At 45.0% G+C, this 72,089-nt stretch overlaps 1 protein-coding gene across 1 annotated transcript; it reads left to right on the top strand.

Annotated features, from left to right (window-relative positions):
- The first annotated feature begins 36,536 nt into the window (after positions 1 to 36,536).
- On the top strand, positions 36,537 to 67,066 carry LOC134356052 (natural cytotoxicity triggering receptor 3 ligand 1-like). Its single transcript, XM_063066573.1, has 4 exons — positions 36,537 to 36,677; positions 36,909 to 37,208; positions 38,096 to 38,401; positions 61,951 to 67,066. The coding sequence occupies exons 1-4, from the start codon at positions 36,623 to 36,625 to the stop codon at positions 62,052 to 62,054; spliced, it is 765 nt and encodes a 254-aa protein (XP_062922643.1). The 5' UTR covers positions 36,537 to 36,622; the 3' UTR covers positions 62,055 to 67,066.
- Positions 67,067 to 72,089: the final 5,023 nt, after the last annotated feature.

Below are 72,089 nucleotides of genomic sequence, written 5' to 3'. Positions count from 1 at the left end.
AGAGATTGGAAGGTCGGAGGGAATAGTGAAGACCCGGCACGGATGAGAGTTTGGGAGCTGGATCAGAGGGGGCGGGATGTTGGTAGTGTCAGTGGAGAGGGGAGGGTTGCGGTGAGAGGAAGGTGAAGCCTTTGAGGGCCCAGGGAGCTGACGATGGGATCTGAGCGAGACGGGATTGCAGAGCGGTGGGGGGGGGGGGGGGAGGGGAGACGTGAGTCACAATAGCAGCACGTGACGACGCGGCCTGGAGTTCGAGGCTGGAGTTGCAGCTGGAGGCTGCGCAATGGCTTTGAAGATGTCCATAGTCGTTGGAACACGCATGGCTGGTGGTGGAGTGCGGGCCTGCACATGCTCTGGGTCGGTAGAGCCGCCGAGATCGACGGCAGGGGCCGCGGTCCGAAGTTCACGCCTGCTAGCGTTGGAGACGGCGGGCTCTGTGATCTGCAGACGGACGATTTTACGATCATTGCAGGACGTGACAAAGTCGAAGAAATTGCCAATGCAAGCATGGATCCGACAGCGAATAAAATAACGTACAGGTCCAATACAAACGACGAAGTGGGAGTTCCGGTGATGTGAAAGGGACTGGGATAGGGACGCCAGGCACCTCCTCATGGCGGAGAGTATGAACCCCAGAGTTCAACGTGAGAAGAACCGGAAGGCAGAGTCAATTAAATGTGAGTACCTGGGGTCCTCAGAAGGTCCAAGTTGAGAGGCTCGAAAACGAATCCTGAATCCAACTGGAGTCGGTTGACGGCGGTGACACGTTCCTAGGAAAGATATATGGCTATAATAGAGGCTGTGGGTGAGCGTATGGTCGTAAAGTTGAAGGGCCGAAGAAATTATAGATGAGGAACAGTGAGAGAGGGTTTCACTAAACTCCCGTCGAAGAGAAGATTTAAACTTCTTCAGTGTAGGTATCGCTGGAAGAGTCTTCGCAGCGGTGAATTTAAAAACGTAGACACGAGAAAATCTATAGACGCTGGAATTTCAAGCGACACACACACACACAAAATGCTGGTGGAACGCAGCAGACCAGGCAGCATCAATCGGAAGAAGTACAGTCGACATTTGGGGTCGAGACCCTTAGTCAGGACTAACGGAAAAAATAGATAGTAAGAGTTTTGAAAGTGGGAGGGGGAGGTGGAGATCCGAAATGATAGGAGAAGACAGGAGGGGGACAGATGAGGCTAAGAGCTGGAAAGTTGATTGGTAAATGGGATACAAGTGTGGAGAATGGGGAGTATCACAGGATGGAAGGTCTTGGAAGAAAGTAAGGGGGAGGGGAGCATCAAAGGAAGATGGAGAAGAGGCAAGGAGTTATTGTGAGAAGGAAAGAGAGAAGAACGAATGAATGAATGAATGAATGAATGAATGAATGAATGAATGAATAAATAAATAAATAAATAAATAAATAAAAAGAAGGTCTGGGATAAGACGGGGAGGAGGGGCATTAACGGAAGTTAGAGAAATTAATGTTCATGCCATCAGGTTGGAGGCTACCCAGACGGAATATAAGGTGCTGTTCCTTCAACCTGAGTATGGCTTCATGTCGACAGTAGAGGAGGACATGGATTGACATATCGGAATGGGAATGGGACGTGGAATTGAAATGAGTGGGCACTGATAGATCCTGCTTTCTCCGGCGAACACAGCGTAGGTATTCAGCGGAACGGTCTCCCAGTCTGCATCGGGTCTCACCAATATACAGAAGGCCACACCGGGAGCACCGGACAAAATATATCACACCAGCCGACTCACAGGTGAAGTGTCGCCTCACCTGGAAGGACTGTTTGGGGCCCTGAATGGTGGTAAGGGAGGAAGTGTAAGGGCAGGTGTAGCACTTGTTCCGCTTACAAGGATAAGTGCCAGGAGAGAGTTCGGTGGGAAAGTATGGAGGGGGGGACAAATGGAGAAGGGAGTCATTAGGGAGCGATCCCTGCGGAAAGCAGAGAGAGGGGGAGGGAAAGATGTTCTTGGTGGTGGGATCGCGTTGGAGGTGGCGGAAGTTACGGAGAATTATTGTTGGACACGGAGGCTGATCGGGTGGTAGGAGAGGACAAAAGGAACGCTATCCCTAGTGGGGTGGCTGGAGGATGGGGTGAGAGAAGATGTGCGTGAAATGGGAGAAATGCGTTTGAGGACAGAGTTGATGGTGGAGGAAGGGAAGCCCCTTTCTTTATAAAAGAAAGACATCTCCTTCGACCTGGAATGAAAAGCCTCATCCTGAGAGCAGATGAGGTGGAGACGGAGAAATTGAGAGAAGGAAATGGCGTTTCTACGGGTAACACGGTGGGAAGAGGAATAGTCCACGTAGCTGTGAAAGTCCGTGGGATTTTAGTAGACATCAGCAGGCAAGTTGTCTCCAGAGACAGAGGCAGAGATATCAAGGAAGGGGAGGGAGGTGTCGGAAATGGACCTGATAAATTTGAGGGTAGGGTGGAATTTGGAGGCAAAGTTAATGAAGTCAACGAGCTCAGCATGCGTACAGGAAGCAGCGTCATTGCAGTCGTCAATGTAGCGAAGGAAATGTGGGGGACAGATCCCAATATAGGCTTGAAACATCGATTGTTCCACAAAGCCAACAAAAAGGCAGGCATACGGGTGTCCATGGCTACACCTTTACTTTGGAGGAAGTGGGAGGAGCCAAAGGAGAAAATATTAAGGGGAAGGACCAATTCCGCTAGACGGAGGAGAGTGGTGGTACAGGGGAACTGGTTGCGTCTGGAATCCAAAAAGAAACGGAGAGTTTTGAGACCTTCCTAGTGGGGGATGGAGGTATATAGGGACTGGACATCCGTGGTGAATATAAGACGATGCTGGCCAGGGAACATGAAATCATTGAAAATTTCCAGAGCATGAGAAGTGTCACGAACATAGGTGGGGATGGATTGAAAAAGGGGGGGGGGGGGGGTAAAGCAGTGTCGAGGTATGCAGAAATGAGTTCGGTGGGGCAGGAGCAAGCTGAGACAATGGGTCTACCTGGACAGACAGGTTTGTGGACCTTGCGTAGGAAGTAGAAATGGAAAGTGCGGGATGTGGGAATTATGAGGTTGGTGGCAGTGGATGGGAGATCCACAGAGCTGATAAGGTTGGTGATGCTGTGGGAGACAATGCCCTGTTGCTTCTTAGTGGGGTCGGGTTCGAGGGGTAAATAAGAGGAGGCATCACTGAGTTGTCGCTGTGCCTCGGCAAGGTAGAAGTCGGTACGCCAGACTATAACAGCACACCCCTTATCAGCGTGTTTTATAGTAAGATTAGGATCGGTCCGGAGGGAGTGGAGAGCAGAGAGTTCGGAAGGAGTAAGGTTGGAATTGGAACAAGGTGTGATGATGTCGAGACCGTCGATGTCCCGTCGGCAGTTAGCAATAAAAAGCTCCAGAGCAGGCTACAGAGGAGGGTTGAGGAAGGGAGAAGAGGTCATCCTTGCCGAAGAAGTAAGCTCGGAGACGGAGCCGGCAGAAGAAGAGTTTAGCGTCATGGCTCACTCCGTACTCGCTGAGGTGTGGGCGCCGGGGGACAAAACTGAGGCTCTTACTGAGGACGGAGCGTTCTGACTCAGAGGCTGGGTGGTCGGAGGGGATGGTGAAGACCTGGCACGGATGAGAGCTGGGATCAGAGTGGGGAGGGAGGTTGGTAGTGTCAGTGGAGAGGGGAGGGTTGCGGTGAGAGGAAAGTGAAGCCTCGGAGGGCCCAGGAGCTGACGATGGGATCTGAGCGAGATGGGATTGAAGAGCCGTGGTGGGAGGAGGGGACACGGGAGTTGCAATAGCAGCACATGACGACCCGGCCTGGTGTTCAAGGCTGGTGTCGTAGTTGGAGGCTGCGCATTCGCTTTGAAGGTGTCCATAGTCGCTGGAACCCGCATGGATGGTGTTGGAGTGCGGGTCCTGAATATGCTCTGAGTCGGTAGAACAGCAGAGATCGTCGTCGGGGACCGCGGTCCGCAGTTCACGCCTGCTAGCGTTGGAGACGGCAAGCTCTGTGCTCTGCAGACGGACTATCTTACGAGCCTTGCAGGACGTGACAAAGTCGAAGAAATGGCGATTACATGCAGGCATCCGACGGAGGATAAAATAACAGACAGGTCCATTACAAACGGCGAAGAGGGAGTCCTGGACATGTGGAACTGACTGGGATAGTGACGCCAGGTACCTCCTCATAGCGGAGAGTGTGGCCCACAGAGCTGTACCAGATGTGGTCTTGCGGGAAGCTCCCAATGTGCATTTCTTATTATTATACTCCGTTATTTTCGCATTAAGGGCCAACGTTCTCCTGCATTCCCATTGTAAATGCGTTTGTTTCACGATTTTAAATAGCAGTATTGTGCTATTTAAACACCAATCTGATATGTATCACTGAGGTGGGTAAACTCATTTAACTCCATATTGTGCTGCACGTGTCCATTGCGTTTAGAATGTCTGGACAAACCTGGAGCACATTGCATTCCAACAAAAGCGCTAACATGCACAGACAATTGGCTGGCTGGCGGAAGGTGATGAGCTAAAATAAAGAGGCCATTTTCTGGTTGGCTGCCAGTGACTGGCGGTGTTCTGCAGTAGTTGACGTTCGTTCTGATATTTTCGCATGTTATGTAATGGTCTACATGGCGAAGCTGAATACAGTCTGTCCATATTTGCGGACGGTACAAAGATATGTAGAGGGTCCAGTCATTTTAAAGGAAGATTGTATCTGCAGAGTGCCTGGATAGTTTGGAGGAATGGGGAAAGAAATGCCAAACGGAACAGGTGATAGGAACGTGTGTGGTCATGGTGGAAGAAATAACGGTGTATGCTCTTTACTAGTGCAAAAATAATTCAGAAATTAGAGGTGTAAAGAGACTTCGGCGTCCTAATGAAATAATCCCGACATGATATTTTGCAGGTTGAGTCGATATCCAAGAAGGCGAATACAATGTTGGGGTTTATTTCGAGACGATTAGATTTCACAAGCAAGGATGTAATGCAAAGGCTTCATGACGCGTTAGTAAGATCATATTTGGAACTTTCTGAGCAATTTTCGACTTGATACCAAAGGAAGGATGTGTTGCTCTTGGAGAATGACCAGAGGAAGTTTACAACAATGATTCCGGGAACGAATGGGTTAACGTACAAGTGCTTGATGGCTCTGTGGCTCTACACGCTGGAATTCATAAGGGTGGGAAAGAGGATAGCACAGAAACATAGAACCATAGAAAACATACAGCACAATACAGGCCCTTCGGCCCAAAATACTCTGGCGGACATCCCCTTAATTAGGCTTTACCCAGAGTCCTTTATTTTCCTAAGCTCCATGTAGCCATCCAGGAGTCTCCTAAAAGATCCTATCGTTTCGGCTGCCGGCAGCACATTCCACGCAATCACCATTCTCTGCGAGAAAAACTTACCCCTGACGGCTCCTCTGTACCTACTTCCTACCTTAACACTATACCCTCTCGTGCTAGCCATTTCAGCCCTGGGGAAAAGCCTCTGACTATCCACACGCTCAATGCCTCTCATCATCTTATACACTTCGATCATGTCACCTCTCATCCTCCGTCGCTCCAAGGAGAAAAGGCTGAGTTCACTCAACCTATTCTCATAAGACATGCTGCCCAATGCAGGCAACATCCACCTAATGCTCCTTTTCACCCTTTCTATGGCTTCCACGTCTTTCCTGTAGTGAGGCGACCAGAATTGAGCACAGTACTCCAAGTGGTCTCTGACTTGGGTCCTATATAGCTGCAAAATTACTTCTCGGCTCTTAAACTCAATCACAAGATTGATGGAGGCCAATGCACCGTATGCCTTCTTAACCACAGAGTCAACCTGCGCAGCGGTTTTGAGTGTCCTATGGTCTCGGACCCCAAGATCCCTCTGATCCTGCACACTGCCAAGAGTCTTTACATTAATGCTGTATTCTGCCATCGTATTTGACCTACTAAAATGAACCACTGGGTTCATCTGGGTTGAACTCCATCTGCCACTTCTCAGCCCAGTTTTGCATCCTATCAATGTCCCGCTGTAACCTCTGACAGCCCTCCACACTATCCACAACAGCCCCAACCTTTGTGTCATCAGCAAACTTACTAACACATCCCTCCAATTCCTCATCCAGGTCATCTATAAAAATTACGAAGAGTAGGGTTCCCAGATAGATCCCTCAGGCACTCCACTGGTGACTGACCTCCATGCAGAATATGATTCGTCTACAACCACTCTTTACCTTCTGTGGATAAGCCGGTTCTGGGTCCACAAAGCAATGTCCCCTTGGATCCTATGCCTCCTTACTTTCTCAATAAGCCTTGCACGGGTTAGCTTATCAAATGCCTTGCTGAAATCCATATATACTACATCTACGGCTCAATTTTCATTAATGTGCACAGTCACATCCTCAAAAAATTCAATCAGGCTCGTAAGGCACAACCTGCCTTTGACAAAGCCATGTTGACTATTCCGAATCATAGTATGCCTCTCCAAATCTTCATAAATCTGGCCTCTCAGGAACTTCTCCATCAACTTAAGAACCACTGAAATAAGACTCACTGGCCTATAATTCCCTGGGCTATACCTACTGCCGTTCATGCATAAGGGAACAGCCTCCGCAATACTACAATCCACCGGAACCTCTCACGTCCTCATTGTTGAAGCAAAGATCATTGCCAGATGCTCAGCAATCTCCTCCCTTGCTTATCACAGTAGCCTGGGGTACATCCCTTCTAGTCCCGGTGACTAATGCAACTTGATGCTTTCCAAAATCTCCAGCACGTCCTCTTTCTTAATATCTACATTCTCAAGCTTTCCAGTCCAACGCAAGTCATCCCTACAATCGCTAACAACCTTTTCTGTTGTGGATACTGAAGCAAAGTATTCACTTAGTATATACGCTAACTCCTCCAGCTCCATACAGACTTTCCCACTGTCACATTTTATTGGTCCTATTCTCCCACGTCTTATCCTCTTGCTCTTCATATACTTGTAGAATGCCTTGGGGGTTTCCTTAATCCTGTCCACCACGGCTTTCTCATGGCCCCTTCTGGCTCTCCTAATTTTATTCTTAAGATCCTTCCTGCTAGCCTTATAATCTTCAAGATTCATATCATTACCTATCTTTTTGTACCTTTCGTAACCTCATCTTTTCTTTTTGACTAGATATACAACAGCCTTTGTACACCACGGATCTTGTATCCTACCATCCTTTCCATATCTCATTGGAACGTACCTGCTCAGAACCCAACGCAGATATCTCCTGAACATTTGCCACATTTCTTCCGTACGTTTCCCTTAGAACATCTTTTTCCAGTTTATGCTTCCAAGTTCCTTACTGATAGCTTCATATTTCACCTTACTCGTATTAAACGTTTCCCTAACTTCTCTCTCTGTAATGCTATGGTAAAGGAGATAGAATTTTGATCACTATCTCCAAAATGCCCTCCCACTGGGAGATCTGGCACCTGACCAGGTTCATTTCCCAATACTAAATCAAGTACAGCATCTCCCCTTGTAGGCTTATCTACATATTGCGTCAAGAAACCTTCCTAAACACACATAACAAACTCCACTCCAGATAAAACCCTCATTCTAGGGAGATGTTAATCAATATTTCGAAAATTGAAATCTCCCAACACAACGAACATGTTATTATTACTGCTTTCCAGAATCTGTCTCTCTATCTGCTCCTCGATGTCCCTATTACTATTGGACGGTCTATAAAAAACACCCAGTAGAATTCTTGACCCCTTTCTTTTCCTAACTTCCACCTACAGAGACTCCGTAGCCAGCCCCACCATGACTTCCTCCTTTTCTGTAGCAGTGACACTATCTCTGATCAACAGTGCCACGCCCCCCCAACTCTTTTGCCCCCCTGCTAATCCTTTCTGAAATATCGAAAGCCTGGCACTTGAAGTAGCCATTCCTGCCCCTGCACCATTCAAGTCTCTGTTATGGCCACAATATCATAGCTCCAAGTGCTGATCTACGCTCTAAGCTTATTCACTTTATTCACGATAATCTTCGCATTAAAATAGACGCATCTCAAACCATCGGTCTGAGTGCGTCCCTTCTCTATTACCTGCCTATCCTCCCTTTCGCATTGCCTCCAAGCTTTATCTATTTGTGAACCAACCTGCCTTTCCTCCTTTTTTTCAGTTCGGTTCCCACCCCCCAGCCATTCTATTTTAAACTCTCCCCAATAGCCTTAACAAATCTTGCTGCCAGGGTATTGTTTCACCTTGGATTCAAGTGCGAACTGTCCTTTTTGCACAGGTCACACCTGCCCCGGAAGATGTCCCAATAATCCAGTAATCTGAATCACTGCTCCCTGCTCCAAACCCTCAGCCACGCATTTATCCTCCATCTCATTCTATTCCTATACTCACTGTCACGTGACACCGGCAGTCATCCAGAGATTACTACCTTCGAGGTCCTCCTTCTCAACTTCCTTCCTAACTCCCTGTGGACTGTTTTCAGGACCTCATCCCTTTTGCTACCTATGTCGTTGGTACTAATATGTACCACGGAACTCTGGCTGTTCTCCTTCCCACTTCAAGATATCGTGGACGCAATCAGAAACATCCCGGACCCTGGCACCTGGGAGGCAATCTACCAGCCACGTTTCTTTTCTGCGACCAGAGAAATGCCAATCGGACCCCCTAAGTAGAGAGTCAACTATTACTGCTGCCATCCTCTTCCTTTCCTTACTGTTCTGAGCCATAGAGCCAGACTCTGTGCCAGAGGCGCGACCACTGTTGCTTCCCCAGGTAGGCCGTTCCCCGCCCCCCCCCCCCGCAAGAGTACTCAAATATAAATACTTATTATTAAGGGGGACAGCCACTGGGGTACTCTCTGCTTCTTGCCCTTCCCTCTCCTGACTGTTACCCACTTCTCTGTCTCCTGTGGCCCCGGGGTGACCACCTGCCTATGGCGCCTCTCTATCACCTCCTGACTCTCCCTGACCAGGCGAAGGTCATCGAGTTGCATCTCCAGTTCCCTAACTCAGTCTCTATGGAGCTGCAGCTCGACGCACCTGGTGCAGATGTGGTCGTCCGGGAAGCCGGGAACCTCCAGGACCTCCGTCACCTGACACCGAGTACAGAAAACCGGCCTAACACACATACTTTCTGACTTTATTTTAAACAGATAACCTAAAAGGCCTGGACCCCTTATCGCCTCAGCCTCGTTGAGCCAAAGCCTTCCTACTCTGTCTCCTACTGCTCCGTCGCCCGCTCCTCCAACGGCCGCTCTGTAAATCTACATAGAAGCATAGAAAACATACAGCACAATACAGGACCTTCGGCCCACAAAGCTGTGCCGAACACGTCCCTACATTAGAACAACCTAGGCTTTACCCAAAGCCCTTTATTTTTTAAGCTCCATGTAGCCATCCAGGAGTCTCTTAAAAGACCCTATCGTTTCCGTCTCCACCACTGTCACCAGCAGCCCATTCCACGCACTCACCACTCTCTGCATAAACAACTTACCCCTGACAACTTCTCTAATTTAAAGCACGTTAAAACTATGCCCTCTAGTGCTAGCCATGCGAAAAAGCCTCTGACTATCCACACGATCAATGACTCTCATTGTCTTGTGCATCTCTATCAAGTCACCTCTCATCCTGAGCTCCAAGGAGAAAAGATAGAGTTCACTCAACCTATTTTCGAAAAGAATGCTCCCGAATCCAGGCAACATCCTTGAAAATCTCATCTGCACTCTTTCTATGGTTTCCACATCATTCCTGTAGTGAGGCGACCTGAATTGAGCATAGTACTCCAAGCGGGGTCTGACCAAGGTCCCATACAGCTGCAACTTTCCCTCTCGGCTCTTAAACTTAATCCCACGATTGATGAAGGCCAATGCACCGCATGCCTTTTTAACCACACAATCAACCTGCATAGCAGTTTTGAGTGTCCTATGGACGTGGACCCCAAGATCTCTCTGATCCTCCACACTACCAAGAATCTTACCATTAGTATTATATTCTGTCTTCAAATTTGACCTACCAAAATGAACCACTTCACACTTACCTGGGCTGAACTCGATCTGCCACTTCTTAGCCCATTTCTGCATCCTATCAATGTCCTGCTGTAACCTCTGACAACCCTCCTAACTATCCACAACACCCCCAAATTGTGTGTCATCTGCAAACTTCCTAACCTACTCTTCTACTTCCTCGTCCAGGTCATTTATAACAATCACAAAGAGGAGGGGTCCCAGAACAGATCCTTGTGGAACACCACTGGCCACCAACCTCCATGTAGAATATGACCCATCTACAACCTCCCTTTGCCTTCTGTGGGCAAGCCAATTCTGGATTGACAAAACAAGGTCTCCTTCGATCCCATGACTCCTTACTTTCTGAATGAGCCTTGCATGTGGAATGTTATCAAATGCCTTACTAAAATTCAATAGACAATAGACAATAGGTGCAGGAGTAGGCTATTCGGCCCTTCGAGCCAGCACACCATTCACTGTGATCATGGCTGATCATCCACAATCAGTATCCAGTTCCTGCCTTAACCCCATAACCTTTGATTCCGCAAGCTTTAAGACTCTATCCGTCTCTTTCTTGAAAGCATCCAGAGACTTGGCCTCCACAGCCTTCTGGGGCAGAGCATTCCATATATCCACACTCTCTGGGTGAAAAAGTTTTTCCTCAACTCCATTCTAAATGGCCTACCCCTTATTCTTAAACTGTGGCCTCTGGTTCTGGACTCACCCATCAGCGGGAACATGCTTCCTGCCTCCAGCGTGTCCAATCCCTTAATAAACTTATATGTTTCAATAAGATCCCCTCTCAGCCTTCTAAATTCCAGAGTATACAAGCCCAGTCACTCCAATCTTTCGACATATGACAGTCCCGCCATCCCAGGAATTGACCTTGTGAACCTACTCTGCACTCCCTCAATAGCAAGAATGTCCTTCCTCAAATTTGGAGACCAAAACTGCACACAGTACTCCAGGTGTGGTCTCCCCAGGGCATTGTACAGCTGCAGAAGGACCTCTTTGCTCTTATACTCAATTCCCCTTGTTATGAAGGCCAGCATGCCATTAGCTTTCTTCACTGCTTGCTGTACTTGCATGCTTGCTTTCAGTGACTGATGTACAAGAACACCTAGATCTAGTTGTGCTTCCCCTTTTCCTAACTTGACTCCATTTAGGTAATAATCTGCTTTCCCGTTCTTACCACCAAAGTGGATAACCTCACACTTATCCACATTAAACTGCATCTGCCATGCATCTGCCCACTCACCCAGCCTGTCCCAAGCCACCCTGCATTCTCATAATATCCTCCTCACATTTCACACTGCCACCCAGCTTTGTGTCATCGGCAAATTTGCTAATGTTACTTTTAATTCCCTCATCTAAATCATTAATATACATTGTAAACAGCTGCGGTCCCAACACTGAACCCTGCGTTACCCAACTGGTCATCGCCTGCCATTCCAAAAGGGACCCGTTAATCGCTACTCTTTGTTTTCTGTCAGCCAGCCAATTTTCAATCTATGTCAGTACTCTGCCCCCAATACCATGTGCCCTAATTTTGCCCACTAATCTCCTATGTGGGACTTTATCAAAGGCTTTCTGAAAGTCCAGGTACATTACATCCACTGGCTCTCCCTTGTCCATTTTCATAGTTACATCCTCAAAAAATTCCAGAAGATTAGTCAAGCACGATTTCCCCTTCGTAAATCCATCTGACTCGGACCAATCCTGTTACTGCTATCCAGATGTGTCGTAATTTCATCTTTTGTAGTTGACTCCAGCATCTTTCCCACCACTGACGTTAGGCTAACCGGTCTATAATTCCCTGTTTTCTCTCTTCCTCTCTTTTTGAAGAGAAGGACAACATTAGCCATCCTCCAATCCACAGGAGCTGATCCTGAATCTATAGAACATTGGAAAATGATTACCAATGCGTCCATGATTTCTAATGCCACCTCCTTAAGTACCCTGGTATGCAGACCATCAGGTCCCAGGGACTTAACAGCCTTCAGAACCAACAGCCTATCCAACACCATTTCCTGCCTAATATAAATTTCCTTCAGTTCATCCATTACCTTAGGTCCTTTGGCCACTATTACATCTGGGAGATTGTTAGTGTCTTCCCTAGTGAAGACAGATCCAAAGTACCTGTTCAACTCGTCTGCTATTTCCTTATTCCCCATAATAAATTCACCTGCTTCTGTCTTCAAGTGCCCAATTTTGGTCTTAACTATTTTTTCCCTTTTCACATGCCTAAAGAGGCTTTTACTATCCTCCTTTATATTCTTGACTAGTTTACCTTTGTACCTCATTTTTTTTCTCCACGTATTGCCTTTTTAGTTAACTTCTGTTGCTCTTTAAAAGTTTCCCAATACTCCTGCTTCCCAATCGTCGTTGCTATGTTATACTTCTTCTCTTTTATTGTTATACTGTCCGTTACTTACCTTGCCAGCCACGGCTTCCCCTTACTCCCCTTAGGATCTTTCTTCCTCTTTGGAATGAACTGATCCTGCACCTTCCGCATTATTCCCAGAAACACTTGCCATTGCTGTTCCACCGTCATCCCTGCTAGGGTATTGTTCCATTGAACTTTGGCCAGCTCCTCCCTCATAGCAACATAGTTCCCTTTGTTCAACTGTAATACTGACACTTCTGAGTTTCCCTTCTCCATCTCAAATTGCAGATTAAAACTTATCATATTATGGTCACTATCTCCTAATGTCTCCTTTACCTCGAGGTCCCTGATCAAATCCGGTTCATTGCACAACACTAAATCTAGAATTGCGTTCTCTCTGGTAGGCACCAGTACAAGCTGTTCTAAGAATCCATCTCGGAGGGACTCCACAAACTCCCTTTCTTGGGGTCCAGTACCAACCTGATTCCTCCAGTCTACCTGCATGGTGAAATCCCCCATAACAACTGCAACATTACCTTTGCGACATGCCAATTTTAACTCTTGATTCAACTTACACCCTACATCCAGACTACTGTTTGAGGTCTGTAGTTAACTCCCATTAGGGTCTTACTACCCTTAGAATTTCTCATTTCTTCCATACTGACTCTATGTTTCCTGATTCCAAGTCCCCCCTCACAAGGGACTGAATATCATTCCTCACCAACAGAGCCACCCCACCCCCTCTGCCCATCAATCTGTCTTTTTGATAGGACGTATACCCTTGAATATTCATTTCCCAGGCCCTGTCCACTTGAAGCCATGTCTCTGTTATTCCCACATCATACTTACCAACTGTGCTTCAAGCTCATCCACTTTATTTCTTATACTCCGTGCATTCATGTACACTACTTTTAATTCATTACTCCCCTCACCTCCCATATCAATTCCTATTTCACTTTGCCATACTGTACAATCCCTACTTGAGCTTTCTGCTCTGTTGATTCTGCTGTCATTCTTAACTTTTCTTATTCTCACTTTCCCTTTATCTCCATCCTTATGTTTCCAGATCGTCCCCTCCCTCCCACTGCTTAGTTTAAAAACACCCGTGTTGCAGAGGCAAACCTGCCTGCCAGAAAGCTGGTGCCCCACTTATTAAGGAGCAACCCGTCCCTTTTGTACAATTTATCCTTACCCTGAAACGTACCCCAATGGTCCAAGAATGTAAATCCTTGCTTCCTGCACCAGTTCTGCAGCCACACATTCAGATCCATTATCTCCCTGTTCATGACCACTCCAGCACAAGGAACTGGAAGCAAACCGGAGATAACCACCCCGGAAGTCCTGCTTTTCAGCCTTCTTCCGAGTTCTCTGAAGTCACTCTGCAGAATGTCGTTCCCCTTCTTCCCCACGTCATTTGTGCCGACATGCACCACCACTTCCGGATGTTCACCTTCACTCTTGACGATTCCCTGCAATCGGTCCGTGACATCCTGGATCCCGGCACCAGAGAGGCAACACACCATCCTTAAATCTCGCCTGTTGCCACAGAAATGCACATTCACTACATCCACATCCACATCCACTACTCTGCCTTCATCAATCTTAAAGAATTCAATCAGGTCCGTAAAGCACAACCTGCCCTTGACAAAGCCATGCTGAATATCCCTAATCAGATCATATCTCTCCAAATGCTAATAAGTCTTGCCTCTTGGGACCTTCTCCAAGAACTTGCCAACCACTCAATTAAGACTCACTGGTCTATAATTTCCTGGGTTATGTCTACCCCCTTTCTTGAACAAGCGAACAACATTTGCAATCCTCTAATACTCTGATATTTCTCCCATCCCTATTGATGATGCAAAGCCCATCGCCAGAGACTCAGGAATCTCCTCCCTCAATTCCTGCAGTAGCCTGGGGTACATCTCATCCAGATCCACGAATTATCTCACTTAATACTTTTCAAAAGCTCCAGCGCATCCTCTTTCTTAATGTCTATTTGCTCAAGCATTTCAGTCCGCTGTAAGTCATCCCCGCAATTGCCAAGGTCCTTTTTCTTGGTGAATACTGAAGCAAAGTATTAATTAAGTCCCTCAGCTACTTCTTCTGACTCCATGCAAACGTTTCCACTCTCGCACGATTGGTCTTATTCTGTCACATCTTATCCTCTTGCTCTTCACATATTTTAGAATGCCTTGGGGTTTTCCTTAATCCTGCTCACCAGAACTTTCTGTTGGCCCCTTCTGGCTGTCCTCATTTCATTCTCGAGCTCTTTTCTGGCAACCTTGTAATTTTCTAGAACTCTAACAGTACCTTGTTTCTTAAACCTTTCATGACCTTTTCTATTCTTCCTAACTTGATTTTCTATATCTTTTGTGCACCATGGATCTTGTACCCCACCATCCTTTCCCTACCTTAATGAAACATACCTATACAGAATGTCATTCAAATGTTCCCTGAACATTTGCCACATTTCTGCTGTGCATTTCCCTGAGAACATCCGCTCCCAAGTTTCTGCTGAATAGCATCATATTCCACCCTACCCCAATGAAACGTTTTCCCAAATTGTCTGCTCCTATCCCTCTCCAGCTCAACAGTAAAGGAGATAGAGTTGTGATCACTACCTCCAAAATGCTCTCCCACTGAGAGATCTGACACCTGACCAGGTTCATTTCCCAATATTAGATCAAGTACAGCCTCTCCTCTAGTTGGCTTATCTATATATTATGTCAGGAAACCTTCCTGAACACACCTAACAAACTCCACCCCATCCAAACCCCTTGCTCTAAGGAGATGCCAGTCAATATTAGGAAAGTTAAAATCACCCATCACAACAACCCTATTATTATTGCACCGTTCCAGAATCTGCCTCACTGTTTGCTCCTCGATGTCTCTGCACTATTTAGGGGGGAGTTCTATAACAACACCCAGTAGAGTTATTGCCCCTTTCCTGTTTCTGACTTCCACCCACACTGACTCAGTACACAATCTCTCCATAACTTCCTCCTTTTCTGCAGCCGTGATACAATCAGTGATTAGCAGTGCCACTCCCCCACCTCTCTTGCCTCCCTCCCTGTCCTTTTTGAAACATCTAAAGTCTGGCACTCTCAGCAGCCATTCCTGTCCCTGAGACATCCGTCTCTATAATGGCTGCAATATTATAGTTCCACATATTGATCCATGCTCTAAGTTCATCCGGCTTGTTTATGACACTCCTCGCATTAAATAGACACATCTCAAGCCATCAGGCTGAATGCATCTGTGCCCTAACATCTGCCTATCCTTCCTCACAAACTCCCGTCTCTACTTGTACGCCAACTGCCCCATCCTTTGCCTCTTCACTTCTGTTCCCACTCTAGTTCAAAATCTTGTTTAAACGCTCCTGAATAGAATTAGCAAATACCCCCCACCACCCCCGGAATATTGCTTCCCCTCCAGTTCAGGTGCAATCCATCTCACTTGTACCGGTCACCCTTCCCCAGAAAAGCCTCCAATGATCCAAGAACCCGAAACCCTTCCCCCTGCACCATCTCCTCAGCCACTCATTTGTCTGCGCTGTCCTCCTGTTCTGACCTACCCTAACTCTAGCTCGTGGCACTGGGAGTAATCTGGAAATTACCACCTTGGAGGTCCTGATCTTCACCCTCCTTCATAACTCCCTAATGTTACTGCACAGGACCTCTACCCCTCTCCTGCCTATGTCATTGGTACCAACAGGTACCACGACCTCCAGCTGTTTCACCTCCCCTTCAAGAATATTCTGCAACTGCTCAGAGACACCCTGGACCCTAGCACCCGGAAAGCAACACACTGTCCTGGCATCTCTTTTGCTGCGGCAGAATGTCCTATCTGTCCCCCTACTATCGAGTCTCCAATTGCTGTACTTGACTTCACCCCACCCTTCTGAGGCTCACTGCCGACCACAGTACTATTGGTCTGGCCACTGCTGCCTTGTCCAGATACGTCATCCCCCACAGCAATACCCAAAGGGGTAGACCTGTTTCTGAGGGGGATGGCCACAGGGGGATCCTGCACTGATTTTTTCTCCCGTTACCCCTCTCAGTGTTCATCCATCTACTCCCTGAATTCTGCAGTCTGGGTGTCAAAAGTCTTATCATTTAATTGCTCTGCCTCCCAGATAATTCCAAGTTCATCCAAATCCAGCTTTATCTCCTTTAACGCAGTCTTTCAGGAGCGGAGTTGGCTGCACTTCCAGCAGGTGTAGTCATCAGGGAGACCATCAGGTTCCATGAATTCCCACATCCTACAGGAGGAGCGTTCCACTGCCATATCTGCCATCCTGCCTGCACTGTACAATGGGCAACCAGGACCAAATCAGCAATAATGAAAGGAAAAAACACCCTCTCATCCCTGTTTCTTAGGCCTCAGCCTCTTTTCATCGAAGCTTTGAGTCAAAACCTCTCATCTTTCACTCTTACTCTAGCCCCCAGTCCAATGATGGCTGCTCTGATGATGGCCGCTTCACTGGTCTCTATCTCTCTTTTATAGTTTAAAAAGTAAGCCCCCATGCAAGGAGAAGAAACTCACCGCATTCAGTGGTGCTCCACCTGCCTTCCGCAGTCGCTGTTGCCTCTGATGCTCCCCGCGTCTGCGTGCTGGCTATTGATTTGGAAGTTACCTTGTATCCATCTCCTGACTTGTGCTTTTTAATGATCTTTTCGTGGTCTTGCTTGGAGTGTTCTTTTGTCTTCATGGCTTGTTTTTATCAGGATATTGACTCACCAGCAGTTGGACTTTCCAGATACGTGTGTATTTTGACGACAATCAGTTGAAACACCTTGATTGCTGTGTATCTGGTGCAGTCCCTTTGCACCAGATACACCTACAAAGCAACTTGGTCTCTGGACTAGTCACGATCGGGGTGAGGCCCGCATTACAGATGAAAGGCGTGGAAGTCTTGATCGGTAATGACCTCGCCGGGAGAACTGTGTTCTCGACAGTGAGCTTGACAGGTCAGCCTGCCAGCATTGAGGCCCCACCAATGGACTCACAGGTTCATCCCGGGACTGCCAAAGTAAATTTAGCTGAGACGTTTATGCCAGCCTTGTGCGAGGAGGGGGTAGAAAGTGAAAAGAAGGAACATAATGAAACAGGAGGAAGTGGGGAAATTAAGGTAGATTTATCAGTAGAAAAGAAGGACTTTATACAGGTACAGGAGCGAGACGAGGAAACAGCTCTCTCTGAAGCAGGATTAAAAAGAGAGCCAGTAGGCTATTGTGTGGAGGAGGGTGTGCTAAGGAAGGAAGGGAGACCAAGTACCGCAGATGAGGAATGGGGGATGGTGCCAAAAATCTCTGGGGATGATATTTTTAACCTGGCCCACAAGGTACCCCTCAGTGGACATTTTGAGGTGCTGAAGGAAACAGTCGGCGGAATCATGAAAGAGGTTTACTGGCTGCACAGGAGGAAGGATGTTATTGACTATGGCAGATGCGAACTGAGACGGTCACAGGCTTTTGATATGCTAATGAACCTAGTCGGTGTTAGCGCGGAAATCAATGAAGCTAGGGTCCCCCGATAAGAAAAAAAAACATTTTGAAAAGATGAGTATGGTATCGACCAGATGGGAGAAGGCTATTGTTTTGGCCAGCTCTGTTGATAAGGTCTCTCCCTTAATCCCCGAACAAAGTGACTCTTTAGGAGAATTAATTAAACGGCTCACACACGTGTGTTTGATTGTCCCGAGGCAATGCAAAGAACTGGGAAGTTGGGTGGTGTTTGTCACACTATGGTAGCCTAGTGAGCAACAGCGCTATAGAATGAGTAATTCAGTGACGAAAGGGCTAACGAATACAGAAGTGTATATTGGCAATATAATACGGCTGTCTGAAGCCAGCTTGATAGTGAACCTTGAAAAAAAATGAGTTCGGCCACACGAAGGTCACTTATCTGGGAATTGTGGTAACACAGGGGCAGCTGGCAGTGATGCAAGCTAAGGTGCGGGCTATCTCTGACATCCCAACCCCAACAGACAAGAGGGCCCTCAGAAGGCTCTTGGAGATGGTGGGGTACTGTAGAAAGTTTTGAAATAACTCTGCGGTTACTACCCCTCCCCCTCCTACTAAGCCCTTGCGAGAGAAAACTAAGTCGGGATGGGACAACCCTTGTTATCGTGGTCCAGGACGAAACCCAATGAGAGGTTACACTGATCGCAATTCATCAGTGTTTTCGGCCACTATGAAGTTTGCTAAATTGGAGCCTGGATTAGGGGATTATTAATAACACATATAAAAGGAACAGAAAATGTGTTTGCTGACTGTCGGTCAGGTGTTGACAATGTATATTTGTTTGTATCTAATAATGTATTCATGTTTGTAATTTTTACCCCGGTAAAAATCCTTAAGGTGAGGGGTGTGATGAAAGAGGGTTACAAAGAGTACACATAGATTAAGATGTTAACTGTCCTGTGCTGGCACCAGTGGGATCAACAGTTGATCTGCCACCTGTCTTCAGGAGAAAGAGAGATAAGGAAGACAATGGAGCAGCATTTCGAAATGTTAATGAAGAGACGGGAGAGTTTAACGGAAGGAGACACGGTCTGAGAGCTGTCAAGATCGGCTCCTTTTTGAACCCTGAACTGTTTGAAGTGTGATGGACAGGCGATACCCCAGCAGGGGGATAAAAAGGGACAGGTTCGCTAAGGCGACACACACGACACCACGAGGTAACGAGACCCTGGAAGCGGTGCGCCTCCCACAAGTCGGTGGGAGTTTTGGATGGGCTGGTCGCGGGACCAAGCCATAGATACACAGGGTGGAAAGGTACGATCGGCGGGAACCTGGTGTCTGTCCGCCCTTGCCTGGGTGCCAGGTTCACCGCAGAGAAACGATCGTATCTGGAAACGGAGGGGTCACAGTCGGTGACCTCAGAAGACATTTGAAAGGGCTCGCCCGACAGCTGACTGCGAGGAATATCGAAGGTCTGTGTGGAAGCCGTTTTGAATATTCATTTTCGCTCTCTCTCTGCTTCCCTCCCACCCACCCCCCCCCCCCCCGTCCACCGGCACGGCAGGGACTACTGTGAACTGAACTGAACTCAATTGAACTGAACTTTGCGTCACTTTGAAACTGGTCATTTACCCCTAGACGACAATAGAGCTTCATTGATCCTATTATCCTAGTTCTGTGGACATGTGTGTTTATCATTCCTGAACTGTTGCATTTATTATTCTTTCGATCAGAGTACTGTGTTGCTTATTTCTTTAATAAAACTTTCTTAGTTCCAGTAATCCAGACTCCAACTGAGTGATCCATTTCTGCTGGTTTGGCAACCCAAATACGGGGTACGTAACACTGCAAACACATGATCTCCATTTAACTAATTTTGTGACTTGTAAAACCAATTGGCGGCACCAGTGATAATTTGGTGTGTCTTATTAAAGTGGGGTGAATACTTACGTAATCAATTATTTTGTGTTTTATATCTGCAATTAATTTAGATCACTTTGTAGAGATTGGTTTGCACTTTGACGCAAAGGGGTCTTTTTCTGTTGATCAGTGTTAAAAAACCAAATTAAATCCACTGTGATTCAATGTTGTAAAACAATAAAATATGAAAAGAACATAAGAACATAACTTCCAAGGGGGTGAATGCTTTTTATAGGCACTGTTCTTTATTAGGTAGATCTGTATTCCTGCTTGTTAATGGAAATATCTAATCAGCCAATCATGTGGCAACACTTCGATGCCTAGAAGCATGCAGACAAGGTTCAGTTGTTCTTCAGACCAAACATCAGAATGGTAAAGAAATGTGATCTAAGTGACTCTGGCATTGGAATGATTGCTGGTGCCAGATGGGATGGTTTAAATATTCCACAAACTGCTGATCTCCTGGGATTTTCACGGACAACCATCTCTCGAGTTTACAGAGGATGGTGTGAAAGCATCTAGTGAGTGGAAGTTCTGTGGGAGAAAGTGTCTTATTAATGACAAAGGTCAGAGGAGAATGGCCAGACAGGTTCAATCTGACCGGAAGGTGACAGTAACTCAAATAACTACGTTTTGCAACAGCGGTCTGCAGAAGAACATCTTTGAATGTGCAACATGTCGAACCTTGAAGTGAATGGGATGCAGCCCCAGGAGAGCATGACCATATGCTCACTGGTACTTTATTACGTAGGTAGAGGAAGTACCTAATAGAGTGGCCATGGAATGTAAACAAAGTCAATGCAAGCAGGCTTTTTCACTGAAGTCGGGTGAGACTAGAATTCACAGGTTAAGGGTGAAAGGTGAAGTATGTAATGGGAACATGAGGGGGAACTTCTTCACATGGAGGGCAGTGAGAGCTTGGAACGAGCTGCGTCCAAGGCAGGTCATCTGATATGGTAATGCCCATGAATTTACAGTTGCTGACCCTCTCCACTGCACTCCTCTATTGTAGACCGGTGTATGCTCACCATCCTTCCCCTTCCTCAAGTCAGCAATCAGCTATCTGGTTTTGCTGACACTGGGTGGGAGGCTGTTGTTGAAGCACTATTCAAGCAGGTCCCGTCTTTCTCCAGTAAGCTGACTCCCGAGAGAACAATCTACAAAGTTCAAAGGAAAATTTATTATCTGAGTACATACACGTCACCGCGTAAAACACTGAGATTCTTTTTCTATGGGCATACTTAGCAAATCCATAGAACAGTAACTGTAAACATCAGGAACTGTAAACTTTAAATAAACTGTGCAAATACAGATGTAAATAAATAGCAAATAATAATGAGCATGAAAGAACAATATAACAGTCCTTAAATGAGCCTAGCTATCGCCTTTTTATTCAAGAGCCTGATGGCTGAGGGGTAGTAAATATTTTTAAACCTGCTGTGAATCCTGCTGCACTTGTACCTTCTAGCTAATGGCAGCAGTGAGAAAAGAGCACCGCCTGGGTGGTGAGGTCTTTGATGATGGATGCTGCTTTTCTACGCAACATTTCATGTAGATGTGCTCAATAGTTGGAAGGGTTTTACCCGTGACGTACTGGGCCGAATTCACGACCTTTCGGAGGATTTTCTACTCAAAGGCATTGGTGTTCCATACCAAGCCATAATGTCTGCACACTTTCCACCACACATCAAGGTTTTCAATGACACGCTGAACCTCCGCAGACTCCTGAGGACCTAAAGGTGTTGTTATGCTTTCTTCACAATAATATTTACAGTATATGACGGGCCCAGATTGGGTTCTCTGCGATGGTGGCACCCAGGAACTGAAAGTTACTGACCCTCTTCACCTCTGCTCCTCTGATGATCACTGGCTCATGGACCTCCTGGTTTCCTTCTCCTAAAGTCTACAATCGTTTCCTTGGTCTTGCTGACATTGAGTGAGAGGTTGTTATTATGACACCACTCAGCCTAATTTTCAATCTCCCGTCAGCAAACTTGGATATGGTGTTGGAGCTGAACTTAGCTACACAGTCGTAGGTGTAAACTGAGTAGAGCAGGGGGCTACGTACCCATCCCTGTGGTGCTCCTGTGCTGATGGAGATTGTGGAGGAGATGTTTTTGCCAATCCAAACTGAATGGGGTCAGCAAGTGAGGAAATCCAGGATCCAATTGTGCAAGGGGGTTTTGACACACAGTTCTTGGAGGTACTGATCAGTTTTGAGGGGAAGATGGTATTAAATGCTGAGCTGTAATTGATAGAGAGCATCCTGATGTATGCATCTTTGCTGTCCAGATGATCCAAGGTTATGTGAAGAGACAATGAACTAGCATCTGCTGTAGACCTGTTACTTCGGTAGGCAAATTGGACTGGATCCAAGTCACCATTCAGACAGGAGCTGATATGCTTCAACACCAGCCTCTCAAAACACTTCACTGTGGATGTAAGTGCCACTTGGCAAGAGGTTATCACACTCTTCGTGGGCATCGGTATGATTGAAGCAGGTGGGTACCACACACTGCTGATGAAAAGGTTAAAGATATCTGTGAATACACCAGCCAGTTCGTCAGCACAGGTCTTCAGTACTCAGCCAGGGACTTTCAAAGTGAGCATAGAAGGCATTCAGCTCATCTGGAAGTGAAGCTCTGCTGTCCCCTATGTTGTAACGTTTAGCTTTGCAAGAGGTTATTGGCATTCCAACATTGCCACAGCTGTTGAACATCCCTCATTGATTCCTGTCTAGTCCACAATCTCCACTTTGCCTTTGAGATGGCTGTCTGGAGATCATACCTGTACAACTTGTAGCATTCTTGATCTCCTGACTTGAATGCCTGTGATCTCGCTCCCAATAGATTCCAGATTCATTGTTCATCCAAGGCTTCAGATTGAGGAAAACCCTGAATGATTTCATGGGGACACTCTCATCCACAGCTGTTTTAATAAAGTCTGTTAGAACCCTGGTGCAGTCCTTCAAATACTCAGATGAGTTCTCGAACACAACCCAATCCACCAATTCGAGGGAATCCTGTACCTGGTCCTCAGCCTCCTGCGACCATCTCTTGGTTGACTTGCTCTCTGAAGGCTTTCTCTTTAGGGTCTGTCTGTATGCAGGGAGCAGGAGTACAGCCAAATGATCTGACTTGCCAAAATATGGTCACAGGAAGGTACAACAGCCATTCCTTATCATAGTGTAGCAGTGGTCTAGTCTGTTGGGACCTCTGATGCAACAGGTTATGTGCTAGTGATAATTGAACAGGGTTTTTTTCAAACAAGCCTGGCTAAATTTTCTGACTATAATTTAAAATGCATCGGGATGGGCCGTTTCTTGTTTAAGAAAGCATTGTGTAGTTTCGCAAGTGCTTGCTTATAATCAGCCGCTGGTGGTATGTTACCTGCGGTCAGGGTCACAAATCAGAACCGCTGAGGCAGGTAGAATGGTCTACATTTAATTGTGAATCGTTCTAAGTCAGGAGAACAAGAACTCAACATAACCCCACATCTGTGCAACAAAAGGAATTGACGAAAAAGCATACGAACCGGAATTTGAGGTTCGATCCATTCTGGAAGTCATAAAACCTTCTGGTCGGACAGCTATGTACGACATGTTCACTGTTAACCAAGTCTCAATGCAACAGACAATTGATATCTGCCTCATCTGTCTCTGATACAGCAGCCTTGCCCTGAGATCGTCGATCATGTTTTTGAGTGACTGTACATTCACTGACAGGATGGTGGGTAGAGGAGGCCTCACTTCCCCCGCACTTCAGCCCGGTTGAATTCCACTTCTCCTGGCACGTTTTCGGTCACGGCCGTGGTGTTGACATTTAAAGGTGCCGTGCTTAGCTGCTCTGCACTTAACAGCCGAGCGTGAGATCTGAAGATCACTGATATAATTTCGTAGTCCATAGTGAAGAGTAGATTTACATGCTGCAGATTGCAGCAAAAATAGTTCAAAAAGAGTAATCTAAGAGGAAAACTGGAACAAATTCCTGCAGCCCTCTTTCATTTTTCCATCTGTAGAAGTTTTTACGGAGGATTTTTGATCAGTGAATCACTGTGGATATTCAGATGTGTCCCACGTTCCGTATCAAACACAGGATAGACTCTTTCATATCCCTTACCATGGTCTGCAAACGTTGATAGCCTGTCCAATCTGTCATGTACCTAACTCATCCTTTGTTGAGCCAGTATGATCTACAGCGAGCTGGGACCTTGCCATTTTGGGAGAACCCACTTGTTCAGCGTATGCTTCTCCTGAAAATCTGTGTTCTACAACAGCCTCCACATTATGAGCTGTTTCATGCCTATAAGGACCTGACTTCTTTATTGCTCTTTTTTCTCCTTTGATTCTCCTTAACAATTGGAATGGTGAGGAAGATTTTGCTTCTGGAAGCCTGCTGCAACAAAGCCAGAAAGTTACATGTGCAATTAGAGTCCAGAGAGAAAAAAAAAACAAATGGTAGTCACAGTCACTTATCATCCTCCTCCAACAAATATAATGAGATCCCTTGTGGGGAGAAAGACTGATGTGGTTCACCTTATCTTCCTCTCTCTTTTGCTCTGTACTAAAATTCATCCAACCTCCCCACCCCCCCCCACCCCACCCCCACCCCACCCCCAGCCACTAAATTTCAGTTCAACTGAAATTGTTCACCTCAGTAAGGGAAAGGTTTGCCTTAAAATCAAAAAAACTGCAGATGCTGGAAATGGAAATTTAAAATAGCAACAGAATGCTGGAAACACTCAATATATGAGACAGCCTCTATGGGAAGAGAAACAGAGTTAGCCTAGAAACATACTTTCTGCTTGATAGGCACTCCATTCACTCACTCCACCACTGTCCATCTACAGATACACTGCAGCAACTCCCCCAGACTCCTTAGACAGCACCTTCCAAACCCACCACCTCTACCAGCTGGAAGGACAAGGGCAGCAAAGCACAGGGAACACCTCCGGCTGGAAGTTGTTCTCCAAGTCACACACCATCCTGACATGGAAATATATCACCGTTCTTTCATAGAATCGTAGAAACATAGAAAACCTACAACCCAACACAGGCCCTTTGGCCTCCAATGCAGTGCCAAACATATACTTACTTTAGAAATTACCTTGGGTTACCCAGAGCCCTCTAATTTTCTAAGATCCATGTACCTATCCAGGAGTCTCTTAAAAGATCCTTTTGTATCCACCTCCACAACAATCGCCAGTAGCCCATTCAATGCACTCACCACTCTCTGCGTTAAAAAAAAACTTACCTCTAACAGGCAATATGTTAGGCTTATCTACAAATTGTGTCAGGAAACCTTCCTGAACACACCAAACAAACTTCACCCCATCTAAACCCCTCACTCTAGGGAGATGCCAATCAATATTGGGGAAATTAAAATTCCCCATTACGACAACCCTGTTATTACTGCACCATTCCAGATACTGCTTCCCTATCTGCTCCTTGATGACCCTGATGCTATTGGATGGTCTATAAAAAACACCCAGTAGAGTTATTGACCCCTTCCTGTTTCTAACTTCCACCCACAGAGACTCAGTAAACAATCTCTCCGTGACTTACTCCTTTTATTGCAGCCGTGACACTATCTCTGATCAACAGTGCCATGCCCCACCTCTTTTGCTTTCCCCGTGTCCTTTCTGAAACATCTAAAGCCTGGCACTCTAAGGAAACATTCCTGCCCTTGAACCATCCAAGTCCCTGGAATGGCCACAACATCATAACTCTAAGTACTGATCCACGCTCAAAGCTCATCCGCTTTGTTCATGAATCTCCTTGCGTTAAAATAGACACATCTTAAACCATCAGTCTGACAGCATCCCTTCTCTATCACCTGCCTATCCTCCCTCCCGCACTGTCTACAAGCTTTCTCTATTTGTGAGCCAACAGCCCCTTCCTCCGTCTCTTCAGTTGGGTTCCCACCCCCTAGCAATTCTAGTTTAAACTCTCTCCAGTAGCCTTAGCAAATCTCCACATCAGGATATTGATCTCCATCGGATTCAAGTGCAATCCCTCCTTTTTGTACAGGTCACGCCTACCCCAAAAGCGGTCCCTATGATCCAGAAATCTGAATCCCTGCCCCCTGCTGTAATCTCTCAGCCACGCATTTATCCTCCATTTCACTCTATTCCGATACTCACTGTCACGTGGCACGGGCAGTAATCCCGAGATTGCTACCTTTAAGGTTCTGCTTTGCAACTTCCTTCCTAACTCCCTGTATTCTGTTTTGAGGACCTCCTCCCTTTTCCTACCTATGTCGCTGGTGCCAATATGTTCCACGACCCCTGGCTGTTCCCCTTCCCAGTGCAGGATATCGTGGACGTGATCAGAAACATCCCAGACCCTGGCACCTGGAGGCAAACTACCATCCGAGTTTCTTTCCTGCGTCCACAGAATTGCTTGTCTGATCCCCTAACTATATAGTCCCCTCTCACTGCTGCCTTCTTCCTTTCCCTACCCTTCTGAGCACCAGGACCAGACTCTGTGCCAGAGGCATAGCTACTGTTGCTTCCCCCAGGTAGATTGTTTCCCCCAACAGTACTCAAACAGCAGTACTTATTGTTAAGGGGGACAGCCACAAGAGTACTCTCTAGTATCTGACTCTTGCCCTTCCAGAACACACCAAACAAACTTCACCCCATCTAAACCCCTCACTCTAGAGAGATGCCAATCAATATTGGGGAAATTAAAATCCCCCATCACGACAACCCTGTTATTACTGCACCATTCCAGATACTGCTTCCCTATCTGCTCCTTGATGACCCTGTTGCTATTGGGTGGTCTATAAAAAACACCCAGTAGAGTCTCCCGAGACCCTGGTGTTCATCTCTCACCTCTGCTGGGTCAAAACCCTGGACCTCTCTCACTAACAGCACTGTGGGTCTACCAACACCTCTAGGGCTGCAGTGGTTCAAGAAGGTGGCTCACCACTGCCTTCTCAAGGGCAGCTTGGGCTGGGCAATTGAATACTGCCTCAGTTTGAAGATAAAGATTAGATTAGCTATATTTGTCAATGTACATCAAAGTACTGAAACATGCAATGAAAAGTATTATTTGCGTCAAAGATCAACGCGGTCCAAGATGTTCTGTGGACGTCCCATGAGTCTCCATGCTTCCGGTGCCAACAATGTACTAACCTTCATTCATATGTCTTTGGAATGAGGGAGCACCCAGAGGAAATGGGGAGCCTGTCGAAAACTCTATACAGACAGCAGTGCGATCCTACAACTGCTGCTAACTATTACACCAACCTCTATGATGCCACGGCCCAAATCCCTTGATGGAATATGAAAAAAAGTCAAAGGGGCTTAGTGAGAACTGTGTGTCTTACGTGAGTTCAGTTACTAAAATTCTACCTCACAGACATACTAAGTGGCACTTAAAGTTTTATGGCGGGGAGAGTTTCTCCCTTCTGCCGCCTGCGTGAGATAATGAGTCTATCGGGACTTTGAGACTTTTTTCACTGTACCCGTGATCTGCTCTTTATCAAATTACAGTATTGCTTTGTACTGTTGTAACTATGTGTTATAATTATGTGGTTTTGTCAGATTTAGTCAGAGTTTGTCCTGTGTTTTCTTGTGATATCATTCTGGAGGAACGTTGTATCATTTTTAATGCATGCATTTCTAAATGACAATAAACGAGGACTGAGTGTCCTCATAATCTAATAATCTAATCTAATGTATCAGTATCACAATAGAATACAGGGAATTACAGGAGCATGAGAGAGGGGCATGCCCAGGTCGACTGGAGGAAGACACTGTCAGGGATGCCGGCAGAGCAGGGATGGCTGAAGTTTCTGGGAGTAACTCACAAGGTGCAGGATAAGTATTTCTCCCAGTCGAAGAAGTCCTCAAATGGCAGAGATAGGAAACTGTACCTGACAAGAGAAAGTAAGAACTGCATAAATGCCAAGAAAAGTACTTATTATGTAGCAAGAGTGAGTGAGAATTTGGATAATTGATAAGCTTTTGAAGTCCTACAAAAGACAGCTAAAACAGGCTATCGGAGGGGAAAGGATGAAATGGGAGGGGAGACTGGACAATAATATAAAGCAGGATACCAACGGATTTTGGTTATATAAAGTGTAAAAGGGAAGTGATAGTTGATGTTGGACCACTGGAAAATGATGCTGGTGAGGTGGTAATAGGGGAAAAAGGAATGGCAGATGAACTTCAGAATCAGAATTAGACTCAGGTTTGTAATTACCGGCAAGTGTCGTGAAATGTGTAAACTCAGTAGCAGCAGTTCAATGCAATACATATTATAGAAGAAATAAATAAATTACAGTATATATATTGGAGATTAAAAATAGTGCAAAAACATAAATAATATATTTTGAAAAAGTGAGGTAGTGTTCATTTGTTCAATATCCATTTAGGAATTAGATGACAGAGGGGAAGAAGCTGTTCCTGAATCGCTGAGTGTATGCCTTCAGCCTCTGTACCTCCTACCTGATGGTAACAATGAGAAAAGACGTACCTCGGGTGCTGGGGGTCCTTAATAATGGACGCTGCCTTTCTGAGGCACCGCTCTTTAAAGATGTATTGGGTACTTTGTAGGCTAGGACCCAAGTTGGATACGACTACTTTTACGACCATCTGCAGTTTCTTTCTGTCCTGTGCAGTAGCTCTATCGCCCATCGCCCCATACCAGATAGTGATGCAGACTGTCAGAATACTCTCCACGGTACATCTATAATTTTTTGGAATGTTTTTATTGACATTCCAAATCTCTTCAATCTTCTAATAAAATATAGTCACTGTCTTGCCTTCTTTATAGTTGCATCGATATGTTGGGATCAGGTTAGGTCCTCGGAGATCTTGACACCCAGGAACTTGACTCTACACGTTCTCTCTACTTCCGATCCCTCTATGAGGATTGATGTTTGTTCCTTCGTTTTACCCTTCCTGACGTCCGCAATCAGGTATTTCGCCTTAGTGACTCTGAGTGCAAGGTTGTTACTGCGACACCACTCCTCTAGTTGGTATATCTCGCTCCTGCACACCCTCTTATTTCCATCCAAGACTGTACCAATAATGTTGTATCATCAGCAAATTCATAGATGGTATTTGAGCTATGCCTAGCGACACAGTCATGGAAATAGAGAGAGTAGAGCAGTAAGCTAAGCCCACACCCCGAAGTGTCCCACTGTTGTTCGTAACTTATTAATAAGGATTTTGGTAACGATAGTGTTAAATGCAGAGCTATAGTTGATCAATAGCATCCTGACATAGGTATTTGGGTTGTCCAGGTGGTCTAAGGCCGTGTGAAGAGTCATTAAGATTCTGTCTGCGTTGACCTATTATGGTGATAGGCAAATTGCAGTGTTCCAGGTCTTTGCTGAAACAGGAGTTCAGTCTAGTCATGACCAACCTCTCAAAGCATTTCATAACTGTTAATATGAGTACTACTGATGATAGTCATTATGGCAACTCATATTATTCTTTGTATCTGTCTTCACTGTTGAAGACACTAGCAGTGCGCCAGAGGTCCATGCGTGCCAGGGAACAGGAGTGTGTTCCTTTGCTATGACAAAGGAAAAGGTGCTAGGCAAATTCAAAGGTCTTAAGGTGGATAAGTCACCTGGACCAGATGGACTATATCTCAGAGACCTAACAGAGGTTACTGAAGAGATATTAGATGTATTGGACATGATCTTTCACGAAGCACTTGATTCTGGCATGGTCTCGGAGGACTGGAAGTGTCATAAGGTGGCGATGGAAGCGGACTCAGATGCAAGGCACAGTACACTGAAATACTATGAGCTGGACTATTTTTATTAAAAAATGCAAGGGAAACCAAGGAAAAAGGACAAAAATGATAACACGAAGGTAGACGAAGAGTGACAAACGGAAAAACCTGGCCTTTGACTTGGGACTTCAACTTGACAGGGAACTCAGGTCATGACTCGGGACTCGGGTCTTGGCAGGGACTCGGTACCTGGGTCTCGATTTGCCTCTTGACTTGAACTAGGACTTGGTTTAGAATGAACTTGGACTGGACTCGGAGTTGGCTTGGACTTGACTGGGACTTGGCTTGGACATAACTCGGACTGGGACTTAGAACTTGACTCTCGACTTGGACTTGCTACTTGACTCTTCACTTGGACTTCGAACTTGTCTCTTGGCTTGGACTAGGCTCAGACTTGACTTAGACACAGGACATGGAATATTGAGCCGGGGCTCCTCCTTAGGCACAGGACATAGAGCCGGGACTCTTCTTAGACACAGGACACGGAACACTGAGCCGGGGCTCCTCCTTGGACACAGACATACAGCCGGGACTCTTCTTAGACACAGGGCACAAAATACGGAGACCGTTCCCCCCTCAGGGTAGCGGCAATCGGTCGGACCTACCCAGCAGAGGAGAGAATACGGAGAGACAAAATGACACAACCATAGACTGTTCTTTATCTTCACACGAAATGTCTCGAAGTAGCTGCAAGCTCTCGACGCGGCCCAGGAGCTACAGACAGCGGCTCTAGTCTCAGACCAGTGGGTTAACTTGATGGGGATTCTGACGACGTTACTGACTAGGACGGTCGAGCAAGGTATTACTGGACACCGGAGCTATTTATGTTGCCAGAGCGAAACGAGAATCAGGTGCTTCAATTAAGGCGCCCAACGGTAGAAGGGGAAAAGGGTATAGCAGGAATATGGAATCTACGGACAGGACCGTGAACCAGAATGCGGACTTCACATACCGGACCGTGACAATATCCCCCACCTCCCACCCCATGGGAGCCTCCTGATGATCTAACAGGCTTTCCCGGATTATCGACGACCCGGTCGGGTGTCGGGTTTTTAATAAGAGGGAACCCTGGATGGCGAGATTTTAACGACAGTGTCTGTGTCACTGGGTCCATGTTTGACTGGGCTGTTCTGTCATAAGGGAGCAATGGAAGCGGACCCAAATTCGAGACACGGACTCTGAAGTACTAGGAACTGGACTACGTTTATTAAAAATGCTGGGGAAGCCATGGAGCGAGGAAAAACTGAGAACATGAAGGTAGACGAAGAGTGACAAATCGGAAAACCTGGACTTGGACTTGCTACTTGAACTTGACAGCGAACTCAGGTCATGACTTGGGACTCGGGACTTGGCAGGGATTAGTTACTTGACTTGATCTAGGACTTGGCTTGGCTTGGACTGGATTCGAAATTGGCTTGGACTTGACCCGGCCTTGGCTTGGACTTGGTTCGGAATTGGCTTGGACTTGATCCGGATTTGGCTTGGACTTAACTCGGACTTGGACTTGGAACTTGGCTCTCGACTTGGACTTGGGACTTGACTCTTGACTTGAATTTGGAACTTAACTCTTGACTTAGACTAGGCTCAGACTTGACTTAGACAGAGGACACAGAATACTGAGCCAAGGCAAAAAAAAATTGGCAGATTGAATACAATGTTGGGAAATGTGTAATGATGCATTTTATTAAAAGAAATATTGCGGACTATTATCACAATGCGGAGAAGGTTCAAACATCAAAAGCGTAGAGGGATCTAGTAGGCCTCGTCCAAAACTCCCAGAAGATTAATTTACAGGTTAGGTCTGTGGCAAAGGAGGCAAATGCACAGTTAGCATTTACTTCGGAGACAATGGAATATAAAAGAAAAGAGATAGTGCTAAGATTTTGTAAGACTTTAGTCAGGCCACACTTGGACTATTGTCAACAGCTTTGGCCCCATATCTCTGAAATGATGTGTTGTCATTGTGGAGAGTCCAGAAGAGGTTCACAAAGATGATACCGGAACATAGCAGTTAACATATAAGGATATTTTTGCAGCTTTGGGCCTGTACTCACAGGAATTTAGAAGAATGCGAGGGATGAGGCGTGATCTCATTAAAACCTACCGGATGTTGGAAGGATCAGATAAAGTGGATGTCAAGAGGATGTTTCCTATGGTGGAAGGATCCAGAACTACAGGACACTGCCTCAAAATTGAGATCTGATCTTTTAGAACAGAGATAAAAGGGGATTGCTTTAGCCAGAGTGTAATGAATCTCTGGAATACTCTACTATAGACTGTGGTGGAGGCTAAGTCTGTGGATATATTTAAGGTGGAAGTTGATCATTTACTGATCAGTCAGGGCATCAAAGGAAATGACAAGAAGGCAGGTGTATGGAGCTAAGTGGGATCCGGGATCAAGCATGACAAATCGGATCAGACTCGATGGGCTGCATAGCCTAATTCTGTTCCTATGTCATACGGTCTGAAGGTCAAATTCAGAAAGTGTTGGATAGATACATCAGAAGAAACAAACTGTCTTCCAAGAGGAGGATGAGGCAACCATGGCAGATAAGAGAAGTCAAGACAGTATAAAAGTTAAAAGGATGGCATGTAATATAGGAAAAACTAGTAGGAATTAGAGAATAGGGAAACTTTTAAAAACCAAGAGAGGGTAAGTAAAGATCAATAATGAAAGAAAAATGAAATATGAAGGAAAGCAAATCAATTACACAAAAGAGAATATCAAAAGACTTTGTTCAGCTACATAAAGAGTAAAAGAGAGGCGAGAGTGGATGTCGGATTGCTAGAAAATAACACTCGAGATATAACAGGAGAAGAGTTTAAAAGGAGACAGCTTTATAGAGCCGGCGTCTCAGGAGAGGGTGTGGGAGTAGAGGGAGAGAGAGTGGGAAGGCTTTGGCGAAACGGGGCTTTGGCAATAACAGGTCAATGCGAGGTAGGTTATAAGTGAAGAATACAGACAGGAAGTAGGTGTGTGAGGCCGGTGTTATGTGATCGGTGTCAGATGTGGGAGACCGGGATACTCCCAGCCTTTCTGACGGCTACATGTACGCCAGGTGCGTCGAGCTCAGGGAAAGTGAGGAGGTGATGGAGAGGAGCTATAGGCCGGAAGACAGATAAGTAGGTAACAGTCAGGAGAGGGATGAGCAAGGGTCAGATGCTAGAGAGTATCCCTGTGGCTGTACCCCTTAACAATAAGTACTCCTGTTTGAGTACTGTTGGGGGGACGGTCTACCTGGAGGAAGCAACACTGGCCGCGCCTCTGGCACAGAGACCGGCCCTGTGGTTCAAAAGGGCAGGGGAAGGAAAAGGATAACAGCAGTGATAGGGGCCTCTATAGTTAAGGGGTCAGACAAGCGATTCTGTGGACGCAGAAAAGAAACACAGATGGTAGTTTTTTTCTCCCAGGTGCCAGGGTCTGGGCTGTTTCCGATCGCATCCACGATATCCTCAAGTGGGAAGGAGAACAGCCAGAGCTCGTGGTAAACATTGGTACCAACAACATAGATAGGAAAAGGGAAGAGGTCCTGAAAACAGACTACAAGGAGTTAGGAAGGAAGTTGAGAAACAGAACCTCAAAGGTAGTAATCTCGGGATTACTGACGGTGTTGCAACAAATGAGACGACCCCAAGCGCAGGACATAGGCACGGAGGATGCGTTAGGATGCAAACGCGGGCGTGAGCGTTGAACGGCAAACAGGAGAGAGTGCAGGAAGGCAGGAGATAGGCGGAACCTATCTTGACACGGAGCGACTGAGATTCACAGGTACTGAAGCAAAACTTAGGCGAAACACTGTGAGCACACTTGGGCTCTTTGTGGAAGAACCTTGGCTTCTGCATCCTCGCTGGTATTGGAAAGAGTCATAGGAGGTTCATGAAGATGTTGCCGGATTGAAAGGGTTAACGCACGAAGTGTACTTGATGGTTGTAGGCCTTACTTACTGGAATTTACAATATTGGTGGGGAGGGGGTGGGGGAGGAACCGCATGGAAACCTGTTGAATATCGAAAGGCCCAGGTGGAGTGGACGTGGAGAGTGTACTTGCAATAGTCAGGGAGTCAGGGACCAGATGGCACAGTCTCAGAATACAAGGATGTTCCTTTAGAACAGAGATGAGGAGGAATGTATTACGCTAGAAGGTGGGGAATCTGTCGAATCCGTTTCCATAGTCGGCTTATTTGGTATATTTAAAGTAGATGTTGATAGGTTCTTGATTATTGAAGGCATCAAAGGTTACGGCGAGAACGTGATTGGCGAAGAGAGGGGAATAAATCAGCCATGGTGGAAAGGCAGAGCAGACACGATGAGTGTACTGATGGTGATGCTGAATTGAACGGAATCTCTTTTGTCTGCAAGTGATCTATATTCATCCATTCCTTCATTATTCTTGTTTCTTTCTAACAAACTCTTAATTATCACGGTAAATGATTCCATCACTGCAACAGGGAGCCCGTTCTAAGCATCTCCCGTGTAAAAGAAAATTTGCCCTGCACATATCCTTCCCCGAATTTAACTATTTTTACATTAAACATGTGTCCTCTTGTATTAGGGATTCTGTATTTTGGATGGGGGTGGGGTGATTCTTACTGCCTACTCTATCTATCCTCTAGAGAAAGCAATGAATGCCTGTTCATGATTTTCTTGGACTTCGTACCTTCTAATCCAGGCACTATTTTGCTCATACTCATCTTACCCTCTCCAATGCCCTCATATTCTTTTGCAAAGTGGCCACCAAAATTAACGGTACCTTAACGTAATTAATTAGTTAATTCCCGTCCAGTAAAGGTAAACTTGACTAATACTTTCTTTACCGACCTGTCTACCTAATTTCAGTGAACTATGGACTTGGATCCCAAAACTGTTAACTGTCCTGTCAATAGTTGTATACTTTTCCTTAACATTTAACCTCGTAAAGCGTAACGCCTTACATCTGTTCAGATTAATGTTCATCTGTCATTTCTCTGATCGTACTTGTAAATTAGTTATATTCTACTATGTCGTGTAATGGCCCTACAAATTCTATCAACTTTTGGTTTGTCTGCAAATGTACTAACCTATGCACCTACCTTTTCATCCAAACCATGTACGTATCTCAAAAATAGTAGTGACTCCACAACTGTGCAACACCAGTAGTCAAGGACATCCAGGCGGAATAACTCGCTGCCAACTATAACCCTCTGCTCGCAGTAGGCGAGTTAAACCTGAATCTAAAAATTAGCCTGCCCCAATTTCACACTTTAAACCCAAGTCCAGTCATATTCTTATTCATAGCTGTAGGTAAACCTTCAGAGTTATGATCACTGTTCCAAAAATGTTCTCAAATTGAATCTCCAAGAACAAGACCCATTTAATATCTAGTTTGGCCCCTTCCATTGAGTCATCTGCATGATGCGTCAAGAAACGTGGCTGAATACACCTCATAAATTCTGCTTTCTGCATTCAGAAACGCCCATGTCAAGACACCTTCCTGAGATCTCCTTGCAGCCAAAGAAATAGTCATTTATGTCCCCAACGAAAGAATCTCATAGGAATTGGACACCTAGACCTCAATCTGCCCTGCTGTAGAACTCGCTTGCTCGTGGTATCACTGGTCTGGCTGCAGTGATCTTTTCGCCTGAGAAGCTCTAGCTGCAAATGTATCCAAAACAGTATACCTATTTGAGGTGGACCAGCTACAGAAGATTCAGACACTAACAGCCTGCCCTTCCGGGCGGGCATTTATTTGTCTGACTTGACCTTTGGTGTAAGCACGTCGTTGAAACTGCTATCTATAATACTATCTGTTTTCTGTCTGGTCCTTAGTGACGCCATCTACAATGGATCTAAAGGGTCTGAGGGCAGCAGTAACATGACTCACTTCCGACACATATAGTTATCATGGACAGCTGGACACTTCCTCATCTCCCACATCTCGCAGGAGCAGTAAACCACTCTACTGACAACCATTATTAACCCTTTTAACTACAAGTGGCATTACAATCAGGTTTATTATAACTGACTTCTATGATGTGAAATTGGTTATTTTGTGCCAGCAGTACGTGCAAAGACAGAAAGTTACTATAGTAAATAAATGGCCCAAATTGAACAATAGATTAGTATTTATGGGTTCGTAATCCATTCAAAATCTGACTAGGTGGGAAAAAGCTGTTCCTATTTCGTTGAATCTGGCTCTTCATTTCCTGAGGAGGCATTATGTCCTGGATGGTGGGGGTCTTAAGTAATAACTGTCACTCTCTTGAGGCACTACCTCTTAAAGATAGTACCCTCAGAGTTGCGGCAGGTTGTGTCTGTGATGGTGGTGGATACGCCTACAGTCCTCTGCAGTCTCCTGTAATCTAGTGCTTTGGAATATCGATGCCGGTGTGTAATGCACCCTGTCAGAATGTTTTCCACAGCGCATTTGTACAAATCTGCAAAGTCTCTATTGATATACCAAATCTGCTCCAACTTCAATCAAAGCAGAGCCGCTGACATCCCATATTGGTGATTGTGCCAATTTGCTGGGCCTAGGATGCTTCTCCCGAAATGTTGACTCCCAAGAACTTGACACGAGAGAAAGAAAAGGGAAAACGTATCCTTCCCCTGCCTTATTTGATTTTGCTAGGCATCCTCATCAAAGCCGTCCTTCACCAAATGCCGCACTTTAACTTCGATCTCAAAGCTGTCTTCTCAATCTGCCCATTTAAAAAAAAATGACGCGTCGTTTCGAGGCAATGGGTCGTAGCCAACAAATATATAAGAAGTGGAGAACAGCAAACAAACGAGATTTCCAGGAAAATGAAAATAAGTGTAGAGGCCAATGATCTTGTGAAATCTCAAGGTGCCTGTTAACCGAAACCTTCACCACTTGTTCTGTTCTTACTTGTTATTTCCTGTCTTGCTGACAAAAATTGAGAAGCTGTGGATTTTTGACCTTATTATTTCTTGACATAATACAGCCCTTTATTTCCTGTCCTTGCTTTCGACCACAGCTAATCAGTCAAACCCTATATTAAAGGGCATGCATTTCTCAGCAATGTCCTGCGGGCAATTGACCTGATTAAGTATTAGTGTAATAAGATATCGAAATGTATTGACGCCTACCCACCAGATACTCACTTTCTTCTGCTCTGTTGTGGACGCTGATATGTTTCTGAAGCGGTCATTTTGGACCATCTATTTACTTGCCATTGTGAATGCGGGTATACAGTAATTTCTATTATTCCTTAGTTAATGTTCTTTACCAAACCCCACATGCGATATAGTGTTGATGAGATAGTTATTTTTATTCTGTGATTTACCAGACCTCAGTGAGGATGGTGAAACGGCCACAGAATAATATTTGTGCTATTCGAATTTTGAGTATCGCGGTCAGTTGTTAAAAAAAAAATCCTACCAATGACTAAATCCGAGTGTGCATCGTTTATTGACAGATGCTGGCAAGAGAGCTCCGGATACTTTTCCGAATATAATCCTCAGCGGTACAAACTTTACTTGCCGATGCTCCTTCCGCTTCGATCTTAATCAGTCAAATCTCAGAGTTTACTGGTGGAGAGGTGAAAATAAGACTTTTATAAAGGAAGATAGCAGAAAATTGATCAGCATAAAGCCAGGAGGCGCCTACCTTCACCTCCTGAATGTCACGGTCTCGGACGCCGGAACGTATTATTGCGCCGTGAAACACGCGGAACAAACCATCGAAAGGGGACGAGGACAGCAGGTTGTCGTACATGGTGAGCGGAGTTACAATTATAACCGAGGTCTTAAGTTATGATCCAGACTCGAATTTTGCTTCACAAAGAATGCAGAGTAGAGTTGTGTAAAACATTGCAATTTGATTTGAGAAGAATTTGCTCGTAAATGCAGGAGACTAACAAATGCTGACAGAAGGTAATATCATCTACGATATTTGATGTGAGCTATGTTACGGATAGTGAACGTACGGCTGCCAATTAAATCGCGCCTTCAATTTGAAAACTGAACAACGAGGCTAGGACACGGGTCGCTAATCCCTGTAATTTAAATAGTTAAACCTAATCCACATCAGATTAATTCTCTAACCGAATTAAAACTCTATAATTTGCGGAAAAGACAAAACCACCACCGTTGTTAGACACAAACAAGAGAGAATCTGCAGATGCTAGAAACGAAAGCAGCACAAAAAATGGTGAAGGAACTCAATAGGCCAGGCAGCATCTATGGAAAAGAGATGAACGGTCTCGGCATGAAACTTCGACTGTACTCTCTTCCATGGTCTGCTGAGTTCCTCCAGCAATGTGTCTGTGTTGTGCCTTGTCAAGTCAATGTCTGGAAATCGATGATGTTGGGACGAGAGTTGTTCTTGACGTAACAACAGTTCTCTGCTCAAAAATTGCTGGAAACTGTATCATTCGGACGCTTTAGCACCAGCAGAAACAATCCGCAAACGGAATCCAGGTTATTAAATATATATAGGGAAATATGAGGGAAGGTTACATAATTATAGTGCAAAACAGCTTTAAATTGGTTCACAATTTACAGTTTATTATAGACCTGTTATGCATCCAACCATGTGCTAATTGATTAGAAAATTTCAAAACGAAAAGGGTTTTGTTTTATTTTAATTTTCCCCTTCTTTCAGCTGTTCCCTCTCCTCTGAAGATTGTATCTATGCGATCGGCAAAATCTTCATCTGCTTTCCTGATACTCCAATGCAGAACAGCTGCTTTTTATCCAAAAGAATTTAACCTCACCTGGCATAAAAATGGTACAGAGGTCCAGCATGGAATCAAACATGAACAATATCCAACTGCAGGGGGTTTATATGAAGTTATCAGCTCTTTGGAAGAGTCACAGCCAGTCAAGAAAGGCACGGTTTATGCATGTCAAGTTCACCATATTTCGACATCAGTTCCAGCAACTGCCAACTTCACGGTTTCTAAAGAAGGTAATGCCTTACAGTGGACATTTTAATTGATGGAAATACGTTAAAATGTTTCAGGCATATGTAAGCCATTTTTCAAGCAGCCGGTTGCTTAGGTTAGTCCCGCTCCCAGTGGCCAGGAGGCATCTTTCCATCAGTCATGCGCACAAACTGCTGAAGGAACTCAGCGTCGAAGATCGTGTGCAGTATTTCCCAGAGCAAAAAAAAAAGTATACCTCTTTGGATACTGCTGAGTTGGGGAGAGGGGGTGACCCATGAGATCACGGCAGCAGCTGCCAGGCTGGTGGCACTGTGGGCGGATCTGAAGCTCGACAGGGAAGGGCAAAGTAAAACAGTGTGGTAGTTATAGGGGATTCGATAGTTATGGGAACAGAAAGGAGATTCTTTGGCAGTAAAAAGAGCAGGATGCTGTGCTGTCTCCTGGGTGCTATGCTCCATGATGTATTGGAGTGGGTGCAAGAACAGCTAGATGGCATTACACATATTGGTACCAATGGCATAGGCAGAAAAGAGAAAGAGGTCCTAGGCAGTAAGTATATAGAGTTAGGAAGTAGGCTGAAGAGAAAGACATTTGAAGTTGCAATCTATGGATTGGAACCTTATCTGGGGAAGGGGTGACGTGCAAAATGGACGGGTTTCCCCTGAACTGGAAGGGAACCAACATCCTAGCCAGGTGGTTCACTCTTGCTACTCAGATGAGTTTAGCTAGTTTTGTAGAGGGCAGTGAACCAGAGCTCCTGGTCAGTAAGGGAAGGATCAGACCAGAAGAAAGTTGTCAGGGAAAGTACTGAGAGGGGAAAAATGGAAATAACAGGTATGAATGATAGGAAGTATTTTAACGCTATGACTATTATGGGTAAGAGTGATGAGTGTGGATCATTGAAACTTAGTTGAGAGAGGGGCAGGGATGGATGACTAATGTATCAAGTTTTCGAAGTATTAGAAAAGACATCAGAGGAGGTAAAAGAGGGAGGGCTGAGTTGCACTACTGATCAGGGACAATATCACAACTGCAATCACGTGAAGACGTAATGGATGACTGAGACACTGAGTCCATTTGCGTGGAACTCACAAACTGGAAGGGTGCAATTACACAGGCCGGGTTGTATTACAGACCCCATAATTGCCACCGGGAAAATTATGTAATCAGATAAGGAAATGTGCAAAAATAATAGGATTCTTGTCATGGTGGATTTCAACTTCCCTAATATAAGCTGGAAACTTCTGAGTGCAAGGGGTTTAGATAAGGATGAATTTGTTAAGTGTATCCGAGAAGATTTATTGAATCAGTATGTGGATGGTCCAACGAGAGAAGGGGAATGACTGGACCTGGTGTTGGCTAATGAGTCTGGTCAGGTGACTGACCTTTCAGTGGGTGAACAGTCAGGAAACAGTGACGTCAACTCCTTAACTTTCAGGATAGCTACAGATAAGGATAGGTATGGTCCTTGTGGGAGAATTATAAATTGGAGTAGGGAAGATTATGAGGGCATTAGGCAGGATCTAAAAAGCATTAATTGGGACCACCTTTTCTTTGATGTGCATGTCACATCAGACACAGATGGAGTTTAAAGATCAATTGCATAGAGTACAAGAAAGGGATGTTTCTGTTCGAAGGAATGACGGGGATGGAAAGATAAGAGAACCTTGGATGTTCAAAGAGGTGGTGATTTTAGTCATGAGGAAAATGGAAAAATATGTAAATCTTCGGAAGTTAGAATTAAACAAAGAACATGAATTGTCTAAAGAAACTAAAAAAGAACTGAAGAACGGAATTAAGAAAGCCAGAATAAGCCATGAAAAGGTTGTGGGAAGTAGGATTAAGATAAATCCCAAGTCATTCTGTGCATACATCAAGACAAAGAGAATAATTGTAGAGAGGGTTGGACCACTCTACGATAAAACGGGGAACACTTGTTTGGATGCAGGGAGTGCGAGTGAGGTACTTAATGAGTACTTTGTTTCAGAATTTACCAAGGAAAAGGATATAGAGGACCAGGAGATCAGTTAGCTGACTGATAAGTTAGGGGTTTTGGTGGTTGAGGAAGAGGGAGTGTTGGGCCTCCTTATGAGCATTAAAGTTTCCCGAGCATACTGGGATTTGTCCCAAGGTTATTGAAGGGGGCAAGAGAGAAGATTACTGAGCCCTTGCCCAGTATCGTTGTGTCCTCTCTAGCCACAAGAGGGGCTCCAGATGACTGGCGAATGGCTAATGTTGTACCTCAATTGAAGAAGGAAACAGGGAAAAATCCTGCAAGCTATAGACTGGTGAGTCTCACATCAGATGTAGGGAAATTGCTGGAGAAAATTCTTACAGTTAGGATATGAGCATTTGGAACCCCGTGGCCTAATTAGGGAGAGGCAGCATTGCTATTTGCATGTCAAGTCATGATTACCAACTTGACTGAGTTTCGTGCCAAGGTGACGAGAGAGATTAGTGAGGATAGGACAGTTGATGTTGTCTACATGGATTTTGGTGAGATATTTGACAGTCCCAGATGGAAGGCTAATCCCGAAGTTTATGAAGCAACATAGGGTCCATGGCGACATGGTTGTTTGGATTCCGAACTGGCTTGTGCATAGAAGGGACATATTCGATCTGAAGGTCTGCAATTAGAGAAATTCTGCAGGAAACTGTACTGGGACATCTGCTGTTTATGATGTATATAAATAACCTAGATATGGATAAAAGTGTACATGGGTGGGTTAATAAATTTGCTGATGATACCAAGGTTGCTGGAGTTGTAGATAGTGTAGAAAACCGGCAATGAATTCAGCCCGATTTTTATCAGTGGCAGATATGGGCGGATAAATGGCAGATGGAGTTTAACCCAGATTATTGTGAGGTGCTGCACTTCAGAGGAGCAAATGCAAGGAAACAGCACACTGTTAAGGGCAAGATCCTTAAAAGTGCTGCTGAACTGAGAGATCTTAGGATCCAAGTTCATAGCTCCTTTAAATAAGCTACGCAGGTCGATACGGTAGTTAGGAAGGCTAATGGGATGCTTGCCCTTATTAGTTGAAACACTGAGTTCAAAAATCAGGAGGTTATGTTGCAACTTTATAAAACTATGGTTAGGCCTGCATTTCGTACAGTCCCACTATCGGAAGGATGTCGAGACTTTGGAGACGGGGTATTAAAGCTTTAGCAGAATTCAGCCTCGTTTAGAGGGCAAGTGCTATCACGGGAGGCTGGTAAACTTGTTTTTTCTTCTCTAGAGCGTCAGAGGCTGAGGGGAAATCTGCCAGAGATTTACAAGGTTATGAGAAGCATAGATAGAGTGGACAGAGTATATCTGCTTTCAAGTAATCAAATGTCTAATACCAGTGGGCATGCATTGAACGTGAGAGCGGGTAGATTCAAGGGATCTGAGGGTAATTTATTTTTACTCTGAGAGTGGTAGGATTCCTGGAATGCACTGCTTGGTGTGCTGGTAGAGGCAAATACTTTAGAGGCGTTTAAGAAGTGTTTGGATAGGCACGTGGTTATAGGGAAGATGAAGGGATAAGGTCATAATGTGGGTAGGAGGGATAAGTGATAGGTTGTTTTGGATTAGCTCTTTTATCTGGTTCGGTAAAACACTGCGGGCCGAATGGCCTGTCCTGTGCTGTGCTGTTCTATGTTCTATGCGGAGGGTTATAAACAGACGACATTTCGAATAAATAGAGACCTTTCATTGGGAGTCGACAAGAAGAGGGCATAAGCCAGCATAGGAAAATTGATGGGCCGGTGGTGGGGGCCTGTTGTAAGCTGGCAGATGATGGTTGAGACTAGGTGAGAGCGAAGGTGGGTGGGTAAGAACCTGAGATGTGAAAGGTGGAAGAAGCAAACGGTTGAAGAAGATGGAATCTAACAGGAGTGGATAGTGAACCTTGGAAGAAGGGAAGGGGTGCTATAGGGAGACAGTGGGCAGGTAAGGTGAAGGGATGAGAGGGAAAACAGAATGGGGAATAGACAAGGAAGAATGAAAGAGAGGGGGAGAAATTAGCAGGTTAGAAAAATCGATATTTATGTCATCAAGTTGGAGGCTATCTAGATGAAATGTGAGGTGTTGCGTCTCCAACCTGACATGACCTCATCATTGCAGTACAAGGCGGTTCAGAGATATCAGAATATAAACCAGAAGTCCAATTGAAATAAGAAGCCAGCAGGAGATCCTACTTCTTGCATTGGATGTATCGAAGGTGCTCAACAATTGGTCCCCCAATCTGTGGCGGGTCTCACCACAGATTAAGCGTCATCTCACCTGGAAGGTCTGATTTGGACGTGTAGTGGCAGGCGTAGCACTTGTAATGCTTGCAGGAATGGATGTCACGAGAGAAATGAATGGGGAAGGATAAATGGACAAGGAATATCTGCTCCCTTCACCGTACATCGACTCAGATCCAATCGTCCTGTCTGTACTCTAGGGTAATTCTCATTGCCCATAATCTATTGCCCAATAACACTCAGTATCCAGCACAGCATCCTCCATATCTTCTGTCTTGTTAACCACAGAGTCAACCTGCACAGTTACTTTGAGCGTACTATGGACTCGGACCCCAAGATCCCTCTGGTCATCCACACCGCCAAGAGTCTTACCATTAATACTATATTCTGCCATCATATTTGACCTCCCAAAATGAACCACTTCACACTTATCTGGGTTGAACTCCATCTGCCACTTCTCAGCCCAGTTTTGCATCCTATCAATGTCCCGCTGTAACCTCTGACAGCCTTCCACACTATCCGCAACACCCCCAACTTTTGTGTCATCAACAAACTTACTAACCCATCCCTCATCATCATCATCCAGGTCATTTATAAAAATCACGAAGAGTAAGGGTCCCAGAACAGATCCCTGAGGCACACCACTGGTCACTGACCTCCATACAGAATGCGACTGGTCCACAACCACTCTTTGCCTTCTGTGGGCAAGCCAGTTGTGGAGCCATAAAGCAATGTCCCCTTGGATCCCATGCCTCCTTACTTTCTCAATAATCCTTGCATGGGGTACCTTATCAAATGCCTTGCTGAAATCCATATATACTACATCTACTGCTTTACCTTCATCAATGCGTTTAGTCACATCCTCAAAAAATTCTATCAGGCTCGTAAAGCATGACCTGCCCTTGAAAAAGTCGTACTGACTATTCCTAATCATATTCTACCTCTCCAAATGTTCATAAATCCTGCTTCTTAGTATCTTCTCCATCAATTTACCAACCACTGAAGTAAGATTCACTGGTCTATAATGTCCTGGACTATCCCAAGTCCCTTTCTTGAATAAGGGAACAACATTGGCAACCCTCCAATCCTCCGGAACCTCTCCCGTCCCCATTGATGATGCAAAGATGATTGCTGGAGTCCCAGCAATCTCCTCCTGCACCTCCCACCATAGCCTGGCGTACGTCTCATCCGGTCCCATCGACTTATTCGACTTGATGCTTTCCAAAAGCTCCAGCACATCCTCTTTCTTAATATCTACATGCTCAGGCATTTCAGTCCACTGCAAGTCATGCCTACAATCACCAAGAACCCTTTCCATAGTGAATACTGTAGTAAAGTATTCATTAAGTACCTCTGCTATTTCCTCCGGTTCCATACGCACTTTCTCACCGTCACATTTGATAGTTCGTATTCTTTCATGTCTTATCCTCTTGCTCTTCACATACTTGTAGAATTCCTTGGAGTTTTCTTTACTCCTGCCCACCAAGGCCTTTTCATCGTCCCTTCTGGCTCTGCTAATTTCCTTCTTAAGCTCCTTCGTGTTAGCATTAGAATGTTCTAGATCTCTAACATTACCTAGCTCTCTTAACCTTTCAAAAGCTTTTCTTTTCTTTTTGACTAGATTTACTGCAGCCTTTGTACACCATATTTCCTATACCCTACCGTAACCTCCCTGTATCATTGGAACGTGCCTATGCAGAACTCCACACAAATATCCCCTGAAAATTCGGCACATTTCTTCCGTACCTTTCCCTGAGAATATCTGTTCCCAGTTTATGATTGCAAGTCCCTGCCTAATAGACCCATAATTCCCTTCACCCTTCACTTCACCTAAATGCTTTTCTAACTTGTCTGTTCCTATCTCACTCCAATGCTATTGAAATTCTAGTTTCATGTAACTTGGATCAGAAGGTGTAGAATCAGAAGGGTCGAGCTAAGAAACTACAAAAATAAAACCACTCTGATGGGAATTACATACATAAACCCAATCAGTAGCAAGAATTTGATCTACAAATTACAGAGGGAGAGAGAAAATACATTTTATAAAAAAAACAATATTGCAATAGTCATGAGGTATTTCAATATGCAGGTCGATTGGAAAGATCTACCTGCATATTGAAATTGGTAGTGGATCACGGGGAGGGAAGGGGTGTTGTAGAATGCCTATGCAATGGCTTTTTAGAGCTGCTCGTGTTTGAGCCCACCCGGCATCAGCTATTCTAGATTGAGTGTTGTACGACAAATTGATCAGAGTGGTTAAGGTAAAGGAACTGTGAGAAGGAGAAGCTGAAGCCAGATATATTATTTCTTAGTGCATGCATGCATTTCTAAATAACAATAAATGAGGACTGAGTGTCCTCATATTCTAATATATTCCTATTACAGTGGAGTAAAAATAATTACAGAAACATGAGAGAGGAGCTAACCAAAACTGATTGGAAGGGAACAGAAGCAGAGGTGACAGTACAGCAGCAATGGCTAGAGTACCTAGGAGCAAATCATAAGGGGCAGGATAGCTACATCCCATCAAAGAAGTATTCTAAAGGCAGGATGACACAAATGAGGCTGACAAGAGAAGTCAAAGCCAATATATATGCCAAAAAGAGGGCGTATAATACAACAACATTTAGTGGAACATTAGAGGATTGGAAATCTTTTAAATACCAACAGAATGCAACCAAAGAAGTAATAAAGAAAGAAAGGATGGTATATGAGTGTAAGCTAGCCAACAATATGAAAGCAGATACAAAGGTTTCCTTAGACATAAGTATGCAAAAGAGAGGTGAGGGTAGATATTGGACCACTTGGAAAAAAAATCCCTGAAGAGGTAGTAATGGGGTCGAGAAAATAGTGGACGAACTAGACACATATTTTGTATCATTATTCTCTGGGGAAGACACCAGCAGTGTGCTGGAAGTTTCTTAGGGGAAGACGTGAGTGAAGTTGCCAATACAGGGGAGAAGGTGTTTGTGTAACTGAATGGTCAGAAGTTAGATAGGTTACCTGGGCCAGCTGATGTACACTCCTGCTCTCAGAAGGAGATGCCCAAAAAGATTGTAGAGGTTTTTCTAATGATATTTCAAGAATCAATGGATTCTGGAATAATTCCAGAGGACTGAAAAATTACAAATGCCGCTCCACACTTCAATAAGGAAAAGAAGCAGAAGAAAGGAAATTACACGCCAGTTAGTCTGACCTCAGTGGCTGAATGGATGCTGGAGTCCATTTTTTGAGGGTGTGCTTCCAGGGTACATGGAGGCACATGATAACATTAGCCGCAGTCAGCATGGTTTCCTCAAGGGAAAATCTTGCATGACGCATCTATCTGGATTCCTTGAAGAAATAACAGCAGGATAGACAAAGGAGAATCTTTGCATGCTGTATACTTGGCTTTTCAGAAGGCCTTTGTCAAGGTGCTACACATGAGGGTGATTAACAAAAATTAGGAACCCATAGAATTACAGAAAAGATATTAGCATGGATAAAGCATTGGCTGATTGGCAGGAAGCAAAGAGTGGGAAAAAAGTGGACGAGTCTGTGGCGTATTTGAGATTGGTCTGAATGACATTGTGGACATTACTGAGCCGAGGATGAAGGAAGGCCACGGTTGGGAGCTTAGCAATGAAAGATATGTTTTGTATCAAAAGGACAGGCAGGAAGGCATAGACGGTGATGTAGCTCTGTTGGTAAGATATGAAATTATATCTTTAGAAAGGAGTGACATAGGGTCAGAGAATATTAGATCTTTGTGGGTGGAGTTACGAAATTGCAAGGGTAAAAATCACTAGGGGAATCATATACCGCCTCGGAATAGTAGTAAAGATATGGTGCTGAGATTGTAAAGGGAGTTGAAAAGGCATGAAACAAGGGTAATAGCACAATAATAATGGGGGACTTTAATATGCAAGGGGATTGGGAATATCAGGTAGGTCTTGGATCGCAAGAAAGGAAAATTCTTGAATCTGTACCAGATGGATTTTTAGAGCAGCTTCTCTTTGAGCCTACTTGGGGAAAGACTATCTCAGACTGAGTGTTGTGGAATAACCTAGATCTTATTAGGGAGCTTAACGTGAACGAACCCTTAGGAAGCAGTGATTATAATATGTTTGATTTTGTACTGCAATTGGAGAGGGAGAAATATAACTCCTAAGTATCTGTATCGCAATGGAATAAAACGAATTACAGAGGCATGAGAGAGGAGCTTTCGCAGGTGGATTGGAAGAGACCGCTGGTGGGAATAATGGCAGAGCAGCGATGGCTGCAGTTCCTGGGGGTTTTTCACAAGGCCCAGGATAGATATGTTGCACAAAGGAAAAAGTTCTCAAATAATAGGGGCAGGAAATCATGGCTGACAAAGAAAATTAAGTACTGCATAAAAGTCAAGAAAAGGGCACATAATGTAGTACAAGTGAGTGGATGATTGGTATTCTTTTAACATCCAACAAAAGTCAAGGATAAAAGCTATAAGAATAGGAAAAATGAAATATGAAGGCAGACTAGCCAGTAATATTAGGAAGGATACCAAAAGTGTTTTTTTTTCAGTTATATAAAGAGTAAAAAGAAGGTGGGAGTTGATGTTGGAAGACTGAAGGATGATGCTGGTGAAGTAGTAATGGGGGACAAAGAAATGGCTGGTGAACTGAATGGGTACGTTGTATCTGACTTCACTGTGAAAACACAAGCAGTGTGCCAGGAAGTTCATGAGTGCCTCTGTTATTACAGAGGAACAAATACTAGGCAAACTCAAAGGTCTTAAGGTTGATAAGTCACCTGGGCCAGATAGACTACATCCCAGAGTCCAGAGAGAGGTTGCTACAGAGATAACGGATATATTGGTCATGATTTTTCAAGAATCATTTGATTCTGGGATGGTCCCGGAGGACTTAGTTGCAAATTTTACTCCACTCTTTAAAAAGAGAGGCCAGTTAGCCTAACCTCAGTGGTTGGGAAGGTATTGGTGTCAGTTGTTAAGGATGAGGTTTCAAGGTACTTAGAGACTGATGACAAAATAAGTCAGAATCAGCATGGTTTCTGTCAAAGGACATCTTGCCTGACAAATCTGTTAGAGTTCTTCAAGGAAGTAACAAGCAGGGTGGATGGAGGGGAGGCGATGGATGTCATTTACTTCGATTTTCAGAAGGCATTTGATAAGGTGCCACATGTGAGGCTGCTTAACAAGATACAATCCTATGGTGTTACAAGAAAGATACTGGCATGGATAGAGGAATGGCTGACAGGCAGGAGGCAGCATGTGCGAATAAAGGGGGCCTTTTCTAGTTTGCTGTCGGTGACTAGTGGTGTTCCTTAGGGGTCAGTATTGGAACCACTACTTTTCACATTTTTTGTCGGTGATTTGTATAATGGAATTGATGGCTTTGTGGCAAATTTGCGGATGATACGAAGGTATGTGGAGGTGTTGGTAGTGCTGCGGAAGAAATGCAATTGCAACAGGACTTAGACAAGTTGGAAGAACGGGTAAAAAAAGTGGTAGATGGAATACAGTGTTGGAAAATGTATTATAATACATTTAGGTTAAAGGAACAATAGTGCAGACTGTTATCTAATTGGGGAGAAGATTCAAACATCAGAGGTGCAGAGGGACTTAGGAGTCCTCATGCAAGACTCCCAGCAGGTTAAATTTACAGGCTGAGTCTGTAGTGAAGGCAAGTGCAATGTTAGCAGTTAATTCAAGGGGAGAGAATATAAAAACAAGGAGAGAATGCTGTGTCGTTATAAGACACTGGTCAGGCCACACTTAGAATACTATCAATAGTGTTGGGCCGCATAAATCAGAAAAGATGTGCTATCACTGGGGAGAGTCCAGAGGAGATTCACGAGGAGGATACCAGGAATGAGGAGGTAAACAAATGAAAAGAGTTTGGCAGCTTTGGGCCTGTACTCGTTGGAACTTAGAAGGACGTTGGCGGCGGGGTTGGGGGTGGGGGGTGTGGTTGGAGGCACGGAATCTCATTGAAACCTACCGAATATTGAAGTGACAAGATAGGGTGGATGTTGAGAGGATGTTTCCTGTGGTGGGGGTAGCCAGAACTAGAGGGCAAAACTTCAAAATTTAGTGGCAACTCTTTAGAACAGAGGTAAGATGTTTTTGCCAGAGAGTAGTAAATTTCTGGAATTCTATGCCACAGACTGCGGTGGAGGCCAAGTCCGTGCATATATTTAAGGCAGATGTTAACCGATTCATGATCGAGCGGGAAATAAGGATATGATGAGAAAGCAGGTGTATGGGTTGAGTGGGATCCGGGATCAGCCATAATGGAATGGCAGAGCAGACTTGATGGGCTAAGTGGCCTAATTCTGCTACTATGTCTTCCGATCTTATGGTCTTATGGAGGGAGAATTTTTGGTCAGCTGCCGGTGACTAAGGTGTTCCATAGGAGTGAGAGTTGGGACCTCTTCTTTTTACATTACATGTCAATAAGTTTGATGTAGGAATTGATGGCTTTATTGTCAAGTTTCCGGACAATTCAGGACTGAAAGGCTAATCATATAAGCAGACGTTTGATGGATCTGGGACTGTACTCACTAAAATCCGGAAGTATGAAACACAGAAAAGTAGAAATCCTACAGCACAATACTGGCTCTTCGGCCCACAAAGCTGTGCCGAACATGTGCTTACCTAAGAAAGACGTAGGCTTACCCTTAGCCCTCTATTTTTCTAAGCTCCATGTATCCATCCAGGAGTCTCTTAAAAGACCCTGTCATTTCCGCCTCCACCACCGCTGCCGGCAGCCCATTCCACGCACTCACCACTCTCTGTGTAAAAAAACTTACCCCTGATATCTCCTCTCTCCCTACTTCCAAGCACCTTAAATCTATGCCCTTTAGTACTAGCCATTTCAGCCCTGCGAAAATGACTCCGACTATCCACACGATCAATGGCTCTCATCATCTTGAACACCTCCATCAGGTCACTTCTCATACACTGCCGCTCCAAGGAGAAAGGGCCAAGTTCACTCAACCTATTCTCATAAGGCATGCTTCCCAATCCAGACAACATCATTGTAAATCTCCTCTGCACACTTTCAACGGTTTCCACGTCCTTCCTGTAGAGAAGCGACCAGAACTGAGTACAGTACTCCAAGGGGGGTCTGACCAGGGTCCTACATATGCAGCTGCAACATTACGTCTCGACTTTTAGACTCAATCCCCTGACTGATGAAGGCTAATGCACCGTATGTCTTCTTAACCACAGGGACAACCTGCGTAGCAGCTTTGAATGTCTGATGGACTCAGACCCCAAGATCCCTCTGATCCTCCACACTGCCAAGTGTCTTGCCATTAATCCTATATTCTGCCATCATATTTAACCTACCAAAATGAACCACCTAACAATTAAATGGGTTGAACTCCATTAGCGACTTGTCAGTCCAGTCTTGCATCCTATCAACATACGCTGTAACCTCTGACAGCCCTCCACACTATCCAGAACACCTCCAACCTTTGTGTCATCAGCAAATTTACTAACCCATCCCTTCACTTCCTCACCCAGGTCATTTTTAAAAATCACGAAGCATAGGGGACCCAGAACAGATCCCAGAGGCACATCACTGGTCACCGGCCCCCATGCAGAATATGACCAGTCTGCAAACACTCTTTGCCGTCTATGGGCAAGCCAGTTCTGGATCCACAAAGCAATGTCCCCTTAGATCCCATGCCTTCTTACTTTCTCAATAAGCCTTGCATGGGGCGGCTTATGAAATGCCTTGCTAAAATGCATACACACTACATCTGCTGCTCTACCTTCATCAATGTGTTTAGTCACATCCTCAAAAAATTCAATCAAGCTTGTAAGGCAGGACTTGCCTTTGACAAAGCCATGCTGACTAATTGGAACCATATTATAGAAACATAGAAACATAGAAAATAGGTGCAGGAGTAGGCCATTCGGCCCTTCGAGCCTGCACTGCCATTTATTATGATCATGGCTGATCATCCAACTCAGAACCCAGCCTTCCCTCCATACCCCCTGACCCCTGTAGCCACAAGGGCCATATCTAACTTCCTTTTAAACATAGCTAATGAACTGGCCTCAACAGTTTGCTGTGGCAGAGAATTCCACAGATTCACCACTCTCTGTGTGAAGAAGGTTTTCCTAACCTCGGTCCTAAAAGGCTTCCCCTCTATCCTCAAACTGTGACCCCTCGTTCTAGACCTCCCCAACATCGGGAACAATCTTCCCGCATCTAGCCTGTCCAATCCCTTTAGGATCTTATACGTTTCAATCAGATCCCCCCTCAATCTTCTAAATTCCAACGAGCACAAGCCCAGTTCATCCAGTCTTTCTTCATATGAAAGACCTGCCATCCCAGGAATCAATCTGGTGAACCTTCTTTGTACTCCCTCTATGGCAAAGATGTCTTTCCTCAGATTAGGGGACCAAAACTGCACACAATACTCCAGGTGTGGTCTCACCAAGGCCTTGTACAACTGCAGTAGTACCTCCCTGCTCCTGTACTCGAATCCTGTTGCGATGAATGCCAGCATACCGTTCGCCTTTTTCACCGCCTGCTGTACCTGCATGCCCACTTTCAATGACTGGTGTATAATGACACCCAGGTCTCGTTGCACCTCCCCTTTTCCTAATCGGCCACCATTCAGATAATAATCTGTTTTCCTATTTTTGCCACCAAAGTGGATAACTTCACATTTATCCACATTAAATTGCATCTGCCATGAGTTTGCCCACTCACCCAACCTATCCAAGTCACCCTGCATCCTCTTAGCATCCTCCTCACTTCTAACACTGCCACCCAGCTTTGTGTCATCCGCAAACTTGGAGATGCTGCATTTAATTCCCTCATCCAAGTCATTAATATATATTGTAAACAACTGGGGTCCCAGCACTGAGCCTTGCGGTACCCCACTAGTCACCGCCTGCCATTCTGAAAAGGTCCCGTTTATTCCCACTCTTTGCTTCCTGTCTGCTAACCAATTCTCCACCCACACCAATACCTTACCCCCAATACCGTGTGCTTTAAGTTTGCACACTAATCTCCTATGTGGGACCTTGTCAAAAGCCTTTTGAAAATCCAAATATACCACATCCACTGGTTCTCCCCTATCCACTCTACTAGTTACATCCTCAAAAAATTCTATGAGATTCGTCAGACATGATTTTCCTTTCACAAATCCATGCTGACTTTGTCCGATCATTTCACCGCTTTCCAAATGTGCTGTTATCACATCCTTGATAACTGACTCCAGCAGTTTCCCCACCACCGACGTTAGGCTAACCGGCCTATAATTCCCCGGTTTCTCTCTCCCTCCTTTTTTAAAAAGTGGGGTTACATTAGCCACCCTCCAATCCTCAGGAACTAGTCCAGAATCTAACGAGTTTTGAAAAATTATCACTAATGCATCCACTATGCTTCTCCAAATGTTCATAATTCTTATCTCTCAGGATCTTATCCATCAACTGAACAACCACTGATATAAGACTCGCTGATCTATAATTTCCTGGGCTGTCCCTACTCCCTTTCTTGAACAAGGGAACAACATCCGCAACCCTCCAATCCTCCGGATCCTATCTCGTCCTCATTGATGATGCAAAGATCATCGCCAGAGGCTCTGCGATCTCTTCCCTCGCTTCTATTACTTAGGCTTATTATATAGGCTTATATTCGTTGGAATTTAGAAGATTGAGGGGGGATCTTATTGAAACGTATAAAATCCTAAAGGGATTGGACAGGCTAGATGCAGGAAGATCACTCCCGATGTTGGTGAAGTCCAGAACGAGGGGTCACAGTTTGAGGATAAAGGGGAATCCTTTTAGGACTGAGATTAAGAAAAACTTCTTCACACAGAGAGTGGTGAATCTGTGGAATTCTCTGCCACAGGAAACAGTTGAGGCCAGTTCATTGGCTATATTTAAGAGGGAGTTAGATATGGCCCTTGTGGCTAAAGGGATCAGGGGATAGGGAGGGAAGGCTGGTGCAGGGTTCTGAGTTGGATGATCAGCCGTGATCATACTGAATGGTGGTGCAGTCTCGATGGGCCAAATGGCCTGCTCCTGCACCTATTTTCTATGTTTCTATGTTACTATGTTTCCCACAGTAGCCTGGGGTACATTCCATCCGGAGCCGGTGACTTACACAACATGACCTTTTCCAAAATCTCCAGCACATCTTATTCCTTAATATCAACATACTCAATCTTTAAGTCCGCTGCAAGTCATCCCTACAGTCGCCAAGATCCTTTTCCATAGAGAATACTGAAGCAAAGTCTTTATTAAGTACCTCCGCTATCTCCTCCGGGTCCATGCACACTTTTCCACTGTCACATTTGATTGGTCCTATTCTCTCACTCTCTTCCTCTTGCGCTTCACATACTTGTAGAATGCCTTGGGGTTTTTCTCAATCCTATCTGCCAAGGCCTTCTCATGACCCCTTCTGGCTCTCCTAATTTCTTTCTTAAGCACCTTCCTGCTCACCATATAGTCCTCTAGATCTCTATTATTTTCTAGTATTTTGAACCTTTTGTAAGCTCTTCTTTTCTTCTTGACTAGATTTACGACAGCCTTTGTATACCACAGTTGCTGTCTTCGACCATCCTTTCCCTGTGCCATTGGAACGAATCTGCGCAGAACCCCACGCAAATATCCCCCGAACATTTTCCACATTTCTTCCGTACGTTTCCCTGAGAACATCTGTGTCCAACTTATGCTTGCAAGTTCCTGCCTGATAGCCTCATATTTCCACTTACTCCAATTAAACGGTTCCCTGAATTGTCTGTTCCTATCCCCCTCCAATGCTATGGTAAGGGAGATAGAATTATGATCACTATCTCCAAAATGCTCTCCCACTGAGGGACCTGACACCTGACCAGGTTCATTTCCCAATACCATATCAAAAACAGCCTCTCCTTTTATAGGTTTATCTACATATTGTGCCAAGAAACCTTCCTGAACACACCTAACAAACTCCACCCCATCTAAACTTCTCACTCTAGGGAGAAGCCAATCAATACTTGGGAAATTCAGATCTCGCAGCGCCACGACCCTGTTATTATTACTGCTTTCCAGAATCTGTCTCCCTCTTTGCTCCTCGCTGTCCCTGTTACTATTGGGTGGTCTATAAAAAACACCCAGTAGAGTTTATGAACCCTTCCTATTCCTAACTTCCACTCACAGAGACTCTGTAGACAGCAACCCCTCCAGGTCTTCCTCCTTTTCTAAAGCCATGACACTATCTCTGATCAACAGAGATAGTATGAGGGGGGATCTCATTGAAGCATACCGAAAATTGAAAGGCCTTGACAGAATGGACGTGGAGATGATCTTTTCTATGTTGGTGGATACTAACACAATAGGACAATACCTTTGTATAGAGGTGCACCTATCTAGAACGAAGATGTGAAAGAATTTATTCAGATAGGGAGTGGTGTATTTCTGGAATTCATTGCCACAGGGGGCTGTGGTATCCGAGACATTGGGTATATTTAAGGCACAGGTTGACAAATTCTTGATTAGTCAAAGCATGATGGGAATAGGGAAAAAAGCAGAAGACTGGGGTTGAGAGGGTAATAAATCACCCATGATGCAATACTAGAACAGACTCGATGGGCCAAATGGTCTAGTTCTGTTCCAATATCTTATGGTATTATAATTTTAATGTTCCATATTTGGCCTCAGTAACGGCTTACATAACTTTATCATAACATCCCAACTCCTGTATTCTGTACTCTCATTTATGAAGGCCAATGTGCCAGAAGCTCTCTTTCCCACCTTATCTATCTGTGTCAGAATTTTGAAGGAATAATGGATTTGTATTCCCAGAACCCTCTGTTCTACCTCACTTCTCAGTCCCGTAGTCTTCACTGTTTAAGTCGCACGGTGGATAGAATGTAAAAGCAAGGAGATTGTCCTCCCAGCCTCATGATTGTCTGCATTAGACTCTAGCTGCCATTTTCAGCACATGTTTTGAGCTGATCCAAATTCTGCTGTAACCTTGGATAAACTTCTTGCTGTTCACCACGAGCCTAATCTGGGTGTCATCAGCAAATTTATTGACCCTGTTTACTACACTCTAATTCAGGACGTTGATAGAGATGACAAACAAACAATGACCCAGCACCGATCCCTGCAGCAGCCCGCTAGTCCCAGACCTCCAGTCAGGGAGGTAACAATCTACACTCTTTGGCTTCTCCCGCAAAGCCGATGGTGAATCCAGTTTCACCTAATCCTGAATGCCAAGCGATTGAACTTACTAGAGCAATGTCCTATGAGGAATCTTGTCAAAGTCCATGACGACAACATCCGCTACATTTCTCTTCATCAACCTACCTGGTAAAAGTCTCGGAAAAACTCTAAAAAATTGGATAGACAAGACTTTTCACGTACAAAAGCCATGGTAACATCCCCTAATCAGGCCCTGGCTATTGAAATACTTACATATCCGGTACCTTACAATACCTTCCAATAACTTCCCACTACTGATGTCAAGCTCATCGGCCCATAATTTCACCGCTTATTCTGACAGCTTTAAAATGATATGTTGTACAATGAAACAGTATTAGCTATCCAGCAATTCTCCTAAGGATTTTTAAATACCTCGGCTAAGTCCCCGGCAATTTCTGCACTAGACTCACAGGAGATCCGAAGGAACACCTTGTCTGGCCCTGGGGAATTATCCACCATAATTTGCTTCAAGATAGCAAGCACCTCCTCCTGCTCCTCTGTAACCCTTATACCTTCCATGATGCCGTTCTATAGATTGCAAGTCCATCTTCTGAGTAAATAGTGATGCAAAATTTCATTAAAGCGGCTCCATGCATAGAATGCAACGTTGATCTTCAAGACGGCCAATTTTGTCCCTTGCTACCCTTTTGCTCTTAATATATCTGTTGAATCCTTTGGGATTCGCCTTCACTTTCTCTGCTAGAGCAAGTTCATGTCTACCTTTAACCCTCTTGAATTCTGTAAGTGTTTGTTTCCATTTCTTACATTCTCCAGGTACCTTACCTGTTCTTTGATGCCTATACCTGTTTTGCACCTCCTTATTTTTCAGAATTAGTGCTTCAATATCTCTCAAAAACCAATGTTACCTAAACGTGGTACCCTTACTTAATATTCTGACAGTAACATATAAACGTTGTATTCTCAAAATTTCACATGTGAAGGACACCCACTTACCAAGCACATCTTTTCTATAAATCATCCTATCCCAATCGACAGTGCCATATCGCTTCCGATTCCTTGAACGTCGGTCTTTCTCCAATTTAGAATCTGAATCCGAGGACCAGACATATCCTTCTCCATAATTATCTTAAAACTAATGGAACTATGATCACTATCCGGCGGGTCCCGCTACACACATATCTGCCACTTACCCTGTCTCATTTCCTAATAGGATATCCAGTATCGCAGTCTCCCTAGTTGAACACATTTGACAAACGCGATGCCATCCAGTCCCCTGACAGTATGACAGTCGCAGTCAAAATGTGTGAAACAAAAGTCACCTTCTATCACAATTTTATGTTTCTGACTATTTAGTTGTCTATAATATAACCACGCTAACATGATGAATCCTTTCTTATTCCTCAGTTCCACTATGCAGACTCTTTAGACGAGCTCTCCAGTTTGTCTAGTTTGAGCACAACTGGGACATTTCCCCTGACTAGTAATGACACTCCTCTTTCAATCACTTCTTCTCCATCACGTCAAAAAACAACGGAACCCCGGAGCACTGAGCTTCTTCAACTCCTTCAACCCAGTCCCACTAATGTCTACAATAAACATCTCGAGAATCAGCAGCCATAACCAGATACCTGTGCGCTGCTGAGGTGATGAGTGGAATGTTCAATCGGTGATGGTTCCATCTTAGAGAATTGGAACTCATGTTGCAAACGTGACGCCAGAGTCACAGAGAAGTAAAGCACAGAGTCTGGCCCTTCCGCTGTCAAGTCGGTGCTCGCCACCATCCACTCATTGATATTAATCCCACAATAATCTCGTATAATTCATCCCGTCTACTGCCCGCAGATTCAACCACTCGCCTAAACGAGGGCAATTCACCTTGGCCATGTTGCCTACTAACCGCATATATTTTGGGATGTAGGAAATCGGAGCACATGGAGGAAACCCAAGTGTCGGGTCTGGGACAAGATGCATAAGTAGGACTGGTAGGACTGTGCGCTGTACTCGGACAATTAAGAGAGACAGACTTAAGGAGAGGTGCAAGAAAGCAAAGAAAGACAGGATATGTAATTTTAAGAGATTAAATCAACCACGGGGATGATCACATGTCTGCATTTTTGTAACATGTAGGGTTCAATGGGTTTGGACAATTAAATAGTCAACAGAAAGAGGAAGTTCCAATCTCATACCACCCACATCAATAGCAGAGCCCTGCGTGTTAACAATAGCGCTGAGGCATTTGGTCCCAACCTCAGTCATAAGTGCTGGGCGAGGCTACACCCCAAGATTTCCATTATAACTGAAGCTTGTCAGCAGCCAGAGACAAAAGAGATTCCAATGTTGAAACCTGATCTAAAGTATCGACCAACCCTCCTGCCTCGACGGATGCTGCGGTCTTTAGCTGATCCCATCCATTCTGCATAATGTCAAGAAATATACTGGATAAAACAGAGACCTTCAGGTCAGATAACATCCCAGCTGTAACACTGAAGCCCTGCGCTGGAAAACTAGATCCATCATTAGTCAAACCATTCTGATGCAGTGACAACAATAACATTTACCCAGCAGTGTCTGCGAATTCAAATTATTTGCTGAGAAATTGCAGATAGAATTGAACGTGACTTATTGATTTCCGACACAGAAGACAGGGGTTTCAGACAAGAGAAAAGGAATTTGAGGGACACTTTCATCATCCAGAGAATTGTGGCCAGAGAGGATTCTTGAAGCTGGATTAGAACCATAGAAATGTAGAAAGTACAGAACAGAAACAGGCCCTTCGGCCTATCTAGTCCGTAACGAAACATTTAAACCACCTACTCCTATTGACCTGCACTGGGTTCATAGCCCTCTGTGCCCCTTCTATCTATGTGCTTATCCAAACTTTTCTTAAACATTGAGATGTAGCTTGCATGCACCACCTGTGCTGGCAGGTGGCTCCACACTCTCACAGCCATCTGAATGAAGGTTTCCCCTCAAGTTCTCCTTAAACTTCTCATTGCTGAAAATATTTATATAAGTGAACACTTGAATCTCTTAGGAACATTTGTGCGATGTGATTAATATGGAAGAGTGCCCACTGGTCACAATTGTCCATTTGGGCCGAATTTTGTTTTGCCTGATAGAGTTCTTTGAGGAGGTGACCAGACATATAGATGAGGGTAGTGCAGTGGATGTGATCTATATGGATTTTACTAAGGCATTTGACAAGGTTCCACACGGTAGGCTTATTCAGAAAGTTAGAAGGCATGGGATCGAGGGAAGTTTGGCCAGGTGGATTCAGAATTGGCTTGCCTGCAGAAGGCAGAGGGTGGTGGTGGAGGGAGTACATTCAGATTGGAGGATTGTGATTAGTGGTGTCCTCCAAGGATCTGTTCTGGCACCTCTACTTTTCGTGATTTTTATTAATGACCTGGATGTGGGGGTAGAAGGGTGGGTTGGCAAGTTTGCAGATGACACAAAGGTTGGTGGTGTTGTAGATAGTGTAGAGGATTGTCAAAGATTGCAGAGAGACATTGATAGGATGCAAAAGTGGGCTGAGAAGTGGCAGATGGAGTTCAACCTGGAGAAGTGTGAGGTGGTACACTTTGGAAGGACAAACTCCAAGGCAGAGTACAAAATAAATGGCAGGATACTTGGTAGTGTGGAGGAGCAGAGAGATCTCGGGGTACATGTCCACAGATCCCTGAAAGTTGCCTCACAGGTGGATAGGGTAGTTAAGAAAGCTTATGGGGTGTTAGCTTTCAGAAGTTGAGGGATAGAGTTTAAGAGTCGCGATGTAATGATGCAGCTCTATAAAACTCTGGTTAGGCCACACTTGGAGTATTGTGTCCAGTTCTGGTCACCTCACTATAGGAAGGATGTGGAAGCATTGGAAAGGGTACAGAGGAGATTTACGAGGATGCTGCCTGGTTTAGAAAGTATGCATTATGATCAGAAATTAAGGGAGCTAGGGCTTTACTCTTTGGAGAGAAGAAGGATGAGAGGAGACATAATAGAGGTGTACAAGATAATAAGAGGAATAGATAGAGTGGACAGCCAGCGCCTCTTCCCCAGGGCACCACTGCTCAATACAAGAGGACCTGGCTTTAAGGTAAGGGGTGGGAAGTTCAAGGGGGATATTAGAGGAAGGTTTTTTACTCAGAGAGTGGTTGGTGTGTGGAATGCACTGCCTGAGTCAGTGGTGGAGGCAGATATACTAGTGAAGTTTAAGAGACTACTAGACAGGTATATGGAGGAATCTAAGGTGGGGGCTTATATGGGAGGCAGGGGTGAGGGTCGGCACAACATTGTGGGCCGAAGGGCCTCTACAGTGCTGTACTATTCTATGTTCTATGTTCTATGTAGCAAGTGGAACATCTTGATTATCCTGTTTACATAAAATGTTGCAAATACAATTTAGCCAAATTGCACTACTCAACATGATGAAAGGTATCGTTTATGGAGTTACCAAGTGGTCCTTGCGCTCTAATGACCTGCTCAGTTGTGCCTAGTTTTGCCAAGAAGTCTCTGATTCAGATCTTAACGTAGCATTTGTATAAACGTGGGTCAAAATATCTAATTCCACATGCGAGGTATCTGTGACTAGTGATGAAAGTCCCCCAATGGCTAGAATCGTTTGGTGCACTACGCAAGGTAAATAGAACATAGTACAGCAGAGAAGCTGGCCTTTCGGCCCACGGAGTTGTGCCGAACCCCCAAAAAGTAAATCAAAAAAACCCATAAGCTGGTTCCTCCTACCTCCACAATGCTATATCCGTTCATCTTCATTGCGTTCATATGCCTTTCTAAGCGTCCCTTAAAAGCCTTTAATGTAGGTGACTCAACCATCATACTTGGCAGCGCATTCCAAGAATTCCCCACTCTCTGAGTAAAAAACTTACAACTTACATTCACTTTGAAACTACCCCCTCTCACCTTCAATGGATAACCTCTGGTATTAGACGTTTCTACCTCGGAATAATATACTTACTGTCAACTCTTACTATGCCTCTATCTTACAAACCTCTATCAGATCTCCAGTCCGCCTCCGCCGCTCAAAAAAAAACAACCAAGGTTGCCCAGCCTCTCGTGATAGCACATTCCCTCTAAAACTCTTCTGCCCCCTTGCAAAGCCTCAACATTCTTCCTATATTGGGGTGACCAGAACTGCGTGAAATACTCCAGGTGTGGCTTCGCTACATGAAGTTGCAACATAATCTCTTGACTTTTGAATTCAGTACCTCGACTAATAAAAGGAGGTATTCCATAAACCTTCTTAACCACCGTACTGGCGTGTGTGGCCACTGTCACGGAGCTATAAAATTGGATCCCCAAGATCGTTCTGCTCAGCAACACCGTTAAGGATCTTTCCCTTTACAATGTACTGTCTCGTTGCAATTGCCCTACCAAGATACCATTTATCTACCTATAACTGCAACTGATCGATGACACGCTGTGTTCTTTGCCACTCCCCGACGCTATCCACAACTCTACCAATCTTGGTATCATTGTAAACTTATTCATCCACCCATCCACGTCATTTCTACACATCACAAACCGTAGAGTCCCCAGCACAGATCCCTGCGGAACACCACTCTTACAGACCTCCAGTTCGAAAAAAAAATCCCTTCAACCACTGCCCTCTATCGTTACTGCGCAAGTTAGTTCAGAATCCAATCAGCCAATTTGCCGTGGACCCCATGTATCTTAATGTTAGCCTCCCTGGAGGGATTTGGAGCTCAATCATCCCAGCCCCATGACATCAGTGAAGAAGTTCCTCAGGGCAGGTTAGGAGCCGCATCAGTGTTCTGGCAGCTGCTTCACCAATGATCACACTTCCATCACACGGTATGAAGAGGACGTACTGAAGAAGTTAAATTATATTCAACTCTATTTATGCTTCCTCAGCATCTGCAGTCAGCTGGAACTGAACAACATCCCCTGGTGTGATAAGGGACTTGCGCTGTAAAAGTGTCATACGATAACAAGAGGGGATCCAGCTATCCTTACCTTTCAATACCAGGCATGGAGCCACTCGTGGTTCAAGCTTAACATTCAATGTTCTAGTTCAAATATGATGCCTAGTCTCTCTCTCTCTCTCTCTCTCTCTCTCTCTCTCTCTCTCACTCTCTTTGTTCTGTGTGTGTGCGTGTGTGTGTGTGTGTGTGTGTGTGTGTGTGAGAGAGAGAGAGAGAGAGAGAGAGAGAGAGAGTGTGTGTGGGTGTGCGTGTGTGTACGTGTGTGTGTGTGCGCGCGTGTGTTTGAGTGTGTGTGTGTGTGTGTGTGTGAGTGTGTGGGTGTACGTGTGTGTACGTGTGTGTGTGTGCGTGTGTGTACGTGTGTGTACGTGTGTGTACGTGTGTGTGTGTGTGTGTGTGTGTATTTGAGTGTGTGTGTGGGGGGTGAGTGTGTGTGTGGAGGGTGTGAGTGTGTGTGCGTGTGTTTGAGTGTGTGTGTGGGGGGGGTGAGTGTGTGTGTGTGTGTGTTTGAGTGTGTGTGTGTGTGGGTGTGAGTGTGTGTGGGGGGTGTGAGTGTGTGTGTGTGTGTGTGTGTGTGTGTGTGTGCGTGTGTGGGGGGTGAGTGTGTGTGTGGAGGGTGTGAGTGTGTGTGCGTGTGTTTGAGTGTGTGTGTGGGGGGGTGAGTGTGTGTGTGTGTGTGTGTGTTTGAGTGTGTGTGTGTGTGGGTGTGAGCGTGTGTGGGGGGTGTGAGTGTGTGTGTGTGTGTGTGCGTGCGTGTGTGTGCGCGCGCGCGCGCGGGGGGGGGGGGGTTTATGCAATTTGCACATTCACTAACAGTGTGAGTTTACTCTTAGTGGTCCTGAATCTTGCGACATTCCAAAAGCGACTTTGGTGATGGGGCAACTTATTTTCTAACCTAAACAAAAACATGTATGTCCTCCACTGGGTTGCAGTGTACACCATTAACAAAATATACTTCAGTCGTTCATTGAAATATTTCCCACATTCGAAGTGACCCTGCTTTCTGTATTCCATCTCGGAGCAGCTGGAGGGTAGGCAATTAAATGCTGGTCTCTCGAACGATCGCCAAATCGTGAAAGAAAGGAATAAAACAAAAAAAAAATGATCGGGGCGGAGGGTTGTGCCGGGTCCTAAAATAATCAGAGAACAACTTTATCGATAGAAACTGATCTCGTGTGTTTGTTCGTTCTCTGTGTCACTTCCTAATGCCGATATCATATTCATTTCACAGCTGTCTTCGCTGCCATTGCCGTTGATTGGATCGTGCGTGGTTCCCTGGCTGCGCTTGTATTTCACGTATGGGCTTTGATTATTTATTTTGCTTACAAGGGTTGACTTCTTCTAAGTTCCAGATCAATCGCTTTTTAACAGTTCATCCGAACAAGCAATTCCAAGTGAAAGAAAGTAACGGCCACACCGCAGCAAACTCCTGAGATGCTAAAGTGATAAAGGAATGGTTATAGACAACATCTTACTGGAGCAGAGAGGCCTGATATACCATTCAAATGACGATTAGTCGGGAAATGTGTTCAAACATCTATTTCTCTTATTCAAATTCAGATGGAAAGCCACATGAATTCAGCCGCCTTGCAGCTGAAGTATATTGACGGGTGAACAAAGATATGGGTTACAATATGAGAATTTCACAGATGACATGTTGCTTGTCAAATTGTGCTTCTCTTCAAAGAACTATGGTACACGTTAGCCATGCTTATAACGCGGAGCAGACATGGTTATATTTGGTTGTTGCTCTGGTGAAGACTGGAAGTGCATTTACTCACACTGTTTAATTCTCTGTATTTCACGCTGGACGTAAAGAACATTGGCAAACCATCTCTAATAAAGGCGGATAAGAGGGACTCACTTGGTTCTGTTCTTCTTGCGGAGAAATTACGCTTGCTTTAAATATATCCAGATTTATAAAAGAGCTGATTATAAAAGGAGCGTGGTGGTGTAGTGGTCGAGGTCTTACAAGGACTGCCCCTTTGTAATAATCAGTTGGACATAGAGAGGATCTGTATTTACCGACCAGAACGTTTATTGCTGCACGTCGTTTCACTAACTAACTAAGGTGTGCACACTCACCAGATTTCCCTGACCCCTCATGATCCTTCAAAGAATGGAAACGGTACCCTGGGAAGAAGGTCTACTCTAGCTAGATGCCCCTCATGGTCCAGGTCTAACACCACGATGGTTTGTCTCTGGAGAGCTGATCTGCCTGTGCTCCCAAAATTATTCATTCTTATTCCTTCCAATATGAAATCAATCTCTGACGGTTTATGTTCGTTTGCTCAACGTCTTCTGACTGAGCTGTCTCAGTACCCAAAGGATGTAGCCCAGGGCTGCCAAGCAATATCGTTTTATGTCCTTTGCGTTCAACCTCATCCATAGGTGAGTTCCATTGTTATACCCAACTCTGACAGGTCAAACCTGCCAAATCGGTCACCCATACACTGGCCCAGATGAACCTACCTGCCATTTTATGCAATAAACAGCTTCTTATCTGAGAATGGCCTCAGGTTTAGCACATCAATAGCAGAAACTCCTTCTGTCCATGTTCAATAGCTCTGATGAAATTAAGAGGTAGTTAGTGAATATGTTGCTTCAGTATTCACTACAGAAAAGGATCTTGGCGACTGTAGGGATGACTTGCAGTGAACTGAAAAGTTTGACCATGTAGATATTAAGGAAGGCGATGTGCTGGAGCTTTTGGAAAGCATCAAGTTGGATAAGTCACAGGGTCCTGATGGAAATACCCCAGGCTACGGTGGGAAGCGGGGGAACAGATTGCTTACTGTCTGGCGATGATCTTTGCATCATCAATGAGGCCGGGAGAGGTTCCGGAGGATCGGAGGGTTGCACATGTTGTTCCCTTATTCAAGAAAGGGAGTACGGATAGCCCAGAAAATGCGTTTGTAATAGACCAGTGAGTCTTACTTCAGTGGTTGGCAAGTTGATTGAGAAGATTCTGAGAAACAGGATTTATCAACATTTGGAAAAGCATAATATGATTAGGAATATTCAGCATGGTTATGTCGGAGGTAGGTCATGCCTTACGAGCCTGATTGAATTTTTGAGCATATGACTAAACACATTGATGAAGGTAGAGCCGTTTATATGGATTTTAGCAAGGCATTTGATAAGGTACACCATGCAATGCTTATTGAGAAAGTAAGGAGGCATGGGATCCAAGGGGACATTGTTTTGTGGATCCAAAACTGGCTTGCCCCAGAAGGCAAAGAGTGGTTGTAGAGGGTCATATTCTTCATGAAAGCCAGTAACTAGTGGTGTGCTTAAGGGATCTGTTCTGGGACCCCTTCTCTTTGTGTTTTTTTTTATAAATGACCTGGACGAGGAAGTCGAGGGATGGGTTAGTAAATTTGCTGAAGACACAAACGTTAGGGGTGTTGTGGACAGTGTGGAGGGCTGTCAGAGGTTACAACGGGACATTGATAGGATGCAAAACTGGGCTGAGAAGTGGCAGATGGAGTTCAGCCCAGATAAGTGTGAGTGGGTTCATCTTGGTAGGTCAAACATGATAGCAGAATATATCATTAATGGTAGGACTCTTGGCAGTGTGAAGGATCAGAGGGATCTTGGGGTCCGTGTCCATAGGACACTAAAAGCTGCTACACAGGTTGACTCTATGGTTAAGAAGACATACAGTGCATTGGCCTTCATCAATCGTGGGATTAAGTTCAGGAGCGGAGAGGGAATGTTGCAGCTATCTAGGATTCTGGTCAGACCCCACTTGGAGTGCTGTACTAATTTCTGGTCGCTTCACTACAGAAAAGACGTGGAAACCATAGGAGGGGTGCAGAGGAGATTTACAAGGATGTTGCCCGGATTAGGGAGCATGCCTTATGGGAATAGGTTGCGTGAACTAGGCTTTTTAGGAGTTGCTGAGCATTTGCAATATATTCCGATTTTAGTTCAGATTTCCAGCACCTGCAACTGGTTTCACTGATCTGCAGGATCCTTCACAATCTCGCCCACTCCACGTTATCATTCTCGGGCAATACAGTACCTTGTCATTCGCTCCCCGTTCTCTCTCCGATGTTGTAACTGTTGGCCCAAAGGGTCTTTAACGAGGCTTCAACGTTAAAGAACAAACGTTCTTAAATTTCATCTCATCGATTCGCATGAAGCCTCATCGTTGTCAGATAGTACGTGACAAGGCCGGGCGATTCCGCCCAAACTTTCAATTTTCAAAGAGTACATCAACGCAATTTCCCTTCACTCTTTGCCTTGACAATTCAACTACTCTCGAAATGGGCGGCACGGAAGCATAATGGTTGACACAATGTTTTACTGTACCAGTGACCCCGATTCCATTTCTGCCGCTGCCTGTGGAGAGTTTCCTTGTTCTCCTAGTAACCTCATGGGTTTCCTCTGGGTGTGCCAGTGTCCTCACAGAGTCCAGAGACGGCCTCGTCATTAGGCTATGGTTAATTAGCTTGTTGCTGGGCTCAGAGGGCCCCAGCGACCTACTCAGTGCAGCAGATCAATCAGTGAAAATGTTATTACATTTCTTTCTTTCTGTTTATTCATTCAATTGCCTTCGTTTCCTTGCAGTTGACTGTAAATTGACTGCATCTTTCATTAACACGCCTATTTGAAAAATCCTGTAATTTTACGATCCCAACAAGACAGTCTAAAAATGCATCGTTTTCCTATATTAAATTCGTTTAAAAAAAAAGCCTAGTCGTTATGATTATACCGCTGTTTATACGCAAGTTCCTAAGCTGAAACAACAGTGATCCCAGGAATGAGGAGCGTTTGAGATGTCTGTTAAGGTACTCGATGGAGCTTAGGAGGAAGTGAGGGGAGTTCAGTGAACGCTATCGGATTTGGAAAGGCTTGGATAGTCTAAACGTGTGGCGCATGTTTCACTAGAGTACAAAATTTCAAAGTAAATTTATTATTAAAGGATATACAACCCGGAGATTAATTTTCTTCTGGGCATACTCAACAAATTTACAGAATAATAACTAACAGAATCAATGAAAGATCGCCCAACTAGGACGTTCAACTAATATGCAGGCGACAGCAAACTGCAAAGGCAAAAAAGAAACAATAATAATACATAAATAAGCAAATAAGTATCGAGAACATGAGATAAAGAGTCCTTGAAAGTGAATCGATTGCTTATGGGAACGGTTTAACGATGAGGCGTGAATTTATCCCCTTTGGTTCACCACCCGATGGTTGAGGAACAGTAATTGTTTCTTAACCTGATAATGCGAGGCTTTTGTACCTTCTTCCTAATGATAGCAGCGAGAAGAGAGCATGTCCTGGGTTGTGGGGGTCGCTATTGGTGGCTGGGCCTTCCTGCGACATTGTTTCCTGTAGGTGTGCTGAATGGTTGGAAGGGCTGAGCCGTATCCATTACTTTTTCTAGGATTGTTCACTCAAGGGTATTGGTGCTTCCATACCAGGCTGTGATGCAGCCAGTCAGTATAGTCATCACTACACATTTATAGAAGCGTCTCAGAGTTCCAGATGTTAGGCCGAATCTCCGCAGTCTCCAAAGAAGCAGAGGCGCTATCATGCTTTTGTCATAAGTGCACCTACATGCGGGACCCAGGACAGGTCCTCAGAAATAAAAATATCTGGGAATTTAAAGTTGCTGACCCTCTCCGCCTCTGATCCACCGATGAGGGCAGGCTCATGGACTCTGGTTTCCTTCTCCCGAAGTCTATACTCAGCTCCTTGATCCTGCTGACATTGAATGGGAGGTTGATGTTAAGACACCACTCAGCCAGACGTTCAATCTTCTACCTTGGATTCGTCCTACAACAGTGGCGCCGTCAGCAAACTTGAATACGTCACTGGAGCTGTACTTAGCCACACAGACATCAGAGTAAAGCGAGTCCAGCAGGGGACTAAGCACACAGCCTTGTGGTGCACCTGTGCTGATGGGGATTGTGCAGGAAATGTTGTTGTTAATTCGAACTGACTGGGGTCTACAAGTGAGGAAATTCAGGACCTAATTGCACAAGAAAGTATTGAGGCCAAAGTCTTGGATCTAATTGATTGGTTTGGGGGGATTATAGCATTAAATGCTGAGCAATACTCAATAGAGAGCATCCTGATTTATGTGTCTTTGCTGTCCGGATGTTCCAGGGTTGAGTGAAAAGCCAATGAGATGGCATCTGCTTTGGAACTATTGCTCTGGTAGACATATTGAAGCCCATCTAAGGCTCTTTTCAGGCAGGAGTTGCTGTATTTCATCACCAACCTCTCAAAACACTTCATCACTGTGGATGTAAGTGCTACCGGGCGATAGCCATTGGGATTGGTCACCACGCTCTTCTTCGGCGCCGGTATAATTTAAGCCTGCTTGAAGCGTGGGGGTGGGGGGTGGGGCTGTACCACACACTGCTGAAGCGAGAGGTTACAGATCTCAATAAACCCCCCAGCCAGTTGATCGAACTCAGCAGGTCGGGCAGCATCCGTGGAAAAGATCGGTCGACGTTTCGGGCGGGAACCCTTCGTCAGCACTGTAGAGAGAAGGGACCGAGGCCCTATAAACATGGTGGGGGAGAGTGGGAAGGAGAAGGCTGGTAGGTTCCAGTTGAAGAACCAGTAAGGGGAAAGACAAAGGGGTAGGGGAAGGGAGGCAGGGAGGTGATAGACAGGAAAGGTGAAGAAAGAATAGGGGAAAACACAATGGGTAGTAGAAGGAGGCAGGACCATGAGGGAGGTGATAGGCAGCTGGGGGAGGGGGCAGAGTGACATAGGGATAGGAGAAGGGAGAGGCAGTGAATCACTGGAAGTTGGAGAATTCTATGTTCATACCAAGGGGCTGGAGACTACCTAGACGGTATATGAGGTGTTACTCCTCCAACCTGAGTTTAGCCTCATCATGGCAGTAGAGGAGGCCATGTATGGACATATCGAAATGGGAATGTGAAGCAGAGTGGAAGTGGGTGGCAACCGGGAGATCCTGTCTGTTGTGGCAGACAGAGCGGAGGTGCTCGACGAAGCGGTCCCCCAATCTGCGTCGGGTTTCACCGATGTAGAGGAGGCCGCACCGGGAGCACCGGATGCGATAGATGACCCCATCAGACTCAGCAGTGAAGTGTTGCCTCACTTGGAAGGACTGTTTGGGGCCCTGAATAGTGGCAGGAGAGGAGGTGGAGGGACCGGTACAGCACTTAGGCTTACAGGAATAAGTGCCAGGTGGGAGATCCGTGGGGAGGGACATGTGGACCAGGAGTCGTGGAGGGACCGATCCCTGCGGAAAGTGGAGAGGGGTGGAGAGGGAAAGATGTGCTTAGTTGTGGGGTCCTGTTGAAGGTGGTGGAAGTTGCAGAGGATAATGTGCTGGATCCGGAGGTTGGTGGGGTGGTAGGTGAGGACAAGGGGAACTCTGTCCCTGTTGAACCTCCCTTCCCCTATCCTTATGTCAATCTGCCCCCTCCCCCAGCTGCCTATCACAACAGGTGTCTTTGGTACTTGGCCAGGTACAGCACGTGGGCCGAATATTTTCCGTGGGTTCGCCTTCCCGAAGGCTGCTCACACATCGGATTCAGAGACTGAAATTATAGCATCATCCGGGAATGTTGAAGTCCGTGATGTTTCCTCCAGGTTCTGATGGTCAAAGCGAGCATACAAGGCATTGAGCTCATCCGGAAGTGAAGCCCGACTCTCTCCTAGGTCGCGTGATTCAGCTTTATAAGAGATGATAGTATTCAAGACTGCCACTAATAAAGTCTGTTACAACTATTGGTGTATTCATTCAGATCTCTAGATGAGTCCTTGAATATGGCCCACTCCACTAGCTCGAAGCAATCCCACAGTCGCTCCTTTGCCTCCCGCGAACGGCTCTGCCTCCAGAGATGTGTTTTCCCCATCTCTGAGGCTTTACTCTTTAGCCTCTGCCGGTATGCAGGTAGGACAATGTGATCAGATGTCTCGAAGTACCGTTCTGGCATGGGACGGTAGGCATCCCCTATCTTCGTATAACAGTGGTTAAGTATGCTGGGACCTCGGTTGCTAAAGTGGATATGCTGATAGTAATTGGGCAGGATTTTCTTCAAATGTCTGGTTGAAGTGTTGGACTATGGTTTGAAATGCGTCGGGGTGAAGTGTTTCTTGTTTCGAGACTGCATCATGCCGTATCGAAAGCGCTGCATTATAGTCGGCCACTGGTGGTATGTAAATTGCGGTCAGGAGCACGGAGGAGAACAGTGGCTGTATTTGCATAGTTCATTGAAAATAGAGTGTGGTTAAAATACAAGAAGTTCAAGGCCTCATAGGTAGCAATGCCGAGTGAAAAAGACGTTGCATGGTTTTATATCAAAGTGACTCTACCACATTTAAGGTGGCCACAGTTCTGGATGCCACAAATAAGGGAGGTTAGAAAGCCATGCAGTATCTTTTTTATTGTTCTTGCACTCTGCATTGCTGTCTATGAAGCCTTGAACTTCGTATATTTTAACCACACTCTGCTTTCAACGAGTACAAATATGTAACCGCTGCTACTTCACCCTCTTTAAAACTGTGATTTTTATTGATAGGTCGACTAAAGTCAAGCTTCTATCCCTTAACAACTTTCGGCTTTACCTTTCAAGAGACACGTTTCCTCCACTTCCGCATTCACCTTCGTGCGGTGAACAATTTGTGCGCGCCCTCCCACCGAAACCGGGAACACAAAGCTGCCCACAAGAATCAGGAGCGCAGACTTCGGGTGTCAGCAGCGTGCTCCGGGCTCCGGGTTCCGGGCCACTGCCTCTGTTCTCCGTATGTTGAAAGGCGGAGAGGGGCTGGATCTGGGTTCACGCAGCCGTGAGAATATGAGGGGCAACTTTATCTATAGCTATCCTGAGAGTTACGGAGTTCTGATCACTATTCCCTAACTGTTCACCCACTGAAAGGTCAGTCACCTGACTAGGTTCATTACCCAACATCAGTTCCAGTAAAGCACTTTCTCTTGTTGGACTGAAGAAACCTTCCTGGATAGACTTAACAAACTCAGCCCATCTAAATCTCTTAGAGATTTATATTAGAGAAATTGAAATTCCCCATGACAACAGCCTGATTATGTTTACCCATTTCCTTAATCTGATTACATATCTGTTCCTCAAATTCCCGGTGGTTATTAGGGGGTCCCATCAGTGTGATTGCACCCTTCCTATTCCCGAGTTCCACACAAATAGACTCAGTTTCTGACCCTTCCATTATGCCTCCACTGAGTGCAGCTGTAATATTGTCCGTGATTATTTGTTCATCTCCATCCTCTCTTTCACTTCCAATTATACCTGTTATTTCAATTTTGCCTTTCATTACTTATCCTGACATCTATCTTCTGGTCCCATCCTTCCCTTACGAACGTTACCTCTTATAGAAACATTTTCCATACATCCAGTCTATCCAGGCTTATCCAAATCCAGCAGGTTTCATTGAACTCCCTTCACTTCCTTCTAACCTCCATCAAGTATGCTCACAGACATATGAAACACTCCTCATGTGTTAAGCTTTCCTTTCAGGGGAACCACCTTGGCTCCATCTTTGGAACTTTGTTCCAAACAATGGGAAAATCATGATGACTGGGTTTTTGAACAGTACCAGTGAAACAGATGGTACCAACTTAATATAGGAAGTTGGTGCAGCTATTGGCTGTCATGTTGGGATCATAACATTACAAGATGTTTCAAATAGACATCTTAATGAAAGTTGTTCAACTGTTGGGAAATTGAAGGCAATTAAATGAAATAAAGGAATGCAAAGAACATTTAAAAAAACATGTCAATAAGTACTTGAATTGCTGAGGCATAGAATGGGGACAAATGGTATTAATGTACTTTTTGAAGCATCACCCCTTGCCCCTAAACAGCCTGACTCCGTGATGTACAATTTAACATCAAATCCATTTGAGATCTCGCCCATCTCTTTTGGCTCACACACTGAATAACCACCCTTATCATCCAGAGGACCAATTTTGAAAATGAATACAGGAAATAAAGAAAATAAAGTAAAGAAATAAAGAAGAAGAGAGAGTTGTATGACATGTATAAGAAACAGGGAGTAAATAAGCTGCATGAGGAGTATAAAAAGTGCAAGAAAATACTTAAGAAGGAAATCAGGAGGGCTAAAAGAAGACATGAGGTTGCCTTGGCAGTCAAAGTGAAGGATAATCCAAAGAGCTTTTACAGGTATATTATGAGTAAAAGGATTGTAAGGGATAAAATGGGTCCTCTTGAAGATCAGAGTAGTCAGCTATGTGCGGAACCAAAAGAAATGGGGGAGATCTTAAATGTTTTTTTTTTTGCGTCTGTATTTACTAAGGAAACTGGCATCAAGTCTATGGATTTAAGGGAAACAACTAGTGAGATCATGGAAACTGTACAGATTGAAAAGGAGGAGGTGCTTGCTATCTTGAAGCAAATTAAAGTGGATAAATCCCCAGGACCTGACAGGGGATTCCGTCGGACCTTGAAGGAGACTAGTGTTGAAATTGCAGGGGCCCTGGCAGATATATTTAAAATGTCGGTGTCTACGGGTGAGGTGCCTGAGGATTGGTGAATGGCTCATGTTGTTCCATTGTTTAAAAAAGGATCGAAAAGTAATCTGGGAAATTATAGGCCAGTAAGTTTGACGTTGGTAGTGGGAAGTTATTGGAGGGAGTACTAAGAGACAGAATTTAAAAGCATTTGGATAGACAGGGACTTATTAGGGAGAGTCAACATGGCTTTGTGCGTGGTAGGTCATGTTTGACCAACCTATTTGAGTTTTTTGAGGAGGTTACCAGGAAAGTGGATGAAGGGAAGGCAGTGGATATTGTCTACATGGACTTCAGTAAAGCCTTTGACAAGGTCCCGCATGGGAGGTTAGTTAGGAAAATTCAGTCGCTAGGTATACATGGAGAGGTGGTAAATTGGACTAGACATTGGCTCAATGGAAGAAGCCAAAGAGTGGTAGCAGAGCATTGCTTCTCAGAGTGGAGGCCTGTGACTAGTGGTGTGCCACAGGAATCAGTGCTGGGTCCATTGTTATTTGTCATCTATATCAATGATCTGGATGATAATGTGGTAAACTGGATCAGCAAATTTGCTGATGATACAAAGATTGGAGGTGTAGTGGACAGTGAGGAAAGTTCTCAAAGCTTGCAGAGGGATTTGAACCAGCTGGAAAAATGGGCTGAAAAATGGCAGATGGAGTTTATACAGACAAGTGTGAGTATTGCACTTTGGAAGGACAAACCAAGGTAGAACATACAGGGTAAATGGTAAGGCACTGAGGAGTGCAGTAGAACAGAGGAATCTGGGAATACAGATACAAAATTCCCTAAAAGTGGCGTCACGGGTAGATAGGGTCGTAAAGTGAGCTTTTGGTACATTGGCCTTTATTAATCAAAGTATTGAG

Source organism: Mobula hypostoma, chromosome 14, assembly GCF_963921235.1.
Source record: "Mobula hypostoma chromosome 14, sMobHyp1.1, whole genome shotgun sequence".
NCBI classification, from domain to species: Eukaryota; Metazoa; Chordata; class Chondrichthyes; order Myliobatiformes; family Myliobatidae; genus Mobula; species Mobula hypostoma.
Note: the sequence above shows the minus strand (reverse complement) of the source record. Positions and strands in the feature narration are given on the sequence as shown.

Bases quoted from the DNA above. Each gene is read 5' to 3' on its own strand.
- LOC134356052 (XM_063066573.1), top strand. From the start codon at position 36,623: ATGTTTCTGAAGCGGTCATTTTGGACCATCTATTTACTTGCCATTGTG. The intron at 36,678-36,908 runs GTATACAGTAAT...GTTTATTGACAG, and splicing joins ACTTGCCATTGTGAATGCGG to ATGCTGGCAAGAGAGCTCCG. The intron at 37,209-38,095 runs GTGAGCGGAGTT...CCCTTCTTTCAG, and splicing joins ACAGCAGGTTGTCGTACATG to CTGTTCCCTCTCCTCTGAAG.